The sequence below is a fragment of the Eleutherodactylus coqui genome, chromosome 13 (genome assembly GCF_035609145.1).
Source record: "Eleutherodactylus coqui strain aEleCoq1 chromosome 13, aEleCoq1.hap1, whole genome shotgun sequence".
NCBI classification, from domain to species: Eukaryota; Metazoa; Chordata; class Amphibia; order Anura; family Eleutherodactylidae; genus Eleutherodactylus; species Eleutherodactylus coqui.
This window is the reverse complement of record NC_089849.1, coordinates 105,263,441-105,324,388: the sequence shown is the minus strand read 5'-3', so window position 1 is coordinate 105,324,388 and position 60,948 is coordinate 105,263,441. Positions and strand designations below refer to the sequence as shown.

Genomic DNA, 60,948 nt, shown 5'->3' with positions numbered 1-60,948 from the left:
GTTGTTTTATTGACATCGTGTTTTAGGCTTCTTGGGATTTATCTTTGGGTATTATTGTATCTTAAAGCCACCGGAAGCTAGGGGTTTGAGAGGAGGAATGCCCCTGTCACACCCCTAGCTCCCGATCGGCTCAAGAAGCAAAGGTCCTGGAAGAAGGTAGGAGGCGGGGACGCCAGTAATAGAGCGGGGGAGCCAAAGCGGGTCACATGCTGCAGGAGGACTGGTACCCAGGAATGACAGTGACAGCTCTTCTGCCTGCTTTGGCCACAGGGGGAGCCGACGCGGGAGCCTACATTGCTGGAATTCAGCGGGGAGACCAGTGACGCGGGACACATGCTGCAGGAGGAGGGGGACCCGGGGATGGCAGTGATAGCACTCCCGTCTGATTTGGCCGCAGGGGGAGCCGAAGCAGGAGCCTACAGTGCTGGAGTTCAGCGGGGAGAGTGGTGACAGTTGCCTCCCGCTTGCGCTCCCCCTGCGCTTTGCCAATCCAGCAGGAGTGGGACCAGGGGGACACAATAGGTGACGCGACCTTGAGCGCTGCCGGCTGCTTTGGCCACAGGGGTAGCGGCAGCGGGAGACCACAGTGGCGGTGCAGGGTGAGCGGGAGTAGTGGCAGCAGCGGGGACGCCACTCACAGCGCTCCCGCTTGCTTCGGCCACAGAGATAGCGGCAGCGGGAGCACATAGTGCCGGGGGGGGGGGCGGTCAGCGGTTAGCCATGGGAGAAACAGCGTGCGGCAATGTGTCCAAGGGATGGAGGATGTCAGGACCTGCAGCCCATCCAACTCTGCTGCCAATCAGGTACAGGGGGCATCACCGCACTGTCAATCTTGCCTCCACCAGTTCTTCCTGGTGGCATCAAGATACAATTCATTACATGTATAATACAATATGTGCCCATGGATACATTTATATGGACATGTGTTATATTTAGAGATGAGTGAGCACGCTCGGTAAGGTCAGTTACTCGAGCGAGCATCGCTCTTCTCGAGTAACTGCCTTCTTGCCCCACCCCCCCCCCCCCACCCCCGAGCACTCTCGGACAAGAAGGCAGTTACTCAAGAAGAGCGATGCTCACTCGAGTAACTGACCTTACCGAGCGTGCTCACTCATCTCTAGCTATATCTTGATAAGCAGATCTGATGGAGAAAAACAAATGCCATTTTCGGAATCTATCACTCCAAAATACCCCCAAAAAGTTCTAACATCTCAGTCACCAAACACTGTTTCCCAGTGTAATCATTCAGATTCTCCCTGGATTGCGGGAATCCGAACGATTATGTAAAAGGGCCAAAGACCTTTTATCTAACTATCGGATGAACATATGAAACGTGTCAGACCTCTTTCCAGATGATGACATTGTGTCAATAATTATCTGTTGTTACATTTCTGTGCAATCTCTGTATTGGCATCTGATAAATACAGGCAGTGTAAGTACTGAATCATGTGTATAAACAAAGTGCAAAACTAAATCTAAACCATTAGACCGCCTGCAGACGGCCGGGTCGGATCCCGCTGCGAAAATTCTTGCCCCTGCAGGGACCAGCGTGGCACTCACCTCTTCCACGGCTCCGGCTCTTCGATGTGCCGGCTGCCGGCCAGCCGGCGCATGCGTAGAGCGGAGCCAGCGGCCGGGGAGTGATATTTCTGTGGGCTCCACAAGACTCTCACAGAAATAGAGCATGCCACTTGTTTTCCGCACCTGATTTCACGCGGACAAATCGCGGCCGTCTGCCTAGAATTGCATTTTCTAATGCAATCCTATGACAGCTTCCACAGGTGGAAATTCTGCGAGAAATCCCGCCGCGGAATTTCCGCCCGTGTGCAGGGGGCCTTAATGAAACCAACATGGAGAAAAGCTGCAGTTTTCATGGGAGGCTTCTAAAGGCGTATTTAAAGGCTTCTGAAATCAAAGATCAGCTAACGAAGGGCATTTGTTTATTCATCCACTCATCGCTGGACTTTATGTAGCCATATGTGGAAGGCGGGGCAGGGGTGGGGGTCACTTGCCCAATAGTATATAGAAGACAGTTTTGTTAAATTTTGGTTCGAATCCTTCATTTTCATCAACTTTGTTCTCTCTATGGGCATCTTAAGACTTCAGATATCATCTACTGCATTCAACAGAAAGTTATCCGTGATGTTACATAGGACTGCAGGTAAAGCCTTATTCACATGAACGTATTTATGCAGGTATTTAGCCACGTTAAAAAAAAAAATCACCCAAAAATCACAACCATCCGAAGCATTGGATTCCAATGTATTCATTCAGATGAGCATTTTTTTTTGGCGTGTCATTCCGGAAAAAAATAGCATGTACGCGTCCGTTTTTAGTCACCGATTTTATACGCAGCGTGAAAAGATAAGTCTTGCCCCATCTTTTGCCGAAATATGCAGCAAGCTCCTATAGAGTTCAATGGAAATTGGGAAAAAAGGGGGAGAGAGTTACCTGGCGAACAATGCTGGGACAAGAACACAGCTGGCCCGATTTAAGCATTATTCCAAGCATTTTACAGCGATCGATGGTTTTCATCGCTTCTGCGTATTTTTTTGCAAGTACGCAGCAGCGGCCTGTGTGAATGAGAGAATATACACGAATAAAGATCAGGACTGGTAATTCTTCATTCATGCGATTATACGGTGTGTATGGGCGAACATATAAACGCATACGGTCATGTGAAGGAGACCTTAGGCTCCTTTTACACTGCACAATGCTTGATTGCACGAGTGAACAGGCGGGTTACGTCATCACCGTCTCGTTTGTGCTTGTGCAGCCTGTATAGAAAGGCAGATTCATAATTGACTCGTTCAACAGACTGAACGATTATCGCTCACTTTAGTTCGTTTTTTGAATGATGATCGTTCTGCCTAAACACACCTTAAGATTTGTTATACACATAGCGCTAAAACATTCGCCTGAGCAAAAGATGTCACAGTTTACAGCTCCCGTCGGTCATGCTCTGTACGGATTTTTGTTCAATATCTGCATTTCCCGCACCGTCGCTTAGCAATGACACAGGTACCCACAGCCCATACGCAATGTTAATTGCGTATGGGCTGCGGGTTGGACGGCCCCCCATTGACTTTTTCTGCGTGAGTCCACGGGAAAATAAAGCATGCTGCAATTTTTGCTCCGCTTGCAGAATCCGCAATTTGTATCCACGAACGTGAACGAAAAACTGAAAATACATGCCTTTCAATGCATGCGATTTGCTGCGGATTCCGCAATAGGAATCCGGTCGTGTTAAGCCGGCCTAAAGATGTAGAGGCGGCTGGGATCATCTGTGGCCCCCGGGATCAGTCTCTAGTGTTTTGTTCCTATCAGATATTGAAGGTTTTCATTGTCTCCTTTCATCAGTAATTAAAGAGAACCGTCTATTACACTCATTAGCGTAGGACTGCTGATGACTGCTTTTCAGGTCCCGCTTCAGCTTTATTGGCATCACATCGGATTTCTTTGTTGGCGTGGTCTTTGGCGCGGCGATTTCTTCTCTGGCACAGGTTTAGTGATCTGTCCATCAGTGCAGGGATGATTTCCGGAATCCGGCCTCCTCTGAATGAAGCAGAATGAGGATTCCTCATTACTAGAAATGACAAGTTATCAATAATTGTAAATAATTAGAGAGCGTTGCTGTATACAGACCAGAATCACAGGTTCCCATCCACCTCCAGCTTTTATGGACTATGAGGGCTAGGGCGATTGGGGCTGCCTCATACTACTGAGGGCCCATTCGCATGCGCATATTTCCCATCTGTATTTCACAGACAGCAAACGGGAATCCAGTAAAACAAGATGAAGGTCTTAAGAGTTTGTTGGATATTTGCACTTGTTGTCATATGAGAAGTGATGAACCTTTGATGAAGTGAACTTAGGGCTCCTTCACATTGGCGATCGTGATATCACTACGAGAAAAATCACAGCTTTGTTTAGGCGAGTTTTAAGCATCAGCGATGCTTTTTAATGTGAAAAATTGCGCCTCACATTGCTGCCACAATAAAATTGTGCGATTTTATTGTGCAAAAGTTAACAGGAGTTTCTAATGCTAAAACTGCATTGCATGAAAATCGCAAGTTCGTGTGTTGCAATAAAATGGATGCTCCATAGGGTCTCCCCTGTCGGAAAGGGGGGAGCAGGTGTTCGGCTGTTGGGCACTTGCCCTAACATCGGGGACCAGAGAAACCTTGGATCCCTGGTGTTTAACCATTGGACCCCCATGATGTAATCGCGGGTTCCCGATGGGTTGATATGGCACGCGGAAGCTTGTATATAGCGTCAGAGTCTGCCAGCTACGGTGGCTTATAAGGCTCAGCCTCTGGCTAAGCCTTATAGGCTGTCTAGTGTTCTACTATACTGAAGTATAGTAGTGTATTAGAAGAATGATTTAAAGGGGTTGTCTCGCGGCAGCAAGTGGGGTCATACACTTCTTTATGGCCATATTAATGCACTTTGTAATATACATCGTGCAATAATTATGAGCCATACAGAAGTTATTCACTTACCTGCTCCGTTGCTAGCGTCCCCGTCGCCATGGATCCGTCTAAATTCGCTGTCTTCTGGCGTTTTTAGACGCGCTTGCGCAGTCCGGTGTCTGCCTGGTGAATGGGGCCGCTCGTGCCGGAGAGCTGGTCCCGCGTCGTCATCGTAGCTCCGCCCCGTCACGTGTGCCGATTCCAGCCAATCAGGAGGCTGGAATCGGCAATGGACCGCACAGAGCCCACGGTGCACCATGGGAGAAGATCTGCAGTGCATCGTGGGTGAAGATCCCGGCGGCCATCTTGGAGAAGGAAGAAAGAAGTCGTTGCAGAGCGGGGATTCGGGTAAGTAATATATATTTTTTTTATTTTTTTTTAACCCATCCCTTGGGTTTGTCTCGCGACGAAAAAAAAAAATTGAAGAAAAAAAAAAAGTTTCGGCGCGAGACAACCTTTTTAAATACGATGATAATTAAGTCCCCCAGTGGGGCGAAAATAAAAAGTAAAATGTACAAAAAAAAAAAAATTTAAGAGAAAAAATAAAAACCTTAACTTTCCCCCTTAACTATGTAAGAAAAATAAATCAAATCACATATGTGGTTTTGCTACGTTTGTAGTGACCTAGATAAAAAGTTAGTACATTATTTAACCCACACAGTGATCATGAAAGAAAGATACAAAAAATGTGGCAATAATAGCAAATAAAGCCTTACAAAAGCCGAATAAAAAAGTGATCAAAACATTGTATGGATCCAATTCCTGTCTAAACTCCAAGCCCTTATTAACCAATTTATCTGGGGAGGTTCACATGCTAGAATCAAATTCTCCACCTTAGCGAAGCCATTCGAGGTAGGGGGTATGAGAGCTCCCGACATCAGACGTTACTTCAATGCGGTTATACTAGACCAAGTTAAACAGTGGTGGACTACACCATCTCACAAAAAATGGGCAGCTATAGAAACTGCAAGCTTGGGCGCCCCCTTGATCTCCCTGCTGGGAGTTAGACCACCGCCTTTGCCACCACATGCACTCCCATGTCTCCAGGTATCGGCTCAGATTTGGAACCACCTGACCCCTTTGGCCTTAGACAAGGTCTTGGCTACGGCCCTTCCCCTCAGATTCCTCTCCTCCATTCTCCCAGATTTCGAATACGGAAAATGGGAGTCTTGTGGGGGTCAGAAAAATAGGAGACCTCTGTGACGAAGGAGCCATAATGGATTTCCCCACACTAAGTAAAATATTTAATCTCCCATGCAAATTGGGTTTGTCATATCTTAGATTAAGATACGCACTACAGTCCTTCCACATCCATAAACCAATATTCCCCAAGGCGGCTTTCATTTTTTTCTCGCTCCCTACAGGTACTCCCAGAGGCATATCAATCTTCTACGAGAACTCATTTTCGCAGGAAACACAATCCAAGTCAGTCCATATGTCGCTTTGGGAAACTGATCTTAAACAACATTTCAGCCTGGAGGAATGGTCCCGTGCACTCGCTTGGACTAAAAAAATATCACCGGTATCGCACATTGGGAGACATCCCAAAAGATCTTCCTCCGCTGGTACCTGACCCCAACAAGACTATCTAGAATGAATAAAGAGGTTTCGGAGACATGTTGGAGAGAATGTGGTGCGAAAGGCACCTATTTCCACATGTGGTGGTCGTGCCCAGTCGTACGATCTTTCTGGAACACTGTATTTGATTTTATTTATTCGGTCACACACCAGTTTGTATCCCCGGACCCGGCATTGGCCCTTTGTTTCCTGAACACTAACAATTTGTCCCCCTTCTACTCGGCTCTTAGCTCGCATATTATCCTCGCGTCTCGTCTGACAATCGCCAGACACTGGAGATCAAAAGAGACCCCCTCTATTCTGGAAGTGAGAAACTCAGTGAACCGCACCTTCCATTTAGAGGAGGCTTATAGGCGCAGACTTGCTACCAAACCCCCTAGCCTATCTTTTTGGACGGCTTGGCTGGACTACACGACATCCAATCCCCTATGATCGAAACCTTGGAGGCGGGGTGATGCGTGGCAAGAGCCCCTAAGACAGATAAGGTAATCTGAACCTAGGTACATCAAGACACCCCTCCCTCATCCATCTCCTAGCTAGTCACACACACATAGCCACCTATCCCCCCTCAAACACACAACTCTCCACACAATAACGTTTGACTTGTAAGCAACAGATATAAGAATGAGGTATACAAAAAGTGGAACTGTAGCTCTGCTGTTATATATATATATAAATAATTTTTCCCCATTCCCTCTTCCCCTTTTTACTTTTGGTCCCTTCCCCAATTATGTCTACCGTATATACCGGCGTATAAGACGACTTTTGAACCCCGAAAAATCTGCTCTGCAGTCGGGGGTCGTCTTATGCGCCGGTAATACAAAAAAAAAAAAAAAGTGTAAAAAAAAAAAATTCATTACTCACCTGCCCCGGTGTTCTGTCGCGCTCCGGCAGGATGTCGCTCGCTCCGGCAGGCTGTCGCTCGCTCCTCGTCCCCGGCGCAGCATAGCTTTCTGAATGCAGGGCTTGAAATCCCCGCTTCCAGAAAGCTAATACACACGCCGGCAGCCATGACAGCATTGAATGGCTGTGATTGGCTGAAGGCGCACGTGTTAGCAATCACACCCATTCAATGATGTCATTGAATAGTGTGATTGGCTGAAGCCACGTGCGCTTTAGCCAATCACAGCCATTCAATGATGTCATGGCTGCCGGCGTGTGTATTAGCTTTCTGGAAGCGGGGATTTCAAGCCCCGCATTCAGAAAGCTATGCTGCGCCGGGGACGAGGAGCGAGCGACATCCTGCCGGAGCGAGCGACATCCTGCCGGAGCGCGACAGAACACCGGGGCAGGTGAGTAATGATTTTTTTTTTTTTTCTCCACTGTATACCGGCGTATAAGGTGACAGTTGGGGGGTCGTCTTATACGCCCCGTCGCCTTATACGCCGGTATATATGGTATGTTGTATGAAAAACTGTTAATAAAAATCTAATTAAGAAAAAAAAAAAAAAAAAACCATTGTATCGATCAACAAATGGTACCAATAAAATGGACAACTCATCCCACAAAAAAAACACCCTTTTATAGCACCATTGGCAAGAAAAGTGTAAGGAATCTTTGAATGCAGCGATAAACAAACAAAAAATACATTTAAAAAAGTGTGAAAAAAACCCCAAACCTATACCTCTATAAGTTTGGTATTGACATAATCGTACCGGCCTGCAGAATGTATTTAACATATTATTTATACTGCACAGTAAACACCAGTAAAGATAAAAACATGCCAGAATTGAAGATTTTGTCATTCTTGCCTCTAGAAAAAAATAAAAAGCTATCAAAATGTTATATGTGCACAAAAAACGGACAAATAAAGATTAGCGTACATCCTGCAAAAAACAAGCCCACATAGAGCGCCATCGATGGAAAAATCAAAATACTCTGGTTCTTGAAATGCGAGCGATCTACCATTTTAGTCCTATCCTAATGCCTCCCTCAAACATAGACACGGCAAAGCTCCACGATTTCAGACGGAGCACTTTGCCACGATTGTACTTTCATTGTGATGGGTGATGAAGTGCGCTAAACAGACAAAGAGCAGACAGCCCTCGTAAATCGCAGAGCTAGGAAGCGCCATCCAGCGCCGCGATAGAATGCATGTTTGCGAGGGCCCATTGATTTCAGTGGGAGCGTTATACCGTGATTAATGCCGTGTTCAAAACACCACGTAATTGCGGTAAAGCCGCCTGTGTGGGGGAGTCCTTAGGATAGACCATCAATAGTGTACAACCCCTCTCAAGCTGAATATTTCCTGCGTTCTTCATGGTTGTATACTATCAGATGACACCATTGGTACAGTTCTGCTTTAGGGTTCTAGCTCAGTACAGTGATGTGAGCATTGCGCCTTACCGGTAGTGTCGTAAGCGCTCATTGGTCGGGCGACCACCTCTTGCAGCGCCTGTAGCCACTCGGTCTGTTCTTTGACGTTTTCACAGATGAAGATGAACTCCCGCTGAGGTGTTCTGATTGTGATTCCCGCGTCCCACTTATTCCCTTTCATTCCATTTGGCAAACCTTCTTGTACTTGGTACCCAGCCTCGCTGCTCCCAATGAAGACTCCACCCTGTTCATAGGGGTCCTGCAAACAGTCATAAACGAGTCACATCTATTGGTTCTAGAGCGGTGGCGGAATGTATTACATGCAGTTCACACCTCTTGGATCTAGAGTGGAGGAAGGATATATGATGTACATTTCATGCCTCTTAGTTCTCCAACAGTCAGGATCTGCTGTACACAGGTCAATGGGTTCTAGAACAGAGCCAGTAGATGTGACATTTAGGTCTCTCATTCTAGAGCCAGACAATATGATATTCACAGCTCTTGTTCTGGACTAAGTGAAATATTTACTTACCTGAATTTTTTTTCTTTTTTTGGAGTCCGTAGACAGAGCACATTGGGTTAATCTGTTACAGACTGTGGGAGATGCCATTTTCCACTTCCTGATCGTTCTACAGTGCCACACACTGGGCTATAACAAGCCGTACACAAGGGGGGGGGGGGGCTAAGTATTAGAGGCTTTATGAAGCACTGTTTTGACAAAGACGGAAGTCTTTGGAGGTATGTGCAATCTGTAATGCTTAAGGTCAGATTCACATGAGCGCAAGCGTATTTGCGACACCTTTTGTGGAATGGGCTGTGTATTTGCACGTGAATCGGTGTATTTTGCTGTACGGTTTGCAACTCGAAGTTGTGCGCAATTGTGCCCCCCCAAAAACTGCACCAATGCTCTCAGTCAATGAAATGGCGAAGAGTTTCAAAATGTCAAAATGTTCTTTCTCTGCATAAAATAAGCAGAAAAATCAAGTATACTGCGTATTTTTTTGCATGACTGAATTGTGCACGCCAAATACACGCATATGAATGAACCCATTGAAATCAATGCTGGTGTGAATCGAGCCTTATGCTACAGTCACACGGGTAAGTGCTCGCCAATGTGTGTTTTTCACGTAAATGTGAGGAGTTTTTAATTCAAAAACACCTCGCATTGCTTCTGTGAGGTTGCGAACCTCAGGTGTCTTTTTCACGCACGTCAAAGGGTTGCCATGGCAACAGGGCGGCAGATACAGGTGTCCGACATTGCTATTGCCTATGATTGTTAATACAAGCGATAAGGCAGAAGTCCTGCAATGCCTTATCATAGCGATCACAGGTGCTATGGTACAAGACCCCACAGGGACACAAATAGCGTAAAAAAAATAAATAAAAAAAGATGCGAAAAAGCACAAAGGTTTTTTTTACGTTAACATTTTTATTTTTAAATTAAAATCCCACATATTTGGTATCGTCGTATCCATAATGACTCGAACATTCTTTTTATCCTGCATGGCAAAAAGCGTAAAAAGAACAAAAAACTGAAAAAGTGAGGCAAAATGCTTATTTTGTTTATTTTGCCCCCCAAAAACACCATAAAAGTAATCAAAAAAGCCATACATACCCCAAAATGGTACCAATAAAAACTACAGCTCGTCTCACAAAAAATAAGCCCTCACAGAGCTCCGTCCATGGAAAAATAGAAAAGTTATAGGACTTTGAATAATAAGTTTACAAAAAAAAGGGGTTTTGTATTGCGGAAAAGTGGAAAAACCTGCAAAAAAAAAAAAAAAAAAAAAAAGAAGAATTTTGGTATCGTAACCGTACCGGCCCGTGGAAAAAAATGTATTGTGTCACTTATGCTGCATGATTAATGCTGTAAAAAAAAAAAAAAGAAAGAAAAAAAAAAAGGTCTATGGCAGAACTGATGCGTTTTTTCTGTCCGGCTATCATTCAAATTAATAAAAGTTTTACATAGCCACGTCGACGGAAAAATAAAAAAAAGTTATGGCTTTTGAAAAATGGAGATGAAAATCCGCCAAAAATCATTGTGTCCTTATGCCCAAAATAGGCCATGTCCTTAAGGGGGTTAAAGACTAGTTTAAAGGGTCATTGATTTGAAGGAATGCTGCCATCCAATAGGTGGCGCTGCAGAGGTATTGTTCCATCCTCATAAGCAGACAACAAAACATTAGTGCTCTACATCAGCAAGCAGGGTAGCACCTGATCAGTACCGAGCTGAATCTACCCCATCAATTTGCTGTGCATACCCCAGGCTCGCTCAACATTGTGGCTGACTAACTAAATTGAAGTCTATGCAGTCCCAGGAGAAGGGTCTCTGAATCCTGAGAACTTCAAACAGATTGCCAAGATGTAGGGAGCACCAGAGATTGATTTCATGGTGACCAGGTTCAATGCCAAGCTGGTAAGTACACTTTATCAGGAGTAACAAACCCTTGGCAGCAGAGGCCTGTGCATGCAATGGAGGTTCAGGACGGCCAATATATTCCCTCCAGTTTCCTTGATACCAAGAATATTAATGAAAATCAGCCAAGACCAGGCCACGGTAATCGCATTCACACCAGTCCAGCCAAAGAGGTCACGATTCACCCCGCCCGTATACATGAGTTGAGGATATTATTGGAAGCTTTTCCCTGTGCAGACCCTGGTGTCTTATAGCACTCAACTCTGCCAAGACCTGTAGAGATTCAAATCAGACAGCCTGAAGGTTGAGAACCCTTTCTTATAATCCAGAGAGCTATTGTGATGCAGTCCTGAAAACCATGTCACAGTCCAGGTCTCAATCCACCAACACATACGACCTATATAAGAGGTCTTGTGCATCTGGAACCCAACTCGAGGGTCAGTCAAAAAATGCTCTGTCCCTAAAATCCCATTGCTCCCTCAAATGATGGAGCCAGCTGGTAGACGAGAAGTTCACAATCCAGCCTTGCTGGATCCTGTTGACTACTGATACATCCCAACTAAGTTTGGGAGCCCATCTAGACAAGTTTGAGAATTTATTCTTTTACTTGGTAGAAATAAGGCTTAAAAGTTGCCTTTCCTAACCTGAGTAGATGAAGTAAAGAGGCCTTTAGTCTGGTTTACATCTTTCAGAACTCTGATCCAGCTAATATTGTTAGAGTCTACACTACTTAGGGCAGTGTCTACCTCTTGGGCCGAGTAAACTGTGATCCGGCTGGAATCAGATTTGCTGTGTAGCTTCAAATTTGCGCTACATATTTATCAACCATTATAGGTTAAAATTCTTGGCCGATCAATTTCGAGTGCATGAGGGGCCTCCTTATAGGGTGATTTCTTCCTAAATTTGCAATGGTTGTGTTGCTGTAGAAGGCAAGTGAGGCTTTTATTATGATTGTTAATATCTGCTTTCCCTTAAGGCCCATTGAAAGATTGACAGTTTTAGCAATCCTTTTGCATAAAGTGTTAATGGACACTAATGTCTATTAGCAGTTTATCAGCGTCATTTTCTTGTAAAAGGGCCTCCGGGAGCTGTTTGCTGAGTACAGCATGTGGTCTGAGCTCTGCACACAGATCCATTGTTCTCGCACTGGCTACCAGGAGAATACAATGTAATCTCCGACTTCTGTGCAGAACACAGCATGCGGTATCTGTTATCTTCTCTCCAGCTGAACAATGGATTTTAAGCTCACCTTAAAAAAAACTCATCATTTAGCTGAAGCGTGAGCAGTGATTTATTTAAAAAAAAAAAAAAAAATCAATCTGTCCTGTACTGATAGTACATAGGGACGGAATTAACCCTCAATGGTTGTCCTGTTACGACAAAGATTAACCCTTTCCAATCCAATTTGTATCCTGGTTTTTCCTAGGGGGCTTACTCTATCCAGTGCCATCTGCTGGCTAAAGCCAGTACTGCATGAGGTGACACGTTGGATAGGCTCCGACAGCAGAGAGGCTGGCAATATACAGTAAGAGAACCCCCGACGAATGTCTTCCAACATTGGAGCTGTACAGCCTTAAATCATAATATCTACAGACGTCAGACAGTGGATTGGAAAGGGTTAACAATCATAATCAACGCATCTCCCATGGCTTCCTCCATGACAGGGAGATGCAAAGTAGCCGCAAAAGAAAGTTGTTCTGCACTCATTGTGCTATGTGAGGATGGAGACGAAACAGCAGGTAAATCAGAGTATATTTCTGATAGAGGCGATAAAACATTCTGGTAGGAGGGAAAAAAAATTGGTGCATCTCAGTGGCCTAACTTTTTTCTTTGTAGCCTTATAATGTGATGCACCGGTAACAGATATCTTAGAGTTACTTTTTCCAAGAGAGGATTGGAGCCATCCAAAGCCATTCAGTAGCGAGCCACTTCTTGACCAGCTGCACTACTGCAACCATAACGCGGTCCAGTAGAGAGACGGGCAATGCTTTACTTGTAGGAAGGCACACTAACTACTGATATAGCAGACTTTGAATGGAACCATATACAGCAGACAGATGGATTCTGTGTTCCAGCTGGGACTTTCAGGTGGGCAGAGGCTGTAGAAGGCTGAAGAGTATTCAGCTGGATGAGAGGAGGACAGCGGTCGCATCATGACCGCACCGAGATCTGGGTGCTAGCCACTAATTTAGGCTATGGCTTCCTAACACTAAATTAAATAGCCTCCAAATGGCACAATATTAGGTTTAAATTATACAGGGGATCCCACTAGGAAGGTGAATGGAGAGGAGGGTTGGCCATGATTGTAAGCCCTTTCCATGAATGTACCTCCAGGCACTGCGCTCAGGCTACACCCCTTGAATGGTTCTTTTAAGACATATAGAAAGTACCTTTATCCGATTCAACCATTCTATTTAGAGTTTTTGTTTATTGGACATATTGTCTGTGCTGAAAATAGTTCCTCACCACATTTATCAGAAATAAGTTCTCCCTCTAAAGAACATTCGAGGAGGGGGGCTGACCGGGGAGCAGGTTGAACATGCTTGCGAAAGTCATTTTTAGAATTTTACCACTTCTGACTTCCTGAAAGGTTTCAGTAAACTGTTCCTTAAACCAAGAGAGAAACTCTTAGCATCAGCATGAAGGGAAGAATCATGAGCTGTTAGTCATTGGCATGAGGCTACTGGCACGATTTACTCTTGCCAGTGCCCATTGCCTATAACAACCAATCACAATGCAGCTTTCATTTCTTAATCTGCTTTTGAAAAATGAAAGCTGCACTGTAATTGGCTGCTATAGGCAACAAACACAGTTTTTCTTTTAGGTCATATTAACTTCTGTGCCACAAAGCCTCTGACGCAGATCTGGAACGGAGTCCTGGATGAAATAGTGAAACATGCTGTGCCATTTCAGTTGGGTAAATTTCTAGCAGCGTGCCAGAGGAAAAATGGACCCAAGTATAGTCAATGGGGTCCATGTGGTGCCACGTGGGTCATGTATGCTCTCCAACTCCTATAACAAATATAAGTGTGGATATAAATGCAGGGGTGGCTAGGTTTTTCTGGACCCAAAGTTTCAGTGTGACACCCCCCTCTATCTGAAATTTAAAGGGGAATTTTAGGACTTTATTTTTCCTATTGCAGACCCATTAAATTAACTAGTGAATGAATTCTTGGGTATCACCAGGTTGGTGACTGTTTACACAGAACTGTCGCCTGCTCTTTGTATACATCTAAAGACGATTAAAACAAAAAAAAAAAAGTAGAGCCTGAGGGCTCCTTCACACGGACGGATTTTGTGTGCAAAATACACAGAGAACAGAACTACTTGATTTCAGTGGGTTTGGCCTCATTTCCTTTCTTTGCACATGCACAAAATAGAGCATGTTCTATTTTTTGCGCATCTGAGTAGAAAAGGGCACTATAGAAGTCTGGGGGGGGGGGGGGTGCGCAAATACGCACGCAATTGGCAACAGGATGTGCAAAATACAGCAGAAAACCATGGGAAAAAGAACACATCTAGACCTCATTAGCTAAATAGCCTTTTAAATGTCAGGCCTCTTGTTCAAGATTCGTCAGAAAGGATTATACAGATGTCAGGCTTCTTGTTCTAGAGCAGTCAGGATATGTGAAACAGATATCTGGTCTCTTGTTCTAGAGCAGTCAGGATATGTGATACAGACGTCTGGCCTCTTGTTCTACAGCAGTCAGAATATGTGATACAGATATCTAGTCTCTTGTTCTAGAGCAGTCAGGATAAGTGATACAGATGTCAGCCCTCTTGTTCTACAGCAGTCAGAATATGTGACACAGATACCTGGTCTCTTGTTCTAGAGCAGTCAGGATATATGCGATACAGACGTCAGGCCTAGAGCAGTCAGAATATGTGATACAGATATCTAGTCTCTTGTTCTAAAGCAATCAGGATATGTGATACAGATGTCAGGCCTCTAGTTCTACAGCAGTCAGAATAGGTGATACAGATGTCAGGCCTCTAGTTCTAGAGCAGTCAGGATATGTGATACAGACGTCAGGCCTAGAGCAGTTAGAATATGTGATACAGATGTCAGGCCTCTTGTTCTACAGCAGTCAGAATATGTGATAAACATTGAAAACTCACCAGCGGTTTCTTGTAATACAGAAGCTTCCTCTCCTCAGCATCCAGGTTAAACCATCGCTTCTTGAACGGTTCTTTCTGCTGCAGAGTAATAGTGGCAGGTGTATTAACTGGGGTGTAAAAGAGAACAGTCCTCATGGTATTACTGATATAAGAATGTAAAACCAATGGGACATTTAAGAGCAGATATCACATGGGATCCGGGCGTTAAATGGTTAATATGGTTGTTTTTTCCCTCTATTAAGAGGATGCTTGTATAAGGGTCCGTTTACAGGAAAGATTATCGTTTTAACGAGCAAACGAGTGAATGATGTCAAAGTCGCTCGTGCAGCCTGTTCATACAGGCAGATACAGAAATCCTTCAGTCGTTCTCATTCGCTGTATAAGTGACTGAGAACGACTGAAACGATCGGTATTAAACCCGAATGATAAGTGAACGAGCCAATGATGATTTTTATGCTGCAGAAAATTGGCGGCGAACGAAAAGCAAGCGATTATCGTTTATTGTCGGCTGCGTTTAGACTGAACAATTGTTTTTCACGATAATAGTTCCGTCTAAAAGGGTCCTTAATTCACCTCTGCTGAGAGGCCATTTCATGGTCAGCAGAACATCTGCCTGGAGAATGAGGTGGATTGGTGACAGCGCTGTGTCAGCTACCCAGCGGCTGGCGGGAAGATCTGGAACCCATAAGAAGAGGAGAAGTGGGACTCCGGCATCTAGATGCTAATTGAAGACCGGACTTCTCCCTCCCCAAAGTAGGCCACAGTTGCCGTATTGGTTTAAGCGGGACCTTGTTTCAATAGTTTAATTCAGTTTTGGACTTGGCAGGCTTCAGTCTGTATGACTAATGGCCCATTTACACGGTTATCGGTCCGAGTCCTTTAAAATTCCTGGGAATTTGAATGATAGTCAACCCATGTAATTGCATGCAGAAAACGGATTGACGCCCTGTTCAGTGTAAACAGCAGTCATTTAGTTCTGAATGACTGTCTGCTTACAGTGAATGGAGGCGGGCGGGGGTGAGAGCTCTCAGTGATGCCAGAGATACTCGCTCCTGTATAACAGCACAGAAGCAAGCATCACTGGGTTGAGCTGTCGGGCATGGCTAGCCCAACAGTGCATCCCATCTAAATGTGGCTTTAGGCCGCTTTCACACGGCCAAGAAACTCGCGCGAGATTTGCAGTAACAGCGCAGGCAAAACAGGCCGATGATGTAATTTTTTTTCCTCCTCCTGATGGCAAAGTAAGCAGCATTTTTAACGTCGTTTTTAACACACCCCATTCATTTCAGGGGATGACGCAGGGCATCAAAAACGCACTGCAAAGACCAAAAATAGAACATACAGCGCTTGTTTTAGCACGCATCATAAATGCTGCGCTAAAACACTCTTTGAAAAGCCCCATTGAAATGAATAAAGGCTTTAGGGCCTTTTACACGCAACGATTATCGCTAAAACAACCACATGACTGAATGAACTGCTGACATTTTTGAATAAAATTACTCGTACAGATAATGGCTTTTAATCATCTGCATTTCCTCCATGAGATGTTTGCTCAGCTGGGGTTGTGTATTTATGTGATATGCGGGTTATCTGCCGAACAGGCATCCATTGTCTCCTCCCAGCAGAGTACATAATGAGTAAACCGTGTACTAATGTATGAAAGGCAAACAAAACCCATCATGCAGCCGCTCAAAATTCCATTAAGATGGAATGAATTTTGGGTGATCAAATGATGGTTATTATGCTGGCTAAAAACCAGCGCTAAACGACAAGTGAACAAATAGTGCACGATGCCCGCGTTTACATCTAACGATTATTGCTCACTTTTGGCCATTTGAACGAATTTTAAGCGATAATCATTGTGTGTTAAAGGGCCTTAAGTGCAGCATTTATGATGGGTGTTAAAAACGCCTGCTAGACGCTGTAAAAAAAAAAAAAAAAAAAAAGCCTGTGTGAGAGGCCTAGGGCCCAATGTCCACAGGCAGATTTGATTTGCAGAATCCACGCATAGCACCCATGCGTGAGATCCGCAAATCAAGCCGCCCATAGGGAAACATTGGGTGTCCACACTTAATTTAACACCTGCGGATTTGTATCTATTTGATTTGCGGATGTCAGGCGCAGATAATAAATCGCTGCATGCTCCATTTTACTGCGGATCACGCGCGGGTGTGCTCCATTCATCTCTATTTGCGGATTTAAAGGTGGGGAAAAGGCTGGGAGGTGGGGTTGTGTTTTTTTTTTTTCCAACATTAGTTTGGAAGCAAGTTTAGATGGTATATATATTTAAATAGCATATATTCAGATTTAAACGTACAATGATATAAACATACAATGTTTGTGTAGAATTAACACGTATATGCAGCATATGATTTATATACCGCTATTCCTTACTTAAACATTTTATTATGTTGCCATGTGTTCCAGGTAATCCACCTGATCTTCATTTTCTCCAACAATATAAACATGAAAATGATAGTTAAAACTACCAAAACTTTAAGAACTAAGGCCGGCTGTCTACGAGCGATGCGGCCACCCAGGAGCAGGAGCCGCCGCCAAATCTCCGCTGGTCAACCCTATCTAATAGATAGGCTGACGGCGGAGAATCGGGGCAATTTGTAGCATGCTGCGAATTGCCTGCGGTGAAGGAGAATCGCAATGATTCTCCGCTCGTGGACAGGTGCCGGCGCTTCCCATAGCAATGCTATGGGAAGTGTTGGCTGGCGTGATTCGCCGGCGATTTACCGCCGGCGAAATCACTGCCGTCTACAGGAGGCCTAAAAGAACTAGGCATCCTTGCTCCCCCATACTGTTATAATTGTAGTACTATCAATGATCTGTAAATTTTAACCATGCATCCCATGACTCTAAATACGTTTTTTAATGAGTTAGTACGAAAAGCTAACCATCTTTCAAATATAGTGTTCGGCTAGTCTGTTCTTGAACTCTTTTATTGCAGGGGTGTAGACGTTTTCCAGTGCTTGGCTATAATTGTTTTTGTCATCATTAGAGAGTGACCTATCAAATATCTGTGCGACGGCGGACATCTATCTAGGCCTATTAAAAGCATAGCCATTTTGGGATCTTTAGGCACACACACACACAGGCACAGGCACGCACGCACACAGGGGCGCACGCACACACACACGCACACACACGGGCGCGCGCACACACACACGCACACACACGGGTGCGCGCGCGCACACACACAGGCGCGCGCACACACGGGCGCGCGCGCGCACACACAGGCGCGCGCGCGCACACACAGGCGCGCGCGCGCGCACACACACAGGCGCGCGCGCGCGCGCACACACACAGGCGCGCGCGCGCGCACACACACACAGGCGCGCGCGCGCGCACACACACAGGCGCGCGCGCGCGCACACACACACAGGCGCGCGCACACACACAGGCGCGCGCACACACACACAGGCGCGCGCACACACACACAGGCGCGCGCACACACAGGCGCGCGCGCGCACACACACAGGCGCGCGCGCGCGCGCGCGCACACACACAGGCGCGCGCGCGCGCACACACACACGCACACACAGGCGCGCACACGCGCACACAGGCGCGCGCACACACAGGCGCGCACGCGCACACAGGCGCGCACACACACAGGCGCGCGCGCACACAGGCGCGCGCACACACACAGGCAGGCGCGCACACACACGCAGGCGCGCACACACACGCAGGCGCGCACACACAGGCAGGCGCGCACACACAGGCAGGCGCGCACACACAGGCAGGCGCGCACACACAGGCAGGCGCGCACACACAGGCAGGCGCGCACACACAGGCAGGCGCACACACACAGGCAGGCGCGCACACACACACAGGCGCGCACACACACAGGCGCGCACACACACAGGCGCGCACACACACAGGCGCGCACACACACAGGCGCGCACACACACAGGCGCGCACACACACAGTTAAGCAGAGCATATATTTTGTTCCAAAAACTTTATCTTTGAACAGGACCACAATATGTGCAGTAAAGACCCCTTCTGACCACACTCTCTCCAGCATTTACCATTTCCACTTCTCATTCTGCTAGCGATTAGTTGGGGAGGATAGTACCATCTCATTTGTATTTTTACTTGTGATTCTAGAATAGTCATGCCTCGTGTAGAACGGACTGCTGATTTAAATGATTTTCCCATTCCTCTATAGAGAACTCCTCTCCCAGTTTAACATACGAGATTTTTTCGACAGCTTCTGATTTCCTGTTAATATATCATAAAAGTGTCTGGCAGCAGACTGCTCCAACATTGGCTGTGATGTGATCTTGTTAATAATTCCAAGAGGCAATTTTATTGTATGAATTGTAAAAATTTTGTAAGAAAGAGCTAATCCTGAAGTGGTTAAAGCTTTCGCTTTGTGGAAGTTTAAACTTTGCCTGCAAGGGTTGCAGATTTTTTTCATCGCGGCTGATCCGCAGGGAAAAAAACGCAATCTGCGATCTCGCGCAAGCAATAAAAAAAAAAAAAAAAAAAAAAAAAAAAAAACACAAATGATAACTCGCAGTGCATCCACTGCGGAAATCCACATGAAAAATCCATGCGTGCCGTGGACATGAGGCCGAAGTCTAGACATGTTTTATATGGTACTGATTTTTTTAGACATATTTATTGAATGCTAATTAAAGTTGGGTAAAGTTGGGTAAGGCCACACACACACACACACACACACACACTTATCTGTAGTCTCCGGGCTACATCTATATATATAAAATTGAATGTATGTCTGTGTGCCTGCCTGCCTGCCTGCCTGCCTGCCTGCCTGTCTGTCTGTCTGTCCTTTATGCGCTACTACACCATTCATCCGATCGCCATGAAACTTTGGGAAGTTGTTGAGTACACTCCTGGGAAGATTATAGGCATAGTACAACTATCCTACGATAAATGGCGCGCGCGCGAGCGTCGTCGAAAGTTACCACCCCCCCACGTAGATCGAATAAGTAAGCCACCTGCTATTGTGATGTCATCACTGATGTCATCAACATCGGACGCCCTTGAACATGCCCCAACATGTTCTATAAAGCTGCATTGTGATGTCATTAAGGCTCTATTATGACACGTACAGCTTGGAACCACTAGAGCACGCCAGCCAATTACCATTGGAGTTGGAAGTGGGTAAACAAGTACTAGGATATCTTCCTAAGAAGCCACAGCAGCCGGATAAATTGTATGTTCCACCCAACGGCTATTTTATTCAGCCCGCAAGGGGGAAGCAGCGGCCTACAAAATCTCATTCAGGTAGGTAGGTTCAGTTCTTGGAGGTTGGGGAATGCTTATGGGCAAGGCCTTATGTCTCATCCCAACTCGATTATTCAATTCTAAGCGCAAAAGAATTAGCGTCCAAATTTTATGTACGGAATTTAATTCTCTCACTTCCCAATGTCATAGAAACTTGAAATTTGGCACGAGCATTGATTATGTCATAAATAGGAAAAGTTAATGGGTCCCAACTCGATTAGTCAATTCAAAGCGCCAAAGAATTAGCGTTCAAATTTTACGTACGGAATCTAATTCTCTCATTTCCTGATGTCATAGATAGATAGATAGATAGATAGATAGATAGATAGACTGTATGCAATAACCCAGATAGATAGATAGATAGACAGACTGTATGCAATGACACGTACAGCTTGAAACCATAAATACTAGAGCACGCCAGCCATTTACAGTCAGTCTCCATTGGAGTTGGAAGTGGGCAAACATGTACTAGGCTATCTTCCCAAGAAGCCACAGCAGCCGGATAAATTGGATGTTCCACACAACGGCTATTTTATTCAGCCTGCAAGGGGGAAGCAGCGGCCTACAAAACCTCAGTGGTCGCTGCTGCCGTCATCTAGATATATAAAAACGAATGTATGTATGTCTGTCTTCGCAGCAACGCGCGACGGGTATGCTAGTCTATATATATAAAATTGAATGTATGTCTGTCTGCGTGCGTGCGTGCGTGTTTGTCCTTTATGCGCTACTACACCATTCATCCGATCGCCATGAAACTTTGGGAAGTTGTTGAGTACACTCCTGGGAAGATTATAGGCATAGTACAAATATCCTACGATAAATGGCGCGCGAGCGTCGTCGAAAGTTACGCCCCCCCCCCACGTAGATCGAATAAGTAAGCCACCTGCTATTGTGATGTCATCACTGATGTCATCAACATCGGACGCCCTTGAACATGCCCCAACATGTTCTATAAAGCTGCATTGTGATGTCATTAAGGCTCTATTATGACACGTACAGCTTGGAACCACTAGAGCACGCCAGCCAATTACCATTGGAGTTGGAAGTGGGTAAACAAGTACTAGGATATCTTCCTAAGAAGCCACAGCAGCCGGATAAATTGTATGTTCCACCCAACGGCTATTTTATTCAGCCCGCAAGGGGGAAGCAGCGGCCTACAAAATCTAATTCTCTCATTTCCTGATGTCATAGATAGATAGATAGATAGATAGATAGATAGACTGTATGCAATAACCCTGATACATAAATAGATAGATAGATAGACTGTATGCAATGACACGTACAGCTTGAAACCATAAATACTAGAGCACGCCAGCCATTTACAGTCAGTCTCCATTGAAGTTGGAAGTGGGCAAACATGTACTAGGCCAGTGATGGCGAACCTTTTAGGGACCGAGTGCCCAAACTACAACCCAAAACCCACTTATGTATCGCAAAGTGCCAACACGTCAGGGGGCGGGGCTTATCACAACGTATGATTTTACCCCCGTCGTTCTAAAAAGGACAAGGCTGTTTCAGAATAGACTGGGTGCAGATTCTGACTGCTTTTTGGACGCGGAAATACTGCAGAATGTCCTCAGCGGAGATTTCTGTGGAAAATTCTGCAGCATTTCCGCATCTAAAAAGCAGTCAAAATCTGCACCCGGTCTATTCTGAAAGAGCCCTGCCCATTTCTGCCACATGTACACATACCCCAGCGGTAATAGTGACACCTTCACCCCAGCGATAATAGTGACATCCCACAGCAGTAATAATAGTGACACTCCCCCCATTAGTAATAAGAGTGACATACCCCAGCGGTAAACCTCAGTGGTCGCTGCTGCCGTCATCTAGATATATAAAAACGTAGTATGTATGTATGTCTGTCTTCGCAGCAACGCGCGAACATGCCCCAACATGTTCTCATAAGCTGCATTGTGAGGTCATTAAGGCTCTATTATGACACGTACAGCTTGGAACCACTAGAGCACGCCAGCCAATTACCATTGGAGTTGGAAGTGGGTAAACAAGTACTAGGATATCTTCCTAAGAAGCCACAGCAGCCGGATAAATTGTATGTTCCACCCAACGGCTATTTTATTCAGCCCGCAAGGGGGAAGCAGCGGCCTACAAAATCTCATTCAGGTAGGTAGGTTCAGTTCTTGGAGGTTGGGGAATGCTTATGGGCAAGGCCTTATGTCTCATCCCAACTCGATTATTCAATTCTAAGCGCAAAAGAATTAGCGTCCAAATTTTATGTACGGAATTTAATTCTCTCATTTCCCAATGTCATAGAAACTTGAAATTTGGCTCGAGCATTGATTATGTCATAAATAGGAAAAGTTAATGGGTCCCAACTCGATTATTCAATTCAAAGCGCCAAAGAATTAGCGTTCAAATTTTACGTACGGAAAATTCTCTCATTTCCTGATGTCATAGATAGATAGATAGATAGATAGACTGTATGCAATAACCCAGATAGATAGATAGATAGACAGACTGTATGCAATGACACGTACAGCTTGGAACCATAAATACTAGAGCACGCCAGCCATTTACAGTCAGTCTCCATTGGAGTTGGAAGTGGGCAAACATGTACTAGGCTATCTTCCCAAGAAGCCACAGCAGCCGGATAAATTGGATGTTCCACACAACGGCTATTTTATTCAGCCTGCAAGGGGGAAGCAGCGGCCTACAAAACCTCAGTGGTCGCTGCTGCCGTCATCTAGATATATAAAAACGAAGTATGTATGTATGTCTGTCTTCGCAGCAACGCGCGACGGGTACGCTAGTAATATTATAAAATATAGATTATAATGGGGAAGGAGATACTCACCGTGGGCCCGGTCTTCTGCATATATCCAGATTTGGCGTAGCTGCGGGTGATCTTCATTATCAACTACAAAACACAACGCAGTGTCACATGACAGTAATGGCTGCTGTAATACATGGACTGTCAGTGACTGGGGGGGGGGGGGGCATGTTCCATATAATGTGTAATGGGGTCTTTACTTTCACACAGCGGGGATAGTCGTTTAGTGAGTGGAGACGGAGTGCGCTGCAGATCTCTTCTGCCTGACCGGCTCCATTCACTGTGAACAGGCAGTTCATAGATGAAGAACTGCCTGTTCACACTGAGCGAGAAGTTACTCACTAGTCGCTTTTGTTTTAGTGAGCAGAAGCGAAGCGACTACTGAGAGACTTCTTGCTCAGCACCCTGTTTACAAGGGGCAACCATCGCTGAAAATTGCTCTTTTGAGTGGTTTTTCAGTTGATAGTTGTCCCTTGTAAAACCACCCGAAGACCCCCTTCACACGAGCCCATTTTATTTGTGCACGCAAAATTTGCGCATGTAAATACGTAGTGAATAGAACCAATTGATATCAATGGCTTTACTCACATTCCCGTATTTTTTCATGCGCATTTCGGTCGTGCAAAAAAAAAGATAGAATACACAGAAAGATAGAACATATTCTATCTTCCACACCAAAGGTCCCTGTGTAAGTCAACGCTAGTGCGCTTAAGCGTGCGCAATACGCAAGGAGATGCGTGATACACTGTGTAATTCCATGGAAAAAGAACACATCTGGAACTCAGACTAATTAGCCGTTTCAATCAGTTTGTGTCCTGAGCGCAAAAAAACATGTCCTGCAGGCAGAAAAGGTGTAATGAAATACTGTACGTCAACGTGTGTGTAAAAAAGCCCCATGCATAGCGCTAAAAGTTGTGCTAAAGGGTGCGCAATTGTGTGAAGGAGGCCTAACTCTAATATATCAAAAATTGTAAAAATCATTAATAAGGGACATTTCAGTAAGCAATCCCTCCCTTCAAGTATACTAAGACACCTGGGATCCCACGTGACACCTTTGTCAGCATCAGGGCAGCAGAGAAACAAAGATGGATGACAGAGCGCCCCCCACAGTTATAAGAACAGAACATCATCACTGCACAATGGGTAATCCTGAACACAGTGAACGCCTCAAGTGTAAAACATCAACTCTAACACGTCGTATCACATGATCACCGCCTATCTGCCCTCTTCTTACTTCCACTTCCGGAGAGTCGGGAAATGTCTTCTTTAGGTAGTTAAACCGCGCCGAGCGAAGGACGTTATACCAGGTGACAATTTCCTGCCATCACAAGACAGGCATTAGTGAAAGGCATGAACTCACCAGGAGAAGGGCCCCTATGGCTCCGTATCCAATGGCACTCACCGCCCCATCCTCATGGTATACATATATACTCCTTGTCCGCCCGTCCTGCACACACGTGATCTCCAGCCCATGCTCGCGTTTCATTTTCTCGCACTGGAATATAGCATTCAGGCTATGAATAGGAATCACCCCCTTAGGTCCAAAACGCTGAGGAAGAGAAAAACAATAAGTTGATGCCCCTAAAATTCTGCATGTTTCCCAGAATGCAGCGTACAGACCTGAGGTGGGGTAAGGGTCCGGTTACACCAAACGACTATCGTTTGAACGAGCAAATGATGTCAGGGTCGCTCGCGCGGCCGGTTTATACAGCAGATACATCATTGGCGCGCTCACACGAGAATCATTCACATTTGCTGTATAAGTCACGGAGGATGACTGAACGCTTAACCGAATAAAAAGTGAACGAGCCAACGATGATTTTTATGGCCTTAAGTTGTAGAGCGGCTTCACACGGGTGTATTTGCGTGCGCAATATGCAGAGAATAGAACCCATTGATTTCAATGGGTTCATTAACAATTCCTTTTTTTTTGGCGCACGCATTTCACACACACGAAATAAACACAGCGAGCTCTACTTTTGTGTACATGGTCCCCATAAAAGTCTACACTGCGCAATTCCGCGGGATAAAGCGCACATCTAGCACTCATTAAGCCAAATAGCCATTTAATTCGGGTCGTGGTTGTGTCCCACGCGAAAAAAAAGGTCAGTAAAATACAAACACACATGCAAAAAATAAAAAAATGACTCGTTCATGGCGCATATACGTTGCGCAATTGTGCATCTACTTGTGTGAAATTTCCCTTAGGCATGATGTCCAGTCAAAGCACCTGCAGCAGGGTATCTAGTCCATTCTGGCAGGCACCACTGATCTCCAGAATGTATGACAGCAGAAGCAGACTACAGATGACCAGTCTGGGAATAAGCGGCGCCAGCGTCACACTCACTTTGTCTTTAGTGTAATACTTCAGCAGCCCCTCACTCTCAGAGAATATGAACAGTCTCTTTAAATATTGCCCGTTGTCTCGTCCTTTCTTCCACAGGAAGCCTTCTTTATAGTCTGTCAGAAACAAAATGGAGGCCACCTTATGGATGTGTGGTGACGTACTCCTGACGTCCGGCTCTGTGGACCCTCTTCTACAATAATCAGTAGCTCTTACCAACTGCATACACAGAGGTCTTATCTGATCGGAACTCTTGCCGCTCGTACTTCGCCCGGATCCATTGTTCCCGCAGTACCCTAACGGAGAAGACAACAACGGCGCAGCAGTCATACTCAAGCGTCACTAGCATCACCATTCTGTCCGATGAGCAGGAAAAGGAGGCTAATATGGGGTGTGACGGGTCACTACGAACGTTCTGAACCCCTCATAATTCACGTTTGATGACACTCAGATACAGAAATCTGACAGCAATGGAAACAGAAACTAAAAAAATTTTTCATTTAGCAGAACCGTCTACCATAAGACGTCCTTGTTGCCCATAGCAACCAATCACAGCGCAGCTCTCATTTCTCAAGCTACCGTGGTATAAAAAAAGCTGCGCTCTGATTGGTTGCTATGGGCAACAACCGACCTGTTATGAGTGTGCAATGTCATTTCCGAACAAGGTTTGGTGAAGATCCGCCCAGCGGGCGCACAATTCATAAGTGGTGCTCCAGTTTTAAGGAAAAGATTGCATCTGCGGGTGAAAATCATCCGACCGTCCACAAGTAAGCATGGAAACAGCGAAGCGCGTCAGGGAAAGTAACACATGAAGGCCTCAGATATCCACCAAGAGAGCGAGCAGAGAATTGGACAGTTAACGTTTTCCTTATTTTCCATGGTCCCCGGACCTTGTGACATGTGATGTTTGTCTCTAGGGGGTAGGGTTGCCACCTTTCTCACGAAAAAATACCGACCATGGTTTAAAAAGGGGCATGGCTTATCACAGCATATTATATGACCTCCGGGTACCCAGTGGACTCTAGTTATCGCAGCCTCGCTGGCTGCTGTATCACTTGACACAGTGGCCCCCAGTAGAAATAGCGACCCCCACAGTAATATTAACCCCACAATAATATTAGTAACCTCCCTCAGCACTATTAACCCTCCCTCAGCACTATTAACCCCCCCTCAGCACTATTAACCCCCCCCCCCTCAGCAATAGTAGTAACCCCCCCCCCCCCCCCCCATCAGCAATAGTAGTAACCCCCTCAGTAGTAATAGTTCCCCCCAACCCATATACGGTAAGACGCACCCCCTACTTTTCACCCAAAATTCTGGAAAAATTTACACAAAAATAACCCCTAACTAGACTACACCTAAAAAAAAAGACAAACACCAATACTCACCTACCGCCGGTGCTCCGGCACTGGCTAGCCAATCGAAGCATTATCTTTGCTGGAGGCAAGGGAATTCAAGCCCCACTTCCAGAAAGAAGTGCTCTGTCGGCATGGAGGACATTGTGGCAGCCTGCAGGAGCGACGGGGACCCGCAAGCGCACCGGAACGCCAGTGGTAGGTGAGTATTAGAACCCCTAGTGTGATTACCCGTGGGGAGTTGCAGCACCCCGGTTTGGAATCACTGAGAATACCAGCCTCGGTGTCAGATGGGCGGTTGGGGATGGTATTCAAAAATACCGGCCTGTAATATGTGAATTCCGAGCCGGGTGGTAACCCTGCTGGGGGGTGTTAAGAGTCCTCATGCCCCCCTTAACAACCCACCATGATCTGTGAGTTCACATCCCAGAAGCCATCGCATCAGTCAGTCATGATACCCTATGACATGTATGGCAGGAACTTGACTGCAGGCTCCATGTGTATTGAGTGACAAAGGGGCTCACGTTGATCACCTCTGATGTGGAAAACATTTTTGATGTGCAACAAAACATTTTGAGTTTCTGTTTCCACTGATATCAAATGTTGTGCCATTAACCCCTTAATACGCTATGACATACAGGTTCAGGGTTTGTATGGAGGGGAATCTGGAGCTGATCCAGCTTCATACAATATGGATACAATATGGGTGCCAGGACCAATCGCAAGTTTATGTCCACTATGAGGACTAAAAAAAAAAAAATAATAAAAAAAAATATATAAAAATTAGTTAAAAAAAGTTTTATTAATTATTTAAAAAATAAAAAGTAAAAGTTTTTTTAAAAACCCTTTTGCCTTATTTATTATAAAAAAATCTAAATAAAAAAATCCCTGAAAACATATTTGGTATCGCTGCGTACATAAAAGTCCGATCTATTAAAGTAACGCATTATTTACCCAGCACAGTGAAGGGCATCGGAAAAGAAAAAATCCACAACATCAGAATTGCCCTTTTTTGGTCATCCCATCTTTAAGAAAAAATGCAACAAAATGTCATATCTACTCCAAAATGGCACCAATAGAATCTACAGGATGTCTACAAAAAAGGAGGAGTCCTCACATTACAAGGTTAATGAAACAAATTAAAAAGGTTCTGGCTGTCAGAAAACATTTTATCTTTTTCCAAGGATATTTTTTAAAGTAGTACAGCAAAAAAAATAAAAAATAAACTATGTAAATTTGGTATTGTACTAATCGTACTGACCCCCACTGAATAAAAAAAAACATACGTCATTTTTGCTACAGTATATACACACCTTAGAAACAAGGCACCCTAAAGATGGCGGAATTGCATTTTTTTTCTATTTTACCCTTAAATTTTTAAATAGTTTTTCAGTACATTAAATACAGTAGTACCACTGAAAAATACAACTCGTCCCGCAAAAAACAAGCCCTCATGCAATTAGATCAATAAATAAATAAAGAAGTTACGATTCTTTAAAAGTGGGGAAGAAAAAAATGAAAAACAAAAAAAGGGCCGCGTCATTAAGGGATTAAACGGGAGTTATAAGTGTTACAAATGATCTTCCCGATTTGAAATAACCCTGCATTATCAGAGTAAATATACGATTCTGAAGTCTGCTGCACCCGCACACATAACACAAAGCCCCCGTACGTACTTGCAGTCCTTTTCAGTCGGTTTGTAATAAAACGGAGGCACAAAAGCTTCATAGTCTTCCTTGGCTTTCTTATTCCCATGACGCTGCATGAACTGAAGGCGACAAAATTGGCAAAACAATATTACATGTAAGGGAGCGGTTCAGGTATAATGGAACAACTTGAAATATACAGGATGACATAAGGCATTTCATAAGGATATAGTAGAGCAGTCCATTACATTATAGAACAGTCTAGAATATAGAGAGATCCATTATATAACTGAACAGTGTGGAATGTACAGGATTATACACAGTATGACATTAAGATATACAGTAAGTGAGCGGTCCAATATTAATAAAGTGCTGCAGAATACATAGGAGGCGTACAGGGTATCACAACAGCGTATATGGGAATGGTACAGTATATAAAGGAGCAGACTGGAATATCTAGGACTCTATAGGTGTATGACATGAAGATATGAGAGAGGTCCAGTTTATAGCAAAGCAATGTGGAATATATTGAAGTGTATAAAGTATGAGTTGAGGGTATAGTGGAAGTCCAATATGTAATAAAGCAATATGGAATATACAGGACTGCAAAGGGTGTGACATGAGAGCACAGGGGAGAAGCTCAATCTATTATGGAACAGTATGGAATATATAGATCTGTACAGGGTGAGAGACAGTCCTTCAGGGGGTGGGGCGGCACAGACACTCTGGACTAGACAGTTGATAAACTTACTTCAGTTTATTTCAGAAGACAAACAGAAAAAGTCCATTTCAACGTAATAAACGAAAAGGTGCACCACGCAGGGTGCTCAGGTCCACACAGCAGGATGTTGCTCTCTCCTCAGCTTGTCAGACACTGATTCCCTGGAGCTGTAGTCTTTTATGCTCCAGTAACGGGGTCAGTGCCTGCAGCTGAGCTTCCTGAGAACTAGGGTGCCTATAAGGGTATGACATGAGAGTATAGAGAAATGGACCAGTACATAACAGAGCAATGTGAAATATATAGCGGTGTATAGGTTATTGATATGAGGGTATGTTGGAGCAATCCAGTATATAACTTGTGTGTGGAATATACAGGACTATATAGGGTATGAAATGAAGATATAAGGGAACTATCCAGTAGAAATCAGAGCAGTGTGGAATATCTAGGACTGTACAGGGAATGAGATAAAAGTATAGGGGAGTTGGCCAGTTGTAGTGGCCCAGAGTTAACAGAACCACTCCATAAGTGTTAAATGTGTTTGTCTCATGCTTTTGTATTGCCAGTGTCCTCAATGTGTATGCATTTGTGATGTGTATTGCACCTCTGCAGCACTGAATTGGATAGTGTCTGTGTTAGGTCTGAAAAATGTATCTTGTTGTGTGTCATGTGATCATGCTATGTATGTGTTTGCAAGGTGAGGTGCATGAGCAGACAGTCTTGGATCCTGGGAGAGAGTCTGCAAGTTAGTTGCAGTAGATGAGTCTTCTTGCAAGAGAGAGAGAGCCTTTTAGTGAGTAGGAGTAGGAGAAACTGTGCCTCGTCCTACAAGGATCCCCAAGATGGAAGAGGCTGAGCGATGGCCTAATATCTACCCAGGAAGCTGAACCTCCAGGCCACTTTCGTGCTAAAATGGAGAACAGAGAGAGAGAGAAAGAAAGTGAGAGGAACCACCAGGCAGCGCTTAGTGTGACTTCTAAACGTGAGTGTATACCAGTAGAAAGCTGTCACACCACCATTCTGATTACACCGCTGTCCTGCTGGCTGATGCAAAGTTTGTGAACTGTTCATCATTTATTCAAGTAAACGAGCTCTACCGACCAGAAACTTATCCCTGTGTGTGGACTATTTATTCTTAACGTCTGGATTCACAGCAGAGGACAGAACGGTGGCGTCACGAGTGAGTAAAGACTCTAAGGTAAACCGCGGATTAGGTTTCTCCTGTGAAACTTGCCCAGTAGCAACATGGTCGGATCCCATGCTACCCTTAGGGGAGGAGATGGTAGAACCCTGTGACAAGGCCTTATCTACCTGTCTCCTTGGCTGTGGGACTGCTCCTCAGACACTGCACAGTAAACAACAGAGCAGTATGGGATATATACAGTAGATCTGCATAGGGTGTGACATGAGGCTAAAGGGTATTAATCCAATATATATCATAGTGCTATTGAATATATAGGACTGTATTATTTATGACATAAGAGTATAGGTGAAATGTCCAGTATGCAACTGAATGCTGTGAAATATGTGGGACTATAGGGAGTATGACATGAAGATATAAGGAAGTTGTCCAGTATTTAACAAGAGGACTGTGAGATATATAGGAGTGTATACTGTATGACATGAGGGTATAGGAGACAAGCTTAGTATATTATAGAGCAGTGTGGAATATAGAGGACTCTATAAAAAATTTGAAATGACGGTAAATTGGAGACATCTAGGATATTATGTAGCTGCCTAATTCAGTACTTCCCACCTGTATCAGGTCATGCTCCATGTAGTCCAGTTGTGTAGATTTCACTTTGCCAATAGTTGAGATTCGGTGAACCCCAGAACACTCCAAGCAAACGAAAACCCCAATATTGCATGATGCCCAGACTGGCTCTGTGGAGAGATTAGAGGTTCTAGTGCCCAAAAGAGACTGGAAAGTTCCACATGTAAACTTTATACCATACAACTCATAAGACACAGCACTGTGGATAACATTGTTGTTGTGCAGAACTGGGTGTCCTGGATTTTAATTTAACCAAAAACATAATCTGCATGGGGTTTCTATGTATTCCCTGTGTTTGCATCAGTTTCCTGGAGAACAGTTGAAGTCCCAGAAGATTGGAGAAGAGCAAATGTTGTTGTTATCTTCAAAAAAGGAAAAAAGGTGGATCCAGGAAACTACAGGCCTGTGAGCCTGACTTCTATACTGGGAAGGATCTTTGAATAAATTATTAGACAGCATGTATGCAACTGCTTGAATGAGAATGGAGTACTTAACCAGAGCCAGCTGACATGGGTGTGTAACAAACAAGTCATGCCAGACTAATCTAATTTCCTTCTATGACAGAATCACTGACTGGGTTGATCAGGAAAATGTGGTGGATATAGTATATCTTGACTCTAGTAAAGCATTTGACAAAGTATCTCATACAATACTTATTGAAAAATGATGAAATATGGATTGACAAGGCAACTGTTTATGTGGATTCACAACTGGCTAAGTGATCGTACTCAAAGAGTGGTCATAAATAGCTGCACATACAAGTGGAAGAATGTCCTAGGTCCAGTGTTGTTCAACACTAGAGAAGAGAGAGGATTCAAAAAGATCTAGAGAAGCGTGAACAGTTGGCGGTGACTAACAGAATGGTTTAACAGGAAGAAATGCAAAGTTCTACATCTGGGCAAGAAAAATGAAAAAAGCACATACAGAATGGGAGGAATTGGGCTAAGCAGCACATGTGAAAAAGACATGTGAGAAGCATAGAGTCTAGATCACGTGAGGTAATTTTGCCCCACTACCCTTCCTTGGTCAGACCTGATCTGGAATACTGTGTTAACTTCTGGGCACCCCAATTCAAAAAAAAGACATAGACAAACTATAGCGAGTTCAGAGCAGAGTTACCAAGATGGTGAGCGGTCTGCAAATTATGTCCGATGAGGAACGGTTAAAGGATCTGGGAATGTTTAGCTTGCAAAAAAAGAAGGCTGAGGAGACTTAATAGCGGTCTACAGATATCTGAAGGGCTGTCACAGTGTAGAGGGATCAGCCCTATTCTCATCTGCACAAGGAAAGACTAGTAGCAATGGGATGAAACTGAAAGGGAGGAGACACAGATTAGATATTAGACAGAGAGGGTGATCAATGAGTGGTACAGGTTACCATGGGAGGTGGCGAGTCTTTAAACAAAGGCTGGACAAATATCTGCCTGGGATGATTCAGGCTGCCTGTCCACGGCCATGACGGAATATCGCTAGTGCTATTCCGCTGCAGGGGAGGAGGGGAGAGCACTGACAAGTCTCTGTGGTGAGCCTGTCTCATAGATAGGCTCACCGCAGAGAATCGCGGCAAATTGCAGCGGAGAATCGCTATGATTCTCTGCTCGTGGACATCAGGCTGCGCTTTCCATAGTTAGCCTATGGAAAGCGTTCACCGCGTTACCCGTATTATCACCGGAAATAACGCAGTGACATATTGCCCGTGGGCATGCAGCCTAAGTGATCCTGCACTGAGCAGGTGGTTGGACCCAATGACCCTGGAGGTCTCCTCCAACTCTACCATTCTATGATTCCGCAAGGTGCTCCAGTTTCCTCTCATGCTCCAAGGTTAATTTACTTCCTATCATATTGACCTTAGTACGTGTCTGGAAAGTGAATTCAGATTGTCAATCCGTACCGCATTGTGTCAGCAGTATATAAAAGAAATAAACGCACATAATCTACAGCATGTCATAAAAAACATAACATGATCCGACACCCCCACTCCTCTGTGGTCCCACCCTCCAGACTCTTCTGCGGTCCCTCCCCTCCAGACTCCTCTGCGGTCCCGCCCCTCCAGACTCCTCTGCGGTCCCGCCCCTCCAGACTCTTCTGCGGTCCCGCCCCTCCAGACTCTTCTGCGGTCCCGCCCCTCCAGACTCTTCTGCGGTCCCGCCCCTCCAGACTCTTCTGCGGTCCCGCCCCTCCAGACTCTTCTGCGGTCCCGCCCCTCCAGACTCCTCTGCGGTCCCGCCCCTCCAGACTCCTCTGCGGTCCCGCCCCTCCAGACTCCTCTGCGGTCCCGCCCCTCCAGACTCCTCTGCGGTCCCGCCCCTCCAGACTCCTCTGCGGTCCCGCCCCCCCAGACTCCTCTGCGGTCCCGCCCCCCCAGACTCCTCTGCGGTCCCGCCCCCCCAGACTCCTCTGCGGTCCCGCCCCCCCAGACTCCTCTGCGGTCCCGCCCCCCCAGACTCCTCTGCGGTCCCGCCCCCCCAGACTCCTCTGCGGTCCCGCCCCTCCAGACTTCTCTGCGGTCCCGCCCCTCCAGACTTCTCTGCGGTCCCGCCCCTCCAGACTCCTCTGCGGTCCAGCCCCCCCAGACTCCTCTGCGGTCCCGCCCCCCCAGACTCCTCTGCGGTCCCGCCCCCCCAGACTCCTCTGCGGTCCCGCCCCCCCAGACTCCTCTGCGGTCCCGCCCCTCCAGACTCCTCTGCGGTCCCGCCCCTCCAGACTCCTCTGCGGTCCCGCCCCTCCAGACTCCTCTGCGGTCCCGCCCCCCCAGACTCCTCTGCGGTCCCGCCCCCCAGACTCCTCTGCGGTCCCGCTCCCCCCAGACTCCTCTGCGGTCCCGCCCCCCCCCCCAGACTCCTCTGCGGTCCCGCCCCCCCCCCCAGACTCCTCTGCGGTCCCGCCCCCCCAGACTCCTCTGCGGTCCCGCTCCCCCAGACTCCTCTGCGGTCCCGCCCCCCCCCCCCAGACTCCTCTGCGGTCCCGCCCCCCCAGACTCCTCTGCGGTCCCGCCCCCCCAGACTCCTCTGCGGTCCCGCCCCCCCAGACTCCTCTGCGGTCCCGCCCCCCCAGACTCCTCTGCGGTCCCGCCCCCCCAGACTCCTCTGCGGTCCCGCCCCCCCAGACTCCTCTGCGGTCCCGCCCCCCCAGACTCCTCTGCGGTCCCGCCCCCCCAGACTCTTCCGTGGTCCCGCCCCCCCAGACTCTTCCGTGGTCCCGCCCCCCCAGACTCCTCCGCGGTCCCGCCCCCCCAGACTCCTCCACGGTCCCGCCCCCCCAGACTCCTCCGCGGTCCCGCCCCCCCAGACTCCTTCGTCTCCAGGTTTCATTGGAACAGACATGAAGATCTGTGGGATCAGCTGTGATGTGTTTGGGCAGCTAGAGGGATATAATTCTATATATAAAGGTTAGGTGCCACTTAGTGAAGGAAGATCTTTCCATTCACAGGAAACGGCCCCTCACCCCACTGCATTGTGCAATCAGCAGGGCGGGATGCCAGCGGTCTCTTCTCTGCCGTCAGCAGATATTTTCATCCCTTTTCTACAGATTTCACAACTGACAGAAAGGGAACAGGAAGCACTGAGTACAGGACTGGAGATAAGCATCTCCGGCACCCCGCACATCACATGACCGGGATGCTCCCCCGTTACAGTATGACTGTATGTTATATTAAGGCCATTTTACACAGAGCAATTATCGTTAAAAAGAAATCGTTCAAACGAGCAAAATTGAACGATAATCGTTCAGCGTAAACGTAGCCAGCGATCGAACGACGAACGATAAACCGTTCATTTTTTGTTTGTCGTTCACATTATGCAGAGAAAAATCTGCATTCCCTTATCCTTCGGTTTAACCCTTTAGGGACCAAGCTTTTTTTCGTGTTTTTTTTTCTCCCCCATCTTAAAAAAATTGTAACTCCTTTATTTGTTCATCGATGTAGCTGCATGAGGGCTTGATTTTTGCAGGACAAGTTGTAGTTTTCAATAATACAATTTAATGTATCATATAATGTACAGAAAAACTTTTAAAAAATTCTAAGTGGAGTAAAATAAAAATAAAAAACCCTGAAATTCCGCCATCCTTAAGTGCGTCTTGTTTCTACAGCGCACAAACTCCAAAAAAAATGACATGATAACTTTATTCTATGGGTCACTGCGATTACTACGATACCCAACATATGGTTTTTTTTTTGTTGCTGTACTACATTTATTTTTTTTCAAAGACATTACATTTTTTAAAATTATTTTCTGCCGCCATATTCTGTGCGCAATAACTTTATTTTTCCATCCACATAGTTGCGGGATGACCTGTAGTTTGCGTTGGTACCATTTTGGAATACATACCACTTTTTGATTGCTTTTTATAGCATTTTTTTCTTGTGACCAAAAAAGCGTATTTCTGCCGTTCTTTCTTTTTTTTTTTTTTTTTCGGACGACGTTCACTGTGCGGGGTAAATAATGTGTTACTTTGCTAGATTGGACATTTACAGATGCAGCGATACCAAATATGAATTTTTGATGTATTTTTGGTTTATGATTTAGATTCTTTTATTATAATTATGAGAAAAGTTTTTTTTTACTTTTATTCCTTTTTTTTTTAAATAATTAGTAAAACTTTATTGTTCTTGTTTCTACTTTTTTTTTTAGTCCCCACAGCCCCCATGAGCCGCGCGGATTATCAGGGTTGTTGCCGCCGAGTAACGGCTGTAAGAAACACTGCGCAATTTCTCTTCATACATAAGCCGTCAATATAGGACGCCAAAAGGCGTATCGGCGGTTACAAAGGGGTTAAATATCGATTATTCCGTCGTCCTCCGTCACTTATACAGCGAATGTAAACAACTGAACAGTTTTTTCGTGTGAACGCGCCAACGATGTATCTGCCGTACAAACAGGCGGCACGAGCGACTTGGACACAGTTTGCCCATTTAAAAGATAAATGATTTGGGGTAAACGTATCCTCAGGCCGCTCTCACGTGACCATACGCTCATGCGCACCGTTTTTGCACGCGTAATACACTCCCATAGACTTTAATTGTGCCTTTCACACTGCGTCCGAGGAATATGCGCGCCAAATAAAAAATTGCAGCATGTTCTATCTTGGCACGTATTACACGGGCGTACACACCAAGAAAGGGTATGGGGATTGTATACACACAGCACGTCGCTTGCACGCAGCTAACTGCGCCAGTGTCATACGCATAGTATAGAACGCTTTTGCAAAACTTGGAAATATGAAGTAACCCATTAAAATCAGTCATGCAAAACAATACAACATGCTCTATTTTTTCTGTTCATTTGCGCACCAGAGGTCATAGTAGTCAATAAGGGGGGGGCGCAAATGTGAGTGCAATGTGCAAGGAGATGCGTGAAACACTGTGTAATTCCACTGATAATAGAACACATCTATAGCTCTTACGACTAATTAGCCATTTCAATCGGTGCATCTTTGCTTGCCGTGTGCAAATGAACATGCATTGCATGTGCAAAAAGTAAGGTAAAATACGCCAAAGCGCATGGGAAAAAAAGCATTGTTCGTTTTGCAAAAACGCTACCCTCATTCGCATGCAAATATGCATACGCTCATGTGAGGGGGGGCCTTAAGGCCCATTTACATGGAGCGATGAACGCTCAAATGACAGTTAAGGGCGTCTTCAGACGACCATATATCGGGCCGGGTGCCAATATACGTCGTCCCTCTCTGCAGGGGCAGGAGGCTGGAAGAGCCAGGAGCAGTGCACTGAGCTCCCGTCCCCTCGCCACTATTTGCAATGGGAGGGGGTGGAGCTAAGTTCCGGAACTTAGCTCCGTCACGCCCTCTCCTATTGCAAATAGTGACGATGGGCGGAGAGGGGGCGGGAGCTCAGTGCACTGCCCCCTGCAGAGAGGGACGCCGTATATCGATATACGGTCGTCTGAAGGCGCCCTGAGTGACAGCTTTGAGGGAGCATTTTGCATAAACTATTGAGTAGCTACTCAGCTACTTAATAGCTTATTAGCATGTAAATGAAACCTTAGCTGAATGCAGTGAATAGCCCCAGGGGCTAGACACAACGATTATCGCTCAAAAAAAAACCAACGCCTTTTAGCGATTTTTGGTGATCATCACTCCATGTAAATGTTTACTCCCTGTTATCAGCTATCACAGGCTATTGAGAGACTCACTGGAGTACAAGGAAATACTGTAAAATCTATTGTTTTCTGTTATCAGCCATTACAGGCCTGGAACAGACTGACTGTAGGACTTATGAATACAGTCTACTGCTCCCTGTTATCAGCCATTTCATGCTAGGGGAAATCTTGACTGTAGGACAGGTGAATACAATCCATTGTTCCTTGTTGTCAGCCACCCCTAGACGTAGGCGCATTCTGCAGTCGTGAGTCATCTAGGTCTGCAGTCCCGGCTGGAGCCAGTGATGACTGTCCTTCATGGGTTTCCCTGAGTTGCAGCATATTAGATAAAACTGAAGTCACATCTTGCAGTAGTGTAGCGGTATTGGTGGGGAGTTTTGAGAATGGTAGTTAAATGCAGAGCTTTGCTGTGATTTTTGGGGATAAGCACTGGAGCGAGTTTAACACTTTGGTGGGCTCCCTGCAGAGGTCTTTTGAGTGGGTCGTCCCTCCCGAAAGTTTTCAATGCCTCAAACCAAAGCAAAGTCTGAGGCTCTTTTACACGCAAAAATTGTTCAAAGCATAATTCAAACGAGCGAAAATGAACGCTAATCGTTCAGTCTAAAAGCAGCCAATGATCAGACGGCGAGTGATAAATTGTTCGCTTTTTGGTCATTGTTTTTTGCTTGCAGCATAAAAATCATCATTGGCTGGTTCACTAAGGCCCAATGTTCACGGGCAGATGTGAATTGCGGAATCCGCACGGAGCACATGTGCAGTAGAGTCATGTTAAAGCATACAGATTTGATTTGCGGACCTTTGGGTGCGGAAATCAAATCGCAGCATGCTCCATTTCAGTGCGGTTTCCGCATGGACGGCTTCCATTGAAGTCAGTGGAAGCCAACCGATCCACGTCCCATCCGCAATGTTAGTGGATTCCATGGTATAGTAGGAGTTTGCAAAAAAAACAAACTCTACTGTGCATGAGCGCCGGCCGGCACTTCCGCACACATCCGCAGTACAGAAAAAAGAAGAACCAAACGGGTAAGCAGGGTCCTCGGTTGTGGGCATGGATATCCACTGCAGACTTTTGCATGCGAAATATGACCTACTGGTGGACATGAACCCTAACTGTTCAGGTTAATCGGCGCTCATTCAGTCATCCTCCGCCACTTATACATCGAATGTGAACGACTGAACGATTCTCGTTTGAACGAGCCGACGCTATATCAGTCCGTATAAACGAGCCAACTCAGATATCGGTCGCTCATTTAAACGAGAAAACGGCAGGTCTAAATGGTGTGTAAGTACCTTTTTACATGGCCCGATCATGTTCAGATTTTCGCCGGATAGAAGGAATCTGAGCGATAGCGTTCAGTGTAAACGCCGGCAGTGACTGAATGACAAATGATAATTTGTTAGTCGTTCAGTTTCTGCAGCCATAAAAGTCAAATGACGATCGGCTATCTATGAACGACTGCCTGTTTACTATGAATGGAGGAGGGCGGGCCACAGATGATTTTGGCGTGCTCTGCCTCCATTCACTGAGCGATTCTTGCTCCTGCTAGAAAACATAGATTATGGCTGGGACGACTATCAGTCGGCTCCTATAAAGGGACCTTTACGCTTACCTAACTTCACACACTATAGCGCTCACCTGTTGCTAAACTCTCCTGGGGTTACCTGACACTGAGGCTCCATTCCTCCAGATGCAGCTGCTCGCCTTTTACTCTGTCTTCCTTTAGTGCAACCTGCTCCATTGCAAGCAATCTCTTGACCACAACGATCCAAACCGGCTTCATTGTTAATCTTACCCAGACCGCTATGAAGACGTCTTCCAGCACAGTTTGCTCATTCAGCCACTACCCATAATGCTGCTCTCAGTGCCCCCTACAGAGTAAAGCCGCCTTCACACCAAGCCTAATCACAGAAGGAATTCTGCAACGGCACACTTGCAGCAATTACACAGTGGCCAAAGCCACACCCAAATGATACTTATTTGGCCTAATTGTTCATCTGACCCAGACCGCTATGAAGACTTCTCCCAGCACAGTTTGCTCATTCAGCCACTACCCCTAATACTGCTCTCAGTGCCCCCTACAGAGTAAAGCCACCTTCACATCAAGCATAATCACAGAAGGCATTCCGTGATGGCACACCTGCAGCAATTACGCAGTGGCCAAAGCCAGATCGCTATGAAGACTTCTCCCAGCAAATGATACGTATTTGGACGTGGATTAAATTGTGGAAGTGCTGTGTGTTTTAACCCTTGTATGTCAAGGGTTGAAATCTGTAGGATAAATAGACATCCTTTAGATGATATAGAATCCATAGCGGTTTTCAAAAATGCTACAGATTCATTGCAAAAAAATTCCACACCATGTGAAGCGGAATTGTGAAATCTCCACATCGCTTGTACTGTAAATGCTGAGGAATTTCCGCAGCGATGACTTCAGTGGAAATCCCACAGCATTTCTGCTATGTGTGATGACGGTCCAATGGTCTAGTGCCCTCACCAGGTAATCACTCCTCTCCTCCACTGAGACCACCACAAAATAAAGCCCCCTTCTAGTCCCCCAGTAATGTAATAGGAGATGAGAAGGAAGAAGTCAGCAGCTCGTCATACATGTCTTACTGCAGGGAAAGAGGGTAAATGTCTGGAGAAGCAGCCACGTTACGAGACAGGAAATTGCACCATTTCTTTTAACAGATGCCAGTATATATAGCACATACTCAGTTTAGAACACATAGGGACTAGAGATGAGCGAGCACACTCGGTTAAGGCAGTTACTCGAACAAGCATCGCTCTTCTCGAGTAACTACCCCCCCCCCCCCAAAACCCCCCCAGAATCTGCTCGGACCAGTAAGCAGTTATTCGAGAAGAGCAATGCTCGCTCATCTCTAGTAGGGACCTTTCACACGAGACAGAATTAGGACGCCGGAGATTTCTGTGCCACCACGTTATTCCTATGGGGCTTGAATTCTGCACGTGTTAAAATCCGCACATCTATACTTGAGAACCGCAAGATTAAAATCTGCAGCATAAAAGTTTTCTGCTGAGGAATAAAGAACGTCTTGTGAAATTGTTGTTGCGGATTTCTAACATACAGGAGATGTAAATCCACAATTAAAGTCTGCGGAATAAAATGCAAGAAATCCCTCAAAAAGCATTCTGCGGTTAAAAATTCGCACAAGTTGATAAAATCTGCAACTGCGCTGCGTCCTGTGGACAATTCCGTTCCGTGAGAAAGGTCCCATAGGCTTAGATTTACTAGGCCATGCTCTACATACACTTGTCCTAAAGTGCCCTGGAATAAGATGCACAGAATGTATTAAGATGCACACATATTCTGCGAGTCCAAGTGCCTGAAAGTGAAATCTGCTGGGTATATTTGCCCTATAATTTACACCCGATTCTAACAGTAAACCTGTCAGGCAGCTGAACGCCGCCCCACCCACAGTCTTGATAAGCGCTGAGTGTGATGTAAAATTGAAAAAGGTTGCACATTTCTGTGCAAAAAAACCTACAAAACGACGTGTACCAAAACTTGCCGCTATTTTACGCCAGAAAAGTGGTGCATGTGCTTTGATAAATCCACCCATATAACCCCCTGCAATAATGTCCAGGACATGACTCTCTAACCTACAACATCCGGGACCCAGAACATAACCATTAGAGATGAGCGAACGTACTCGGAAAAGCACTACTCGCTCGAGTAATGTGCTTTATCCGAGTATCGCTGTGCTCGTCCCTGAAGATTCGGGTGCCGCTGAGGCTGACAGGTGAGTCGCAGCGGGGAGCAGGGGAGAGCGGGCGGGAGAGAGGGAGAGAAAGATCTCCCCTCCGTTCCTCCCCGCTCTCCCCTGCAGCTCCCCGCTCCGTGCCGGCACCCGAATCTTCAGGGACGAGCACAGCGATACTTGGATAAAGCAAATTACTCGAGCGAGTAGTGCTTTTCCGAGTACGCTCGCTCATCTCTAATAACCATCTTATCTAGAACACACAATGTCTAAGGGCTTCTACCCACAGGTTTTTTGTTTAACATTGCAATATCGCCGCTTTTTTTTTTTTTTTACGCAATTGTCAATGCGACTTTCTAATGTTAGAAACGCATCGCAGAAAATCACAAAGTAAAAACTTGCAATGCGTTTTTAACATTAGAAAGTTAGCAATAGAAACACAAGTAGGTAGGAGCCCTAAGGCAGAATTATCCTAATGATCTAGTACTAGAGATGAGCGAACCTACTCGTTTCGAGCAATTACTCGATCGAGCACCGCAATTTTCGAGTACTTCAGTACTCGGGTGAAAAGATCCGGCGGGCAGGGGGAGGCGTGGCGGCGCGGGGGGTAGCAGCGGGGAACTGGGGGGGATCCCTCTCCCTCTCCCCCCCCCCCCCCCACTCACCCATGGTGCCCCCCCGAATCTTTTTGCCCGAGTACGGAAGTAATCGAAAATCGCGGTACTCGGGCGAAAAAGGGGCGTGGCCGAGTAGGCTCGCTCATCTCTATCTAGTACTTGTAATAGTCTGGACATGACCAGCTAATCTAGAACATCCATGACATACACTCATTGTCAAAAAACAATCCCTCCTCTAGAAGGAGTTGTAATCAAATAAAACGTTCTCTGTGCGATTGTAAAGTTGACATAAGTAAGGGATTACATATCAGAGCAAAAGGACAATTTATTGTGGAGACCTGACCCTTCGTAGGAAGGCTTTAGTACCCTGTTGTACCACCTCTAGCTTGGATACAAGATGTGATACAGGCGGGCATGGAGGCTGTAGTACCCTGTTGTACCACCTGTAGCTTGGATACAAGATGTGATACGGGTGAGCATAGAGGCGTTAGTACCGTGTTGTACCACCTCCAGCTTGGATACAAGATGTGATACAGGCGGGCATGGAGGCTCTAGTACCCTGCTGTCAAACCTCCAGCTTGGATACAAGATGTGATACAGGTGGGCATGGAGGCTCTAGTACCCTGTTGTACCACCTCTAGCTTGGATACAAAATGTGACACAGGTGGACATGGAGGCTCTAGTACCCTGTTGTACCACCTCCAGCTTGGATACAAGATGTGATATAGGTGGGTATGGAGGCTCTAGTACCCTGTTGTACCGCTTCTAGCTTGGATACAAGATGTGATACGGGTGGGCATAGAGGCGCTAGTACCCTGTTGTACCGCCTCTAGCTTGGATACAAGATGTCATACAGGTGGGCATGGAGGCTCTAGTACCCTGTTGTACCACCTCTAGCACCCTGTTGTACCACCTCTAGCTTGCTTACAAGATGTGACACGGGCGGGCATGGAGGCGCTAGTACCCTGTTGGGCTGCCTCTAGCTTGAATATGGCTAGAATATGTGATATGGGCGGGTATGGAAGCATACAGGTTCTGTATGGTATCCTGCTGCATATTGCTCCACATTTGCTGTAACGGAGCCTCTAGATCGTGCAAACTTGTAGGCTGTCAAACTTGGCATCCCAGATGGTCCCCTTCGTGTTCTATTGCTGATAAATCTGGTGGCTGGGCAGCCACGGAAGTGTGACAATGTTGTCGGGGCTTTCTGTGACCCCCTTGCCATGTGTGTCGCCAAGCATTATCCTGCTGGAAGCTTTTCATGAGAGGAACACATCGTTCACAACACCACTGCAAACTGAGGCGACACTGGGCAGGTGTCAAAGGTCGTACATGTAGTGGGCACCGTGAGACCAAATGTCCTTCAGCCAAGAGCCTCGAAATGGCTCCGACAGATACAGGGCTGTAATGATGGTGCCACCTATTTCTGGATGGTGGACAACGATACAGTTGGAGCTGCTCATGCGATCAGGTGACTCTTGCTACTGATGGTCTGTCAAGGGCATCCTGAGCCAGGTCGCCTTGTGTGTGTGCTCTCAGGCATCTGCTGGTCCCAACACTTCCTAAGTCTGGTCAGCGTGGCCCAGTGCGCGAGCAATTTTTTGATACGACCATCCAGCTGCTTGCATTCCCAATAATGTGCCCCCTCTGGTAAAGGGGTGAAATCTCTTCTCTGCGTCGTAGAGGCTTCTAGTGGCCAACAAGCTCTACACAAGCGGAACTAGAGGTCACTACACACAAGGGGCCTCCAAGAGCCTTTTATAGGCCAAGGGTGGAGGCGCTTTTAAGGCCTCCGGTGACAAGGCCGTTCATCTAATCACCACAACTCTAATCATTTACAGATCTGCCTGAGCTGGAACTGCATGCCAAGTTTTGCAGCAAAACGACAACTTCTTCTAGGGGTGCAATTGTTTTTGACAAAGAGTGTAATTCTGTAATAGAACATATAATCTACATCTAACACGATGTCTAAACCTTCTAATTCAAAACAAAGTCCAAGGCAAAATCAGTTATTTATCCAGTACATATAGTATTCATGGCAAGACCCTCTAATTTAGAATACTTGTGACATAATCCTCTAAAATCCAATCTACAACCAATACAATGTCCTCCTAATCTTCTAAACTAAAATGTACAATAACCAAGACAAAAGCTCTTGAATACAGAACATGTAATATACATTAAAATGGTTTGGTACTGTGTTAGCCAGTACAGCAAAGTGTGATTGTTCTCAGTAAGAGAAACCAAGTAATCTTGTAGAAATGAGACCTTTCAATGGCTAACAAAAGTGCATGATGTCATAGCAAAGTTTCGGATCTTCTACGGACCCTTCATCAGGCTTCATTAGCCTGATGAATGGTCCATAGATGATCCGAAAGCTACCTATAACCTCATCACACTATGTAATATACATGACATCTCCATCTAATGAAGTGTTGAAAAGTACCCATGCATTTTAGATAGCTGTTAGCCTTAAGCCTGGTTTAGACACAATGATTATCACTCAAAAGACATCTTTTAAGTGACTTTTGAGCAATAATCGTTGTGTGCATTTACAGGGCAGGGTGATCGCTCAAACGTTGAGTGATCACCTTGCGCTCTGAGCGGGGTATGCAAAAGACAAGTAGGGCCGCTTGTCTTCTGCATCCAGCTGTTCTCTGCTCGGAGTGCTCAGCTGGTATAAAGCTGAGCGCTCCGAGTGGGGTATGCAGAACACAGCTGGAGTGCTGTGTTCTTCATACCCCAGCTGTGTTCACAGAGCGGGATACAGCTGAAACGATAGTATCATCTGCATCCCGCTGTGAACTCCTGATAAAGCTGATCGTTCTCTTTCATCACGCTGAAAGAGAACGATCAGCAACTGCTTAACTGCATGATGTCAGTGCACGATGTGTTTTGAAGGTAGAGGGGGAGAAAGCCTCTGCCAGCAGCTTATTCTACAAGAACAGAAGGATCGACAGTTGAAATATAACCCATTCTTAGCTCCACCACCTACTATTGGAAAGAGTTAAGAGTACATATAAGATGATCAGCTTGTCCCGTCAAAATTGGGAGTTTCAGGAGATCAACATCAAATCTGTATGGCCATCCGTAGTAAAAACCCGCACAATGTATAAGTCATAACCCTCTAATCCAGAACCAGCACACACAATGGTCAGGATCCATGTCTCCCAACCATCCTGGATTTGGCAGGACAGCCCTGGATTTGGGGGGGGGGGGGGCTGTCCTGCTGGTTCAGGCAACAGGAGGCATATCCTGTCCCCTACTCCCCTACCTTAGTCAACTAGCAAAAGTCAATTTTCTATCTTCATCCCTCATGCAGGGACTGTGGCCGACCAACGCAACTCTGTAAAGACCCTCTGGCTCCAGACACCTCGGGAGGAATTTATCATGTGCATTTTTTTAAGTCACCGTGGCCGGAGATCACAATTTTCCTAATTGACTGATGTAGGGGAGCAGGAAGCACTATTAAGTGGGGCCATAGAAGCAGCACTATAATACAGTGGGGCCATAGAGGAGGACACTATAATTAAGTGTGACCACAGAGGGGGCATTATAACGTAGTGGAAGCACAGAGGGGCCACTATAAAATAGTGGGGCTACTATCGTTAAGTGGGCGACAGAAGGCACACTATAATATAGTGGGACCAAAGAGGGGAATACTTAAATAATTAAAGGGGCATTGACTTTTCAAACAACTTCTGTTAATCTAGTAGCTTGTGTTAGTCTCATCATTTCTGTAATATAATTGCTTTAAAAAGGTTATTGCTTTACCCCTGTAAATCATGTTTGAAGTGGCTGTCATTAGGGGTCTCGCTTACAGCTTTTCTGCAATTCACTCTCTGTTGTTAGGTACAAGGACACAGGGACGTTTCCATAGCTCTCCTGCACTTACAGGCTGCAAGCTGACAGATCTGCAGACACTGTGATAATGATCTCCACTACTGTCACAGTGTGTGGATGTGTGTTGGTGTGTGTGCATACACTACATACACACATCATAGTGGGTTTACTAATCATTTGACCAAAATGTCTCTGAATGCCTAAATCATACTGGAAAGGCAGAGGGGTAGGCAGGGGCATAACTAAAGGCTCAGGGGCCCTGATGCAAAACGTGAGCTGGGGCCCCCCCTGTATCTGTACCGGTACCCATAACCATGCTGCACAGAGACATAACTTGAAGCTTCTGGTCCCCAATGCAAAACCTGTTACAGGGCCCCCAACTATAATGTTTTATTCATAGTACTCGGCTCCCTATATGGAGAAGAGGCCTTATGGGCCCCCTAAGGCTCCCCGGCCCGGGTGCAACCGCATCCCCTGCACCCTCTATAGTTACGCCCCTGAGGGTAGGCATTTAGATACTGCCTCCCTGCTGATTGAACCACAGATCGTGCAATGCAGCATGGGAAGTCAGGGCAAGGAAGTACAGGACAGTGAACTAATGAAAAATGCTAGGCATGTTACACACACCCTCAATGAAAGTGGATTGAAAACAACTGTGCAGCAGAAAAAAGGGGAAGACAACCTGAAAATCCCAACTTACAGACATAAAAACAGTATGCAAACAGCAGCAAATTAGGGTAAGGAGGGCCTGGTATATTTTGGAAAACTTGTTAAAAAGTTACACACGCTTTAAGTGGGGCACAGAAGGTGCACACTAAAATAGTGAGGCCAACGTGGTTGCATTATAACGAAGTAGGGCCACAGAGGGGTTGCCATAATTAAGTGGGGCCCCAGAGGGGGACACTATTACTTTGTGGGGCCCCAGAGGGGGCACTATTACTTTGTGGCGCCACAAAGGGAGTACTATTACTTTGTGGCGCCACATAGGGGGCACTATTACTTTGTGGCGCCACAGAGGGAGCACTATTACTTTGTGGCACCACAGAGGGAGCACTATTACTTTGTGGCACCACAGAGGGAGCACTATTACTTTGTGGCGCCACAGAGGGAGCACTATTACTTTGTGGCGCCACAGAGGGAGCACTATTACTATGGGAGCATTATTGAGAGATTCTTTGTGGGTAGTAGCATGATGCGGAGAGTGCGCAGAGATGAGTCATATATGAGAGCAGTCTTCATGGCAATCTAGGCCTTAATAGAGAAGAAAAACGGACGCCGTCAAGACATGAACTGTGATCACTGGAGGCAGCTGCACTGTAATTACTAACACTATGTAGAGCTGAAACCTATTATTTAGAAGCATACTTTACTATGAGAGGCTCACTGAGGGACGCTATGAGTATGAGGGGACACAAGGGGCGTAACTTGACAAACAAAATTGCCCTCTTTTCATTTTTCAAAAGTTGGCCTGGACCCCATATAGCCCTGAACAGCTGATGACATTCCTGTGGCCACTGGGAATAAGCAAATTCAACATGACATGTATTGGGTCCATGGCTCCAGGTCATGTCACGTGCTCTGCACTCATGTCACCGCACACAGACCCGTCTACATATATCTTTATCTTAAGTTTTTTTGCTGGAATGATTGGAAGAAATGTTAAAGTAAAGCGTAAAATAAAGCGATTTCCTGAAGACTTTGCCAGTCGCAGACTAACCAACCCCTTTATGTGAAAATAGGACCCAGCTTGCTGATTTGTTTCCTTTTTTGTTGCCAATTAAAGTGCCATAGATGCCAGGCTGCTTAGTGCCATGTTGAAGAACTCACAGATCTGCATTACTGCGTTGCTCTGGAAACTTTTTACTGCATTGTGTTATCAGCCATGAAAGCAGCAGCAGCAGTCGTATATGAGCAGCAGATGGGGATGTGTGTGTATATAGGCAGTGAGCTGGACGGGATCTACATATTAACTTATGGGGGGGGGGGAGGGGGGGGGCGACAGCAGGTCGCTTGACACGGACAACTACTCCAATAATCCCTGCCAGCATGAGACGTAATGAAAACAGTGCTAAATTTGGCAGAATAATACGAAATGCCAGAAGTGGAATTAAATGAAGAGCTGATCGAGGGCTGAAAAAGTTGTGGAGCAGCGCCAGATGAATTGCCTAACTGTCTACTTGTTCCTCTATAGAGCTCTCACAGTCGGAGTTGCAGCAGATGGTGCTATAATCTGAGGACATTATATTACATGTTGTGCATGGGGAGCTCTTCTTACCTGACTGGCCACAATCCGCACATAGAGAGTTCTCTGGGAGCTGCAGCAGTTCTAGCAATGACATCCTGAGTCACCGAGGGGTTAATGGTGGGCCATGACTTGAAGCCCCATGCAGAGCCGTGTGTGACAGCCAGTAAGAGTAAAGCCGCTCCCTGCAGCAGGCTCCACGCCTCCTCCGTCCCACAGCTTCCCTTTTTGTAGGCCAGACTCCTATAATTCACAATCCAAACACAAAACAGCAAGAGAGCAGGGATTTGTGTCGCACCTGTACCCGTGACTCACCAGCAGAGGAATGGGGAAAGCCCTTTAACCCTTTAGGACGTGGTTCTTTTTTTCCCCATTTTCATTTTTTCCTCCACCTTTAAAAAAGTCGTAACTCTTTTATTTATCCAGCAACGTCGCTGTATAAGGGCTTGGTTTTTCTGGGACGAGTTGTATTTTTTAATAGTACTATTTAATGTACTGAAAAACTTTTAAGTGGAGTGAAATGGAAAAAAAGCAGAATTCCACCATCTTTGGGTGCGTCTTGTTTCTACGGTGTACAAAAATGACCGGATTCTATTGGTCAGTATAAAAAATTTATATAGTTTTTTTTTTTCATATATAACTCTTTTTTTTTCAAAGATATTTAATTCAATTTTTTAAAATTAGTTTCTGCCGCCATATCTTAAAGAAACATCCAAACTATATTGAACCTGTCTATGTGATAATATACCATTCTTGGGCAATTTTCTTTAGCTTTATGTACACAACTATTGGACTAGAATTCATGTTTCGGAATTGCACCATCTGAATACCTGACCAGCTCAATAACCCAGTATTGCTTTGAGAAACACTTTAAGCCTTTCTGCAGAGCTATGTAGTGGCACAGAAAGTCCTCCAGAATAGCCACACAATCATTGTCCTGTCACAGCTGCCTATGTGCTTCAAGGAGGCATAGGAGATGCCTTACATAAGAGAATCCCTGTTTCTCCCTTCCTAAGCTAAAAGCTTGGCAACAGCTGGCTGCTAATTGGCTGTAAGTCATGCCCCCACTGATTAGTAGGAGGTGCGGTTGAAGTTCAGAGCGGGAAACTAAACAGTGAGCCTCTATGCTGAGAGGAGGAGAGGAGAGAAAGTATGGGAGCAAGGCATGAGGTGAAGGAAGAGTCAGAGGAGTCTTCAGTAGAGAGTCTGCGTAGGAGGTCGTTGGAGGAGGACGTGCAGGGAGGAGGTCTGCAGTGCAAGCAGAAGTATTTATCTTCAGGGAAGCCAGGATTCACCAGCTCCCTGATCTTACCAGCAGTGTGGAGTAGTAAGGTTGAAGCCGTTCCACTAAAACAGTGAGTTACAGAGGTTGTTTAAGATCCTCAATCTCATTTGTTAAAAGAGCCACGGCACGGGAAGGTGAACTTCTAGCAGAGCAATGCCAACAATTAGAAAGAGAATTCGTAGCTGACCCCACAGACACAAAAAGAGACAAATGGCTCCAGACAGGCAGAGACTACTTATTATATCTAAAAGAGAAAGCCCAGAGGAATCTTTTCTTTACCCGACAATCCTTCTTTGAACTGGGAAACCAGTCCAGCAAACTACTCGCTTATATGGCGCGACAGGAGACCGCCCCCCCCCCCAGCCATACTGAGAGTTAAATCAATCAGAGAAACAATGCTTACGGACCCGAAAGAAATCCTAGATAGATTTCAACAATTCTACGACGACTTATATCAATCGCGAGCTAACTACACACTGGCAGAACTAGAGACCTACCTAACCGGCATAATATTTCCAGAAATGCAAGATGATTATAAGTCCTTATTAGACTCTCCCATTACAATGGAAGAGATTGAAGAAGCAATAAATGAAATGGCAAAAAATAAAACCCCAGACCCGGACGGGCTGCCGGTGGAAATCTACCAACACTACAAAAAAGAAATAATACCACACTTGTTCTCCCTATATAAACACATCTGATAAAAGCCATCTCCCAGAATCGATGCTAGAAGCCAACATAGTTCTTATCCTTAAACCGGACAAAGACCCAGAGGAATGCGGCTCGTATAGGCCTATTTCCTTATTGAACACTGACTACAAAATCCTTACTAAAATACTGGCCTCCCGTCTAAACCAAATCATAGAGAAAATCATACACCCCGACCAATCAGGCTTTATCCCTGGAAAATCAACATCGGATAATATTAGAAGAACACAGGTAATCACACAGGTGGGGTGGAGGTGGAGGTCAGACTGGGCCCTGGCCTCACTAGATGCAGCCAAGGCATTCGACTCAGTCGAGTGGCTATACCTGATAGAAGTTCTATGGAAATTCGGGTTCGGAGACACATTTATGAAATGGATCTCTATTCTATATAAAGCACCGACCGCTAGGGTAACGGTAAATGGTCTGGCCTCCGCCCCCTTTCCACTTCACAGGGGGACCCGACAGGGATGCCCACTTTCCCCCCTTCTATTCGCAATTGCAATTGAATCCCTAGCCCTGAGAATCCGACAACACACCTAATATAAAGGCGTCCAGATAGGGCCCAGAGAGGACAGAATAGGCCTGTACGCAGACGACATAATACTATATATCTCAGACCCTAGAAACACCCTACCGCTAGCCATTTCTCTGATAGATAAATTTGGAAATTTTTCAGGCCTATGTATCAGCTGGCAGAAATCCGCTTTTATGCCTCTAAGACCAGAGGGATGGCAGATGGGGGACGTATTCTGCAAGCTACAAATCACCCCCGGATTCAAATATCTTGGAATACACATCACCAGAGACCATACCCAGAGCCTCGAGTTAAACATTACTCCCCTACTGACAACCCTGCAGCAAAAATTAAAAGGCTGGAGCTCCCTGCCACTATCTGTAGCGGGCAGGATAAATCTCATAAAAATGATAATACTTCCCAAATATTTATACTGCCTAGAGCACACAGAAATAACTATACCACAGAAATTCTTCAAAAAAAAACTAACTCCTTAATAACATCATTCATATGGGGAAACTCTAGAGCCAAGCTCCACTTGGACACCCTACAGCGCCCTAAGGAGATGGCAGGAATGGCGCTACCAGATTTTAAACTCTATTTCTTGGCGGGACAGGTCAGGTATCTCCGCCATTGGTTATCGAGCACGCCTCTCCCTAACTCCGAGCACCACTTGATGTATTTCCTTATGGAAACATCGCTCTGGATTCTCCTGGAAAAACCAGCACTAATGACTAAACAAATGCTACCCATCCACAGACTCGCAGTGAATGTGTGGCAGACATGCAAAACACTAACTGGACAGGATGACACCCCTCTTTGGGACAACAGAGCACTACCACACTTGATGAACCTACCGGACAAGCAATTCTGGATAAACTTAGGAATCACCACACTAGAGCACGTATACGTCGACCAAACACTGGTCTCCTTTGAACAACTACAGCGTCTATACCAAGTCCGACACGCGCTGACTGCACAATTCCCAGGGCCTAGACAAACATTCTCACACTATCCACTAATAGGTATACTGCGAACTCAAGGACCTAAGGGCCTGATATCGGTAATATACACCCACCTACTGCAAGCTAAAATCCCTGATACGCCAATGACAGTAGTGCAGAGATGGAGAGAACTCATTCCCACCCTCACTAGTGAGGACTGGGAAACCGCGATGTCCACGTACACCACGGTATCACCGGCTGCAAACAACAAACTAACACAATTATACATCCTACACCAGTGCTACTTAACACCGACCAGACTCCATAAAATGAATAGGATAGCCACTAGAGATGAGCGAACGTACTCGGTAAGGGCGATTTCGCAATCGAGCACCGCGATTTTCGAGTACTTCACTACTCGGGTGAAAAGTACTCGGGTGCGCTGTGGGTGAGCGGGGGGTTGCAGCGGGGAGTGGGGGGGAGAGGGAGGGCTCCCCCCTGTTCCCCACTGCTACCCCCAACTCCCCTCTGCAACCCCCAGCCCCACAGCGCACCTGAGTACTTTTCACACGAGTAGTGAAGTACTCGAAAATCGCAGTGCTCGATTGCGAAATCGCCCTTACCGAGTACGTTCGCTCATCTCTAATAGCCACCAATCATTGTCATTGGTGCAGAGCACCTAATGCAAACTTTAAAGGGGTTGTCCCGCGCCGAAACGGGTTTTTTTTTTTTTCAACCCCCCCCCCCGTTCGGCGCGAGACAACCCCGATGCAGGGGTTAAAAAAGAACACCGGAGAGCGCTTACCTGAATCCCCGCGCTCCGGTGACTTCATACTTACCTGCGGAAGATGGCCGCCGGGATCCTCTCCCTCCGTGGACCGCAGCTCTTCTGTGCGGTCCATTGCCGATTCCAGCCTCCTGATTGGCTGGAATCGGCACGTGACGGGGCGGAGCTACACGGAGCTACACGGAGCCCCATTGAAGAAAGCAGAAGACCCGGACTGCGCAAGCGCGGCTAATTTAGCCATCAGACGGCGAAAATTAGTCGGCTGCATGGGAACGAGGACGCTAGCAACGGAGCAGGTAAGTGAAAAACTTTTTATAACTTCTGTATGGCTCATAATTAATGCACAATGTACATTACAAAGTGCATTAATATGGCCATACAGAAGTGTATAGACCCACTTGCTGCCGCGGGACAACCCCTTTAATCACCTAATATGGAATTGTGCAGTATACTGGGGAGAGGTCATAGAGTTCTTAACACAAATTCTGGGGATACCGGTACCGCACGACCCCGCAGTGTGCCTGTTAGGTATTTTAGACGAAGAACAGTGGCAGTATCATGACAAGATATTTCTTACTAAAGTATTATTTTACGCCCGCAAAAGCAATAGCCCTGCGTTGGATGGACAGACGCCCTCTGACACTTTCAAAATGGCAGAATATTATTAACGCCGCTCTGCCATATGAAAAAATTGTATACAAAAATAGAAAATGTCCTGAAAAATTTAACAAGGTGTTGGAGAGGTGGTGGGGGTCGACGAGTACAGTGTTCACACAAGATCAGTTCCAAAACCTGCTAAGGACAGCTACACCTAGAAACACCCAGTAAAACTAACAAAGAACCATACCCTTTACTGGCACTACGAGGAAAATACATTGTTATAAAGAATTCAACAATTGTATGTGTTAATGTAACATACTAAAGGGTCATTCCATGTCAGTTCAACCAACGCTCCTGGTCGACCATCTCAGATTTCAATGAAACTTTACACAAAGATAGACCCTGACCCTAAACTAAGATAGCCAGAATATTAGGCTTCAAAGTGCTTTGGTTCATGAGCTACAGGTCTTTATCTAGGGGGTTGTCATGTGATTACAGCCTACAGGTCTTTATCTAGGGGGTTGTCATGTGATTACAGTGCGCAACCTGAAAAAAGTGGCGATTTCCATCCATTGCCAAGCCAGTTCCAATGACTCTAGAGCAATGAAACTTCACACACTAGGAGAACTTTTGGTGCTGAATGCGGCTAAGCTCCTCAGACTGCCACTCTTATCATCATTCTGCCACCATTGCATGTCAAAGTAGCTGAAAAATTCTATCGCGCAAAATAAAATTTATATTTTAAGCAGTAATAACTCAATCAATGCAATCCAACTCAGCTCTGAATTTATCAATGTGTACTCCATAGAAATGTTTCTCATTATTCACATTATGGACCCAAAAGGATGCACAGCTCTTAAGATACAATGAGTCAAAAATGGCAAAAAACTGTTTTATGCAAATTTTTACCTTTTTTCAGAGGTAAAAATCGGAATGTACTCCATTTTTATTTTTTTTCATTTTTGTTCTATTTGGAAGAGAATTTTTTGCTCTACAAGATTCGATGTTTTTCATTTTGTTCCCAGACCTTCTAGATGGGAAAATATCGATGCCTGTGAAGGTCCTATGCACTCGCGGAGGTCAAATAATAAAATAAGTGTAAGTTTTGCATGAATGTATAATTAGTTTAGAAATCATGAGAAGGTAAATTATTTTTGGAATGAGACAACTTTTTGTGCTCAAGAAACTTATGTGATCAAAAATTGCATGGCGAGTTCAGGTGAGCCACAAGCTTTGGCCTAAGATGGTCGGAATATCATTGAGTGTTGCATAATGATTGTGGTATATTACAGTGATCACTGGGCTTATTTAGCACTCTATCCATATTGGATACTAATATTGATATTCTGACCATCTTAAGCCAAAGCTTGTGGCTCACCTGAACTCGCCATGCAATTTTTGATCACATAAGTTTCTTGAGCACAAAAAGTTGTCTCATTCCAAAAATAATTTACCTTCTCATGATTTCTAAACTAATTATACATCCATGCAAAACTTACACTTATTTTATTATTTGACCTCCGCGAGTGCATAGGACCTTCACAGGCATTGATATTTTCCCATCTAGGTGGTCTGGGAACAAAATGAAAAACTTTGAATCTTGTAGAGCAAAAAATTCTCTTTCAAATAGAACAAAAATGAAAAAAAATAAAAATGGAGTACATTCCGATTTTTGCCTCTGAAAAAAGGTAAAAATTTGCATAAAACAGTTTTTTGCCATTTTTGACTCATTGTATCTTAAGAGCTCTGCATCCTTTTGGGTCCATAATGTGAATAATGAGAAACATTTCTATGGAGTACACATTGATAAATTCATAGCTGAGTTGGATTGCATTGATTGAGTTATTACTGCTTAAAATATGAGTTTTATTTTGCGCGATAGAATTTTTTAGCTACTTTGACATGCAATGGTGGCAGAATGATGATAAGAGTCGCAGTCTGAGGAGCTTAGCTGGATTCAGCACCAAAAGTTCTCCTAGTGTGTGAAGTTTCATTGCTCTAGAGTCATTGGAACTGGCTTGGCAATGGATTGAAATCACCACTTTTTTCAGGTTGCGCACTGTAATCACATGACAACCCCCTAGATTAAGACCTGTAGGCTGTAATCACATGACAACCCCCTAGATTAAGACCTGTAGGCTGTAATCACATGACAACCCCCTAGATAAAGACCTGTAGCTCATGAACCAAAGCACTTTGAAGCCTAATATTCTGGCTATCTTAGTTTAGGGTCAGGGTCTATCTTTGTGCAAAGTTTCATTGAAATCTGAGATGGTCGACCGGGAGCGTTGGTTGAACTGACATGGAATGACCCTAAAGTATTATTAACGTGATTGTAACGAGCCTATGATGTAACCAAAGTTCTGTGATAGACATGATGATTATTTATAAAATGTCTATCGATTTGTATAACCCAAATGTATTTTGCTGTTGTAATGACTTTTTAGCTCAGGAGTTTAAAGGACACACACAATCTAATCATAGTATTTGCTCTAAGTACATAGGGATTGCACAAGAGACCTCTAAGAGTTAAGGGCCATAGTGTCGTGTATATCCTGTGTTTAATACTGAGTGTTTACCTAGGCCCCTTCCACTCCTCATACAAGCTAGTTAAACAATAGGTTGCCACATACACAGAAACTGCTTAAGGTTGTCTGCATGCTAAAGAGGACAAAGTCCAAACTACACGGGACTTGGAAGGGGGTGGGCAGAGAGGTGGGGGATTCTATATGATCCGACAAATGAGAATCTTATATGTGACTGATGTAATCTGTTGCACGCCCATTGAAGGGCGGTTGTCATGTGTTATAATAAAAGGCTTGAGCCTCTACACATTGTAGAGACTCTCCCGGTTTTAGACCAGCATTTGTGTCTGATTCTGGTCGACGAAGTGTGCACACGATATAATTCGGAAGCGACAAAATACCCCAAAAGCCTGCTGGAGAAATCATAATCCAGAACAGTGGAGTCCCTGGGTGAGCGAGTGGATCTGTGAGGTCACAGCCTGGAACGTACAGAGATCGGCAGATGGCACGCAGAACTCAGGGGCCCGAAAATCTACAGAACACGGTAAGATTGCTTTATGTAAATCTACCGATGTGAGCTGGGTTCTGACTGCTTTTCTGCCTGTTCCTGATCCAGACTGGACCTTCACTGAAAGACAGGTAATAACTCTAGTTCTGTCCACTCGGAAAATCACCATGTTACCTGTCTAGGGGTATTTTGTATGCTGTGACTGTTATGTCTGAGACGGTTAAAAATTGTTTATGCAAGACCAAGAGACAAATTCTGTGAGGGTTAATGTGTCGGGAGGGCGGACTCGGCTGTTTACGTCTGAGGGAACACGCCAGTGACACTTTCTCCTAGGTAAAACTAGTGTGAGGTTAGGAAGATTTATGATACGTATACTTACCTTTATGATTGAGCGTGTTATGTTCTCATATGTGGAAAGGTATTTACGGGTGAATATAGCCGTGGTGTGACGGCTGGCTCCAGAAACTCTTGGTCATTGAAAATAATCGTCAGTCTCTGTGTATAGCTAAATGTCCTGTCTAGATCGTGTACAAGGAGTGCTCTTGGGGATTACTAGATGGTGGGTTGTTAAAAAAGGTAGATGAGATATATACCTTGAGCCGTTGTGGGTATTCTCCAGTAATCCCGTCTGTTTGGTATTATAGAAAGAATGTGCAGTGTTGATTATTGGGGGAGGGCTGCTGATAAGAGTGAACTGAAAGCTTTTTCCAATTAACCCTTTCTGTTTACTTTGTCGTTCCCTGTGTTTTGTAGAATTAATGTGCATTGTAATCTGAGTGGGAAAGAGAGGTTATATTGGAAGGATTTGAAGCAAGCAGATTTTACAAGAGGAACACTATTGTGTCCAGAAGCTTCGAATAGAATAGAATAAGCAGGCAGAATAGAATGAGGGATCAGTACAGGATGTTTTGGAATATGCAAAACATGTAGAAATGTTATACAAAGAGAAGGATCAGGAAAAGTTGCAGAATGAAATGTTAGGTCATGGACAGGTAAGATAGGTTGTAGAAAGTTTTCAGAAGATGAGTAGGAAGCCCAGCAGAAAGAAAGGTGTTTTTAGATTGCTAGGAGGAGGTATAATGTAGTTAAAAGATTGAAGAGGAGAAAGCATGTAGTGGGGTATGTGTATTGCTAATGAACAATGTAATGCCTTTGTGTTGACTACAGCCCCTCCCTGTAATGGCGGCCGCGCTTGCAATGTTTACAGTCCAACATAGTGTGACTCTGCAGTAAATGTAGTGAGGCCTGCCCCCACCCTGAAGTTACTTCCCCCCATGTGCTCACTTTCAGGGTGTGTGATGTTTTCCGGTCCCTCCCCATCCGGGACAGGACCTGGCCCCGCCCCTTCCTACTCCAGCGGCCATTTTGCCTCACCTGGAAGTGCTGCTGCCCCTGGCCCGCCCATTCCTCCAGCGGCCATTTTGCCTCATTTGGGAGATCTGTAGCCCCGCCCCCTTCTGCCTCTGGCGGCCATTTTGCTGCATTTGGGAGGCCTATATTCCCCAATGCCACTGTATCCAGTGCTAACATCATGATTGTCTGAAGTAAGGTTTTGTTTGACCAGACTTTGTTACGCTCCAAGATGTGGCCACTTTGGATGCGTGATAAGTTCAGGGAAACAAACCTTTGTGGAGATGCAGCTTGGGACATAGTAGATGACTAAGCTGGTTTATAGTGCATGGAAGATTGGAGTTGATGCATGGGGGGCAGAGACCAGGAATACATGACAGGGGACGCTCTCTCATGTTCCCAGGGGCTCTGTTTTCCACTGCCCGCTTCTCCAATGGATACTCAGACAGATGATGTTACGGAAGGCTCCTACAGATGGAATAATTTCACTATAGTCACCCAGCAAACTTTTTTCATGCAATTTGGTGAAGTAATTTTACTTTTTATGTGAAGAAAGAGGGACTGAATTCCCCAGAGTAGGATGTTAATTCATCCGTATTCTTTAGTTTTTCTTTAAGTCTTTTGTATATTCTAGTGTCAGTCTACACTGAAGCTATAATTATATTCCGACAGGAGAGTAAAAGCTAAACGCTGGCCATACCCTGAAATACTATTACACTGGGTGACGTAAAATTTGAATTGTGTGGCGCCCCCTTGTGTTAAAAAATGCTAACTGCAACCTGGAAAAAAAAAAAAATCTAAAGGAGATTTTCGCTCAGACTTCGCTGCATACAATGTCACCTTGACCTACAAAGTGCTTGTTTTTGTGCCTCTTGGTTTACTAGTTTGAACGCAATGACTCTTTTTCCATTGAGTATTGCGGTTCAAAAGGGGGGAGGCATAGGTGTTCTGGGTCATAGATGATCTAGGTGTTGTAGATCAGCTATTGGGTTTGGAAAAAAAAATAAATAAATGGAATAAGATAACAAGATTCCGAGCCATGTGAAATAGAACATCAGCATGATTATTTAGTACTAATTCAGTAAGAAACTGCAGGTATGCAAACAGTTATCAGAACCTCTGTTGATAATGCATATGTTGAGCTTTTTGCAGATGGTACCAGGGTGAGGATTGATGACTCCACATCGGATATGCAGTGGTCACACAACAAGATGTCCTAGAAGCAGAAGCTCTGCCTCCGCATGTCACAGTACAAGAAGCGGAATTGAAGGCCCTCACTGAGGCGAGTAGAGTGGCGAGAGGTAAGACCGGCAACCCTTTACACTGACTCCTGGTATGCATTTGGCACAGCTCATGATTACGGCCCAATATGGAAGGCCAGACAGTTTTTACCTTAGCAGGACAACCAATTGAGAATGGTGCAGCGGTACGGAGTCGCATGGAGGCCCTGCTTCTACCTGACAAAGTTGAGAGTTCGCACCGATTCCTACACTGGAGAGGCGAGAGACGACACCCTCGCTGACAGCGCAGCAAAGGCAGCGGCCCTCAAGCCGTGGAAGAAAGAAGAAAAGATACTGACAGCATGGGTCAGTGGTAAAAAACTTTGGACATTGACAAAAATTTGGACTTTGATATGCTAAAGACTTTTACAGTTACCAGCCAGCAAGGAAGGAAAGAATAAATGGACTAATATGGGAGCAGCAGAAACAGGACAGCGTGTGGTGAACGGTCAACAGCACTTGCCCACCACAGTTCCTGTATCCCATGATGGCCCAGCTGATGGACGGAAAGACCCACCTAGTAAAGCAGCACTGACGACGACGCTTGAAAGAGGTTGGGCGACTTCTGGGTTCTCTGTAGCTGCTGCATCATTTGTCCGGTTTAGCATGATCTATGCCATAGGTGAGTCAGGGCAGAAGTAAATTTGCCACATCACACTTGCCTAGACCACTCTACCCATTTCAGGGATTGCAAATTGACTACGTTCAGCTCCCACTTGTTGGGAAGTATGAATACGTGCTTGTTGTTGTTGATGTCTTTGCAGGTTGGAGGCTGACCCTGTTACCAAGGCAAACAAGTAGGTAACCGCAAAGAAGCTCATGAACGAGGTAAACTGTGAATATGGGGTACCAGAGGTGATTCAGAGTCAGACAGAGGTATAAACTTCGCAGGTAAATGTAACATGTCATGTCTGCTCTGGGTGTATCCCAGGCCTTTTACATACTCTACCATCTTTAGAGTAGTGGAAAGGTGGAGAGACGTAGTGGCACGCTAAAAAGTAAGATACTTAAAAATGACGCCACTTTGGAAAGACTGTCATCCAATAGCCTTATACAGTGTTAGATATGAACCCAGGGGGGATTATACATTATCTCCCTACGAGATTGTTTGGGCTAGCCCCAAGGCTAGGTCTTTACTATCCTCAGTGGTTACAATTACAATCTGATGTGTTGACTGAGTATGTGATTTCCGTTGTTAAAGAACTAACCAAAGCCTATGCACAGGTGTTCTCTTCCAGACTCAGAGGCAGACACTGGGACACATATCTTGCAGCCTGGGGATTGGGTGTGCGTCAAGAAGTTCCCCAGGAAGCATCCTCCTGAGCCCCGATTTGATGGCCCCTACCAGGTGCTTCTGACTACTGCCACAGCTGTGAAACTAGCCGAAAGACTTACATGGATCCACGCTTCATACTGTAAGAAAGCTTCAGATCCGGGAGACCAGTCTTAGTTGTGCCAAAGACATTACTCTGGTTAGGGCTAGTGAGAGAGGAGGGTAGCAACTGGAATCCTTAGTCGGAAGAATATAAGGGTATGGTTACCTTCTAGTATAACTCGTCCAATGCTCAAGTAGCCGCATATTCCTTCGACTATTGTACTGTGGTCCCGTGTCTAGGCGCAAGATCCCACCGCAGGCCAGATTTAGCTCAGTCCAGCTGGTTATATGACTTATATACCCGGGGAATACAATATGTTTGCGCCACTGATAACGTCTGGGGAGAAGACCGCCGTTATTGGGGATTAGTGGGATGGAACACAGGAATAGACTAGTCCTATAAACCGCGAAGTGCCTTAAATAAGAAAGATAAGAGCGGGAAATCCCTAATTAGTCGTATAACCCTCCTTGAGAATAATAAGGACAGCAGGTATTGGAAGGCTGAACTTAGTATGTTGCTTGGTTTTAATGCGGTTTTTACATTAACCATGGGAGATCCAAGCCCGGGGGACGGGGAGACTTATAGTCTGGGGACATACCGGTACGGGAGGACAGATCCCTTAGGGAAGTTTAAAATAAGGGATATGGTAGATGCAGCCGAATGGAAGCCTTCACTTAGTCCCGTGCCCATAATTAACCCCCTCCGCCGTAAGATAAAGACCTTGACGAACATGATGATCATAGCCGACCCTACCTTTTGAGGACACCTTGACAGTAGCGACTGGCTACTCTGACCAGAATCTCTGGTTGGAGTTGATGAGGTACAATGCTAACAGGAGCAACAAGTCTAACTGTTGCGTGTGCGGTAGTGCCCGACTACACTCGGGGATGGTCCCCCTAAATCTCCCTGTAGATGCTTAGTCTCTTCACGAACATTTCCGCTAATTACACTGTCCGTGAGAAATGGAAGAAGGAATACTCTATAACTACTTAAGTGTTTTGCACCGGAGAGAGTATTACTGACTACCCTGGAAACTACACCTGCCAGGCAATTAGGCAGGGTAGAGGGAGATTTTTGGGGAACTCACCAATATTTCCCTTGTTTAAAAAAGATGAAGAGCCAGTTCCGATAATGCCAACCACATACGCTACCAAAGAAAAGGAGAAATGTACTAGTACTGTGCCTGCCCCGATCTCCTAAGATGGATTGTCAGTGGAATTCCCATTTGCCAAGGGATAGTGCAGAAGACCTTAGGTTCCGGCGAGGGCACACCCTGTGGGGTGTTAACTTGTAAAGATAGAGGGTATGGATGCCCGGAAATGAGCCCAGGGAATCCATGGCCTCCCTCTGAGGTGAGGTAGGGATCCCCCCCTCCTAGGAGTAGGGACTTACGGGCAGTGGGAAAACCCTGACGCAAGGGTGAGGCGACCTGGACGTGTTCACCATTAGGACTATCTCCAGGAGGGACATTGGTGTGGGTGAAGATTAGGGAGTCCCACGCCGTGCGTACCTGTGCACGCTACTAGTATTGTAACATTATGCTAGAGCGAGAAGAGAGACCCCTGGTGGTAGTTTTGATCTACACGTGTACATTGACGTCATAGGATAGCCAAGGGGGGTACCTGACAAGTTTTAAAAATTAGAGACCAAGTTAAAACTAGATTCGAGTCCATTTTCCTGATCATTAGGGTAAATAAATGTTGACTGGATTAATTATGTTTATTATAATTAGCAGTGGTTTATA

At 45.5% G+C, this 60,948-nt stretch overlaps 1 protein-coding gene across 4 annotated transcripts; it reads right to left on the bottom strand.

Annotated features, from left to right (window-relative positions):
- Positions 1 to 1,118: 1,118 nt before the first annotated feature.
- Positions 1,119 to 47,550, bottom strand: ADAP2 (ArfGAP with dual PH domains 2). 4 transcript variants are annotated; one of them, XR_010787466.1, is made up of 12 exons: positions 47,361 to 47,547; positions 30,776 to 30,903; positions 28,332 to 28,423; positions 25,517 to 25,596; positions 25,304 to 25,416; positions 24,359 to 24,505; positions 24,191 to 24,274; positions 22,981 to 23,043; positions 14,902 to 14,979; positions 8,397 to 8,625; positions 3,196 to 3,555; positions 1,119 to 2,573 (listed from the first exon to the last, which is right to left on the bottom strand). XR_010787466.1 is itself a non-coding variant. In XM_066586057.1 (11 exons), exons 1-11 carry the CDS (start codon positions 47,422 to 47,424, stop codon positions 3,521 to 3,523), a joined length of 1,059 nt encoding a protein of 352 aa, XP_066442154.1. In that variant the 5' UTR covers positions 47,425 to 47,550; the 3' UTR covers positions 1,119 to 3,520. The 4 variants fall into 4 exon arrangements, 3 of the variants coding, with proteins under 3 accessions (XP_066442154.1, XP_066442153.1, XP_066442155.1); XM_066586057.1 differs by having other exon boundaries at positions 1,119 to 3,555; positions 24,359 to 24,451; positions 47,361 to 47,550; XM_066586056.1 differs by having other exon boundaries at positions 1,119 to 3,555.
- Between the last annotated feature and the right edge of the window lie 13,398 nt (positions 47,551 to 60,948).

Excerpts from the sequence above, each read along its gene's own strand:
- ADAP2 (XM_066586056.1), bottom strand. The coding sequence starts at position 47,424 with ATGTCATTGCTAGAACTGCTGCAGCTCCCAGAGAACTCTCTATGTGCG. Across the intron at positions 30,904-47,360 it reads TGCGGATTGTGGCCAGTCAG|AGCCAGTCTGGGCATCATGC; the intron begins GTAAGAAGAGCT and ends ATCTCTCCACAG. Across the intron at positions 24,506-25,303 it reads AGTATTACACTAAAGACAAA|CGTTTTGGACCTAAGGGGGT; the intron begins GTGAGTGTGACG and ends TCTCTTCCTCAG.